Below are 60,948 nucleotides of genomic sequence, written 5' to 3'. Positions count from 1 at the left end.
TTCGTTGATATTGAGCATTCCTTGCCATTCTTGTTGAGCTGTGGTCTAGTTTTGAGTCTTGTTGTTGTCCGTGGCTGCCTTGAGTCGATGCACCCTTGGTGTTTGATAAAATGCCCTTGAAGCGCTTCGGGAAAATAGCCACTACCTTTTGCCGTTTCCGAAGCTCGTGTATAGTCGTTTTGATCGCTAGTTACTGAGGTCGTCTTGCGTGAAGTCTTAACTCGTTGATCGTGGGTAGTGGTTAGTGAGGTTGAGCAATGACATTTCTTCAAGAGAGATCTTGACGATGGGGTTGTTCTCGGCAAAAGAAGAGAACGTTGAAAAGGGAGCTTCAGTGAGAAAGGAAATCACGCTTGGTTAAGGGATAATTAAATAAAGAAAAGAAAACAAGAGAAACAAACAAAGAGTAATGAAGAGAGAGATAACATCAATACGAAAGCCATTTTAAGCGTGTAGGCTGGATGGAGTGTCTGTGTCATCTTCAAAGGGTAATATTTGTCTTCTTTTTGTCCATTTTCGCATGCATTTTGCGGATATCCGAACTTATGGCCGTATGTCGCACCTCACTCCCATCTGGCACTTTGCATTTTATATAAATTCGAGTATGTTGGATAGTGGCGCATGCTGTTCTCGGCTTGGTATGGAATAAATACGCGTCAAGATCATGGTTTTGGCGCTTTTAGGTTGGGGTTGAGTTCACGGGAAATTCTGGGTTTAATGGAAGCTTCGAGCGGAGGGGGCAACCACGAAGGAGAAGAAGACCAAAAGGCAAAAAAAAAAAAAAAAAAAGAATAAAAGAAAGAGTAAAAGAAAAATATGGAAAAAGTGAAAAAGCAAAACAAAATATTAAAAAGAAAGGAAAGGTTGGTCTTGGGAAGGAGGAGTCGCAGGAGGGAAAGAAATAAAAAAAAAAAAAAAAAAAAAAGGGAAAAGAAAAACCAAGAAAAATCAGGAAAAAAAAAGAAAAGAAAAATAAAACGGCAAAAGCTGGCCTCGGGAAGGACATTCGGGCAGAACATGCAGGGGAAAGGATGAAGTGAGGAAAAGATTAAAAAAAAAAAAAAAAAACAAAAAAGAATCTTTAAAAAGGCTGTAAAAGAAATATTTTAAAATAATGTTTTCTTAACCCAAAAATGTTGGATCCGGGTTTAAGTTGGGTCCACGGGCCGGATCGGGTTTACCCGGTCCGAACCCATTCTATTGAAGTATTAAATATATATTAAAATTTTTTAAAAAAATCAAAAAAAAAAAAAAAATCAAAAATTTTGAAAAAATGATAAAAATTCAAAATTTTTCTGGAATTTCAAAAAACTCAGAAAACATTAAAAATTTCGCCCTTTTTTTTAATTAAAAGTTTAAAAAAATTAAATTAAATTAAAAATTTAGAAAATCAAAAAATGATAGGGTTTGGTTAGGAATTGCTTTGTATTGCCGCTTTAGTGTAATTAAGCCTTTGTTTCTTGCATGTTGTTTTTATTGTTTGTTTAATTTGCTTGTTTTATGTTTAATTTGCACGTGTTTAATTTTAGGGCAAATAGGATTTTGGTAGGTATAATTATTACTTTATTGATTGTGCACCTACATGCTCACCTCCTATGTTAGTTGATAGGTATGAAATCGATCTAAATTGCCTGATGAAAATCATTTTGTTAAAATGAACAAGATTATGTACCGAAATGGCACTAATTAGTCAATTAGTGTAATTAAGTCCCCGACCCTAGATTCTCCGGTTGCGTAGGAAGTGAGGTACACTCCCATGCCTCACTTGGTTTCTAGCTAACCCTAATAGGCTAGTGGCGACTCCATTTGTGCAAAGTTAAAAAAAAAATATCCCAATGTCATGCGGGGTATGGGCTTGGGAGAGCCTGCGCCTAATCATGGGCCTTAGGCCCGTCCTTTAGGCAATACCCCTAAACCTATTCCCTCCCCCCGAGGGTAGGTCGCGACAAGTTTTTTTGAATTTCTTTTCTTTTTTCTTCCACTAGTCGCCATGGCTAGTGATTGGGACAAGCGAGGGCCAACAAGGGTTGACCTCGGCAAATCAAATGAAACTACACAGTTGGTGAGGCTTGGCCTGCTAGCCTCGCACGTAGCTCACCCTTATCTATCGAATTAGGCAAGGTTAGCCGTCGCCGGCCCAAGCCTATGGCCAGTCATCAACCATCATCGAAGCTTAGCGACCGATGGAAGAAGAAGGGAAAAGAAGAAGAAGAAGAAGAAGATATTCAAAATTTTTATTTAAAAATTCATAAATATTAAGAAAATTTGCAAAAAATTGTCCATGCCAAGTTAGCCTTCACTGGCCTTGCTATGTAAAATAACTAACATCTACGTTAGCAATTATATGCCAAAATTAGCTGAGAGGACTACAATAACAAATCGTCAAAAGATTTAAGACTAAATTGTCTAAATTGAAAGGTTTAAGATCAACTTGGTATCCATATAATAGGCCTATGAATTTTTTGATAATTTTTTTCCAAAATATACAATGTGGCAATAGTGGCATATATCTATCTACACGTTATAATTAATAGTTGAAGTCATACAATCCCTTGATCCATTTTCTCCTTAGAGAATTCACTTCAACCATTCATGTCAAATAAAGTTTATAGAGTGTAAGTTGAAGGGAAATATAAAAAATAAAAAAAAAACATGTTTTATTCTTTTTCAGTAATCCATATTTCTAGAAATGAAAAACTATTGTTACTCCTCAAGTGATAAATGTTTGGTTATAAATATTTATGATCTATAAAGGACTAGAAATACGTTGCATATGTATCATTAGGAAACACATGAACACAAGCCGGCGGTAAGAAGAGGAAACACAGAAGGTGTGTAAACTGTGCAACTGAGTCTAAATGGATTGTCCCACACTACCACTTCCAAGTAATAACTTTACTAAAAGGGATACTATCACATGAATAGTTTCCGGTACACCTATTATAATTTTGATTGCCCAATATCAAATTTGGTCCCTATGTAAATGTTGGAAGAAAGTCGGCGGAAGATGACTAACCTTTTTTGGATGCATAATGAACAATTTATCTTGAAATGAACGTTGAATTATAGGTGAACGATGAACAATATGTATTCACGGTGGTTTGAATGCAGTCATGAGGAAAATATTCAATTTTCACAATGTAAATGCCGATTGTCTTTGTAAAGGAGTAATTGAACGCCTTTTTTTTTCTTTGATGGAAAGGGGAGAAGAAGAGAGAACAATTTCTTTCTAAACGTTGTTTCTGCCAATTGTCCCAACGATTATTTTTAGAAGTTTTTTATATGACTCCCTCAGACCCTTTCAAAGGGTGTCTCTCCATCATAATATATCAAGATAAAATGGTGTGTCTTAATTGCATTACATCATGGACGTACTAATAAAGTGCAACATCTTCTATTCGGACATGATGGGCTTGATAGCACTCTATCAAGAATATAAGACATTCAACATTCATCGACTTTAGAAATAATTTATATTGATGAGAAAACTGTGCGACCAGTGAGTACACCTATATTTTGGAGCTCAAATTAGGCATCTGTTAGGGATGACATAATGGCTACAACCCTAAAAAAAATAAACAATTGATGTCTCACAGTGCTCCAGACATATATTGCTACATTAATCCAAGTATACATATCCCTTAAAGGTTATATTTGACTATTCTCATAATACTACGTATTTACAATTATATCCACAATCACAGAAGGTGATACAATTGGTCAACTAGTAAATATATGCGATATATGTAAAACAATAATAGTTTTTCTTCGCACTCATGTCTCTCTCCATTTTAGAAAAACTTCTTTCCTAGACACGTCCCATAAAGCCAAATCTATTCATAATCACCAATAACATGTTAAAATAGCAACATTGATAGTTAAAGTACCATTTTGTCAAATGGTTGATGTGCGATTCGGGATACTATTTTCAAGTTTGGATTTAACATCGTTCGTGGCACAAAACCAGCATATTAAGCTCTAAATCAACTTTATCAGCAACAAATCAATATGGGTTTTGCATGATTTGCCCCATAATCTTGTCGATTTTTCTCATTTTGATCTTAACAAAAAATTGAAATCAATTTAAATAAGAGATCAACCTGAGCATGAAGTACGCAATCCCTCCTAGAGAAAAGGGCAAGCAATGCTTCCCTCTGAACATCAGTCACTAAGATGTACCCAACCTCCTCCATCCTACAAAATCACCTAACATAAATTCTCAACATAGCTCTAAAAACCCAACATCGGCAAAACACCATCTCTCACTTCTCACTCTAAACCAACAATCTTTGAACTTGGTATATACACTTACCTGCACACGACATGCTTGGGCATGTGACCACTACAAATTCTTCTTAGCGTGAGAGGGGCTGATTTTGGGCCAGCTTTGTCTGCCACGGGGGAGAAGCTATCGAGGGATCGCGGCAGCTCGTGACTGGACGTAAAGAGAGGAGATTGAATTGGGTGAGCGGTGACGACAGTTGAGAACTTGGGTTCGGGGTTGTGGAGAAGGAAGAGGGATGAAGGAGAGACAAGCTTTGTCACAGAAAAAATGAATTTCGTCCCTCGATTGGTCACCATCCCTGTTGCCGTCGCAGTCGCCATCCCCGTCCCTGTCGCCGTCCCTATTACTATTGCACCTTGGAGCCAACCAAGACAAGAGGAGACTAGAGGGAATTAGAAATAAGGTTTGGTTAATGGTTCATGGAGAGGATTTCATCGGTTTGCCGATTCGGTTCGGTCAACCGAACCGATAAAGAAAATTTGGTTTTCAATAAACCAAACATAAAAAATCGAAATTTTTGGTTCGGTTCAGTTTTTTGACACCCCTACAAAAAAATAACAACCGCGCGAATATTGTGGAGTTAACAAACATCACTGAACAACAACAAAAGATTTTATTTGGGAAATTAGAACATGTACCACTCAACCATTCCATCACCTTGCCATTTTGATAAATCAATACAAAGCATGTTGTGAATGTAACATAGCCATAACTAAAGAGAGAACTAGGGACAAGAATGACAAGCCTTCGTGCAGAAAGTTAAGTCTGCACAAAATTTTTCAAAACAAACATGCTGAGCGAAGATGATTTCTCAATTTATAAAATTATGCTTTACAACTTATAAATAGTCCAATTTGTAGATGGAGGGCTCACAGAGTTTCATCTGACACATAGATGCATTAACATTCTTAAATCCAATCCAATTAGTTGCATTGAGGCCTCCAACAGAAAATAGGAACTAAATCTAGGATGCTACACTCTTTCCTAAGACCTTAAGATGCAGAACTCACTACACAAATGGAACCCCTTGCTCATATTCCTCATACTCTTGCTCGAAGAATTGTCTCGGCAGAAACTCTTCACAAGGTGACTCTTGCAAATAAATGCCAAACGAGTGTTGCGAACGCAAACATCAACATGGGATTGCACAGTATTATCTGAGTCCCACTCGACCAAATGAAGAATGCTCAATATTGTTGGAATTGTTCAGCTGCTGTTTTCTGTCATGTTTTCCTCTGTTTTCCTTTGTTTTTATTATTATTAAAAAACAGCCAAGTTCATTTAGTTAAGCATTTAGTGTTTTTGCTATTTTCTAGGAAGTTAATAGCACGTTTGTATGCAATTATGTGTTGCACGTACGTGAGCAGTTTCTACTTTGTATTTAGTTGTTGTACTCGCCAATTTCTTTTCTTTCGCACAAGACGTATGAAGTGCTATGCTCTGTTTTTTTTTTTTTTTTTTTTTTTATCTTCTTTCTCTCTCAAACAACAAAATTTTTTCTGTTTTGATTGTTGTTTTTATGAGCTTTAACATTGGTATCAGAGCGTTTGTGGGATCTTAAGGGACTGTGAAGTGAGGGTAAGTGAGTGAGGATTGCTTCCAATCTGCAAAGAAAAAGCCGATGGAGGTAGGATCGAGTGGATTCTCTACAATGGCTGCTCCAGTCTTTACTGGGGAAATTTATCAGGCTTGGGCTATCAAGATGACGGCATTCTTGGAGGGTCATGATTTATGGGAGACTGTGGAGAATGATTATGAGGTTGCTCCACTTCTAGACAATCCAACCTTGAATCAGATAAAATACCATAAAGAGAGAATCACAAGGAAGGCCAAGGCAAAGTCATGCCTGTATGCTGCTGTTTCACCCACTATCTTCACAAGGATCATGAGATGTGATTCTGTAAAGGCAATATGGGATTTCTTGAAGGATGAATACGAGGGAGATGAGAAGATAAGAGGCATGAAGGTGTTGAATCTCTTGAGGGAGTTTGAGAGACAGCAGATGAAGGATTCAGAGTCAGTGAAGGAGTACTCTGATAGGTTGGTTGGGATAGCTGAAAAAATCAGAGTTTTAGGGACTGACTTGAAGAATGAAAGGCTTGTTCAAAAGATCCTGGTATCTCTTCCAGAGAAGTTCGAAGCCACCATAGCTTCTCTGGAAAATACAAGAGACTTAGCTAATATAAAGCTTGCAGAATTGTTAAATGCTCTGCAGGCACAAGAGCACAAAAGACTGATGAGAAGAGAAGAGTTTGTAGAGGGTGCGCTGCAAGCTAAAGTGAAGTCAAATGATGGAGGCAAAGGGAAGAAATGGATTCAGTCCAGAGAAAATGCTGGTGACTCCAAGTTTGTAGCAAAAGAAGGAAATTCTTGTGGGTCTAGCAAATGAAAGATGAATAAAAAGCCTTGTCAATACTGTGGTGGAACTAATCATCAGTTTTTTTAGATGTTGGAGAAAGCCTGATGTTAGATGCAGAAGATGTCACAAGTTGGGTCACACGAAAGCCATCTGCAAAGAAAAAAAATTATCAGCAAGCAGGAAAAGCACAGGTAGCAATGAATGAAACTGAGGAAGAGCACTTGTTTGTAGCTTCTTTTTCTGAATCTTCTATTGGGAATGATGCATGGCTGGTGGATAGTGGCTGTACCAATCATATGACTGGCAATTCGAAGCTGTTTAGGAGTCTAGATAGGTCAGTCAGGTCCAGAGTCAGAATTGGCAACGGACAGTAAATCGAAGTGTAAGGGAAGGGTACAGTGGCTATTGAAGGAAATCAGGAGGTGAAGCTGATCAGTGATGTTCTTTTTGTGTCAAACATTGACCAGAATCTGTTAAGTGTTGGTCAATTAGTTGAGAATGGCTATAAAGTGAAGTTCGAAGGGAAGGAATGTCTTATTAATAATGCAGATAGCAAAGAAGTGTTAAGAATCCTAATGAGGGACAAGAGTTTCATGTTTAAGCCACAAGAGATGCAACAAATGGCTTTAAAGTGCAAAGAAGAAAATGCAGAGCTATGGCATAAAAGACTTGGGCATGTTCACAGGAAGAGCATGTCGTTTATGCAGAGAAATAGCTTGGTAAATGACTTGCCAAGTTTGGAGGAGGAATTTCCACAATGCAGAACTTGTCTTCTTAGCAAGCAAGCCAGATTTCCTTTCAAAGGAGGAGGCTGGAGAGCATGTGAGAAGCTACAATTAGTCCACACAGATCTATGTGGACCTATGTCTGAGTCTTCTCTCAATGGTAGCAGGTATTTCATTACCTTCACTGATGATATGACTAGGATGAGTTCGATTTATTTTCTGTGAGCCAAGTCTGAAGTTGCTGATGTGTTTGTGAAGTTTAAAGCCTTAGTTGAGAATCAGAGTGGGAAGAAAATTAAAATGCTCAGGTTTGATAATGGTTCTGAGTATACTGCTCACAAGTTTAAGTTGAATTGTGAGCAAGCAGGAATTGTGCAGCAGTTCACTACTCCCTATTCACCTCAACAGAATGGGGTCAGTGAGAGGAAAAATAGAAGCATTATGGAGATGGCTAGATGTATGATGCAGGAGAAGAAGTTATCTAAGAAGTTCTGGGCTGAAGCAGCTAATACTGCAGTGTTCCTGTTGAACAGATTGCCCACAAAGGCCTTAGAGAAGTCAACACCTTTTGAAGTTTGGTATGGTGTTAAACTTTTTGTGAAAAATTTGAAGGTTTTTGGGTGTATGTGTTACACTCATGTTCCTGAGGTCAAGAGGGACAAGCTGGATAAGAAAGCAGAGCTTGGAATCTTTATTGGGTACAGTCTCCAATCAAAGGCTTACAGAATTTTTCACCCTATGACAAGGAAGGCGACTGTAAGCAGAGATGTTGTTTTTTTAGAGGAAGATGAGTGGAATTGGATGGAAGGAAAGAGTGCAGAACAGCAGCAGTTCGAAAAATAACCTGCAACCGATGTAGAGGTTGATGAAGTTATAGATGGATTGGAAGACAGTGTGGATGATTTACCAGTGAGAGGCACAAGGTCACTTGCTGAAATTTATGAAAGAAGCAATGTGGCAATGCTCGAACCATCTAACTTTGTGGAAGCTAAGGAGGATCATAGGTGGATTGCAGCAATGCAGGAGGAGATTGCAATGATCCAGAAAAATCACACATGGGAGCTTGTTGATAGACCATCTGATAAGAATGTGATTGGGGTTAAGTGGGTGTTTAGAACAAAACTTAATCCTAATGGTTCTATCAATAAATACAAAACTAGACTGGTGGTGAAAGGCTATGCACAAATATGGGGAGTAGACTATTCTGAAACATTTGCTCCTGTTGCACGACTTGATACAATAAGGTTACTGTTAGCTATTGCAGCAGAGTAGGAGTGGCTTATATTTCAGTTAGATGTCAAGTCTGCATTTCTAAATGGAGAGCTTGAGGAGGAGATTTTTGTTGAACAACCTGGAACAAACTGAAGGCTTCAGTATCAAAGGGCAAGAAGAGAGTGTATACAGGTTGAGGAAAGCTCTATATGGACTGAAGCAGGCTCCAAGAGCTTAGTATGGGAAGATAGATCAATATTTGCAGGATTTTGGCTTTGTAAAAAGCTTAAGTGAGTTCACTCTTTATGTCGAGAAGGTGAATCACAGTGTTGTAATTCTGTCACTTTATGTAGATGATCTATTAGTGACAGGGAATGATATGGAATTGATAGAGAAGGTGAAGCAAGATCTATTTGCATTTTTTTAGATGTCAGACTTGGGAAAGATGGCTTATTTTTTGGGTCTAGAAGTCAAACAGGCTTCATATGAGATCTTCATCTGTCAGAAAAAATACATGAAGGAAATTCTAAAGAAGTTTCAGATGGAAGATTGTCGAAGTGTAAGCACTCCTATGGCTACTAAAGAGAAGCTGCAGAAGAATGATGGAACAGATGCAGTAGATGCTTCTATGTATAGAAGTCTGATTGGATGTCTCATGTATCTTATAGCAACCAAACCAGATATTCTATTTGCTGTGAGTGTTTTATCCAGGTTTATGAGTAGTCCTAGTCAGTTACATTTGATTGCAACAAAAAGGGTCTTGAGATATCTCAAAGGAACATTGTTCTTTGGTGTTAAGTTTAAGAAATGTCAGAAGTTTAATTTACAAGGATTTTCTGATAGTGACTAGGCTGGTTCAGTGGATGACATGAAAAGTACGTTTGGGTATTGTTTCAGTCTTGGTTCTGCTTGTTTCTCCTGGTGTTCCAAAAAGCAAGAGATTGTAGCTTAGTCCACAGTAGAGGCTGAGTTTATAGCAGCTACTGCAACTGCAAATCAAGCTTTATGGCTAAAAAAGATAATGAAGGATTTGTGGTTGAATTCTAGTGATTGCATTGAAGTTAATGTGGATAATCAGGCTGCTTTAGCAATATCTCAGAATCCAGTTTTTCATGGCAAAACCATGCATTTTAAAGTCAAATTTTTCTTTCTACATGAGGTGCAACAAAGTGGCGAAATTAAGTTGGTCTATTGCAGATTTGAAGATTAGCTTGTAGATATGTTCACAAAACCACTTCAGGCTGGAAGATTTGAGCTATTAAGAGAGAAAATAGGAATTTGCAGCAGCAACTGATCCAAGGAGGAGTTTGTTGGAATTGTTCAACTGCTGTTTTCTGTCATGTTTTCCTCCGTTTTCCTCTGTTTTTTTATTTATTTATTAAAAAACAGCCAAGTTCATTTAGTTATGCATTTAGTGTTTTTGCTATTTTCTAGGAAGTTAATAGCACGTTTGTGTGTAGTTATGTGTTGCACATACGTGAGCAGTTTCTACTTTGTATTTAGTTGTTGTACTCGACAGTTTTTTTTCTTTCGCACAAGACGTATGAAGTGCTATGCTCTGTTTTTTTTTTTTTTATCTTCTTTCTCTCTCAAACAACAAATTTTTTTGCTGTTTTGATTGTTGTTTTTATGAGCTTTAACAAATATCCAGGATGACGGATGAATTTATAGATTCCATAAGCTATAAGCTTGTGATGATCCTCATGATGAATTTTGATCAAATGCGTGAACGCCCCCCCGCAAGCAGTTCTAATCGCCAACTTCCTAATGATTCCCCCAAATACAATCATGGCAAAGCCCAGATTGCTAATCCACTAGCATTCTTACAAAGCTGGAAAATTACTCCACTAGAGAAAACAACATTGCAAGAAGATAATTCCGGCGAGAGGAGCAGGGTTTGTGACTGTGATTGGAACAGACATTCGGGTTTGCGAAGAGAGCCTCAGTGCCATTGGTGTGATGTTCCATGACATGCCCATACCTAGGCAACGTGTTGTTACAACAAGCTACGATAGCTGACCTCGATTGAAAGTGAATGAAGTTTGCAGACGAGACAATGGACTTGAAGCTCATGGACGTCTTAAAAGATTGTGGATGATGAATCTAGGAAAGAAGAGCCGATAATGAACGGCAAACGGCGGACTGAAGCTCATGAGGAGTGACAAGGATGGGGCAAGCAGTGAAGACCGAGAGAGCCACAGCCAAGGATTAGGCAAGCGACAAAGACCGGGACTGGCGCGGCTGAGGATTAGGCAAAAGCAACGGGGGAGAGGAAGGAAGAAAACGTGAAAATTTATAGAAAAGTCATTTGGGCATTTTCTTCAATTTCTTATCCAATAGCAGATTTTGACCAAATTCCCCATGTTCAAGTAGTTGGAAATGGCCCTCTGGTTAGCCTAGGTCCTTATCTGAGATTGACTTAACCACTTCAGGCTATTCTTTGAAACAAAGTCCACTCTATGCCATTTTTTGAGAAAATAACCCCACTTCGGGCCCTTAATTATTGTATGAAAAATCTAGGAGGCAAGATGTAATTGTCCTTATTTTACCGGACAACTTTGCCCCTCTCGAGTGAGCATAAGCTATTGAAATGAGAACACCTGGCTAGAATTTGGCCGGAGACAACATTAGGGATACTCTAAGATTCAATTGAAAACATCATGGAGTTTTTGCCAAAATTGAGACATTGGAGACAAGGGCGACGCCCCTAAAAAGTTGGGAGGCAAACCAGAAGTTAAAACAAATAAATCCTTAAGTTGAGAGGCAAGATGAGAAATCTAGCAAAACCTAATAACAAAATGTACAGTGTGGCTCATTATAGCATATATCTATTCACACGGCCTAATCAATAATACAAGTTACACCAACCCACAATGCATTTTCTCCTTAGAGAATCCACATCAACTATTCATGTCAAATAAAGAATAATAGATTGTATAGTTGAAGGGAAATATCCATTATTTTTTTTCAATAAGCCATGTTTTGGCAATAAAATACTATTATTACTCTACAAGTGAGAAATGGTTACTTATAAATATCTACGATCTGTGTTCTCTATAAATGACCAAAAATACCTTGCATACGTATTATTAGGAAATGCATTGACATAAACATGGCAGTAAGAAGAGGTAACGAAAAACTGTGTAAACTCTAAAAACAAGTCAAAGTGGTTTGTCCCACACTAGCACTTCTAAGTAGTAACTCTACTAAAGGGATCCTATCAAAGGACTAGTTTTCAGTACAACTGTTATAATTTTGCTTGCTCAATAACTATTTTGGTCGCAACGTAACGAATAACAAGTTATGCCAAAGGATGCTGTGAATATAGCCATAATCACACTTGTAACCCAAGTAAATTCACAAGATTTTTTATACAACCATTGAGATATACACAAAATGTGTGCAAGATCATCATTAGGACCATCGTACTTGTAGACAATCAATGAACCGATCAAATTAACCAACCAAAGTTAGCTTTGGTCCTTATGTTTGAACAAAATCAAAATCCTCCGTAATAGTTGGACGGTTGTAAAAAGTCATGACAAATCCTGTAGCTACTTGTACTAAAAAACAAGTAGGCGTAATTTCTCTTGGACAATAAAATATGTCGACGTGATGAGAAATATATTTACTAATTATCTCGTTTGCTGTCATCTGAATCTCGAGACATTCTTCTAATCAATCCTAAAGGTTATTAAGATAGATAAGCAAATAGTAGCCCCCTTTGAGAACTATATAGGAGAAATTCATCTCGTACAACTCAAACAAAAATCGAAAATATTGCTTTCGTTTTAAGGCATATGGAGTACAAAGTTTGAAACTCTGCCATCAATCCTTTCTAACTTCTCCACATATACGAACTAGTATAGCAAGTCAGCTCAATTGTCTTTATTTTGATCGTTAGAGGCCTTTTGAATCTTTTATTTACATTATTCTTCCCCCTAGATTTGTAATTTTCTTTTTCTTTTTTTTATTGTAAGGCAACTTTACTCTTCTTTTCTTTATAATTGATAGGAGTTCCCTTGTTAAGACCCTATGCATCGATTGAAACCTCAGATTCATTTTAGGACTACGATGATTCAATAAAGCATCAAACCAAGTCCAAAGATTACTTGAATAAGAACTAATAGATCATCACTAATTGAATGAATAGATATTATGACTAAACATTCAAAGGAGCCACTACAAATAAAGCCACTGTGACACCCATCAAAGGAGTAGTCACCCATCCATGAGCTACTTTACCATATTATGAATTCAATTATCTCAATAAATCCCGTTTAATAGTTTGTCTTGGTCCAAATTGAGAACTACCCTCAAAGGTTTGCATACCCACAAATCCTATTTTGCATTCATTGAGATATGTTGACTTTTTTTAGCATTCCGTTGTAAATAAATGATCTTATCATAGATCTATTTTGACCTTGAAATTAAATAATAATGAATATGGCAACTCTAGTTGTCATCTCTATATTTGGTTTAGTTTTAAGTTTTTCTAGGTACACCTTATATACTGCTTTTAGGCAACCCTCTCAACAATTAAGAGATCTATTCAAAGAGCACGAGGACTATTTGAAGTAATAAGCCTCCCAGCATTGGGCTGCTTATGACTTCAATTAAATAGATGCAATTTCAAATAATTTCACCCTCTTAGTTAGAACTCTCCTATACATGATATTACATCTAAGATGACAACATTTAATTCAAAGTTCCCAAGATAAGTAACACCTGACCTCTTAATCCTCTCACATAATGAATGTGAATTCGAATCAGAAATCTTTTTCATCCTACAACCATTTAAACAATTTTTTTTTTGGATTGTTCAATTTTGCAAGTATTTTGCTCCTTTTACATACTTGGAATTTGTTTTTGACTTCTTGCGTAAAAAATAACCAGGTAGGTAAAGGTGGGAACCGTACAATTATTAATTTGAAGAATTTACATCAAAATTAGCTCCGTCCTGCACCATACCATCGTATCTTCTACATGTATTAAACACATAGATATCTTATATTCCAAATGGCCGTAGATGAATCTTACTTTGCAAAGTATGCCAGACACACAATAACAAAAACCTTGTAAGACGAAGTACAACAATGCCTCCAAAGACATTGCACGCAATCCCTATATAAACTAAAGTGAGACCTCACTAATACGCAATTCAACAAGCTGTCTCAAAGAACTCGCACGCGCAATCGGTCGAGCATCTTAACCATGAGAAACATTTCGCACAATTTCTTCTTCATTTTCGTCCTCCCCTTCACACTCCAACACGCCTTCAAATCCAAGACGATATTGAAAGAGGATAGACCTTGCAAGAGATTCGTCCTCTTCTTGCAGGACAAGCTCTTCAAAGGGACCGATGCGGCCAATGCAACGTCAACTGCTGTCACTAGAGGTGTTAAAATGGGTCTTAGAGCCAAATATGACCCATTTAAATCATAAATTAGTCATATATGGGTCACCTATTTTTGACAAAAAAATAGTTAAATGGATTTAACAATTAAAAACTTTTTTTTTTGTCAGTCCTACTCTATTCCTACTCTACACTCACTTTCAGACTTTTGCCCTGCCTCTTGTAGGGCGTGAGAGTTGAAACCCACTCCTGAAACTTACGCGTTCCCACTCCATCCCCCCTTGAGAAGGTGGAGATTTGAACCCCTCACCTCCCCCTTCCATGTTGGAAGTGGCCACTAGAGCGAATCCCAGTGATTACAATTAAAGACTTTGATAGGTGGGTCTTAAGTGGATCTTAAATAGGTTGAATTAAGAACCCATTTTCAACCAAAGCCTCACAATCTCTCTCTTACCTAACTTTACAAAAATATATTTATATAAAAATCGAAATTATAATTATTTTTTTATTTTAAATTTCTTTTCTTTTTCCTTTCTTTTTTTTTTTTTTCTTTCTTCTTCCTCTTATGGCCGACATGGCGATGGCCGGTGACCAGCTAAGTGAGCCTCAAGCTCGCCGGCGTCGAGCGAGCTCGAGCTCACTGGATCTGCCGCCTCGTTAACGCCCGGCGAGGCTCAAGCCCTGCCAATCTGGCGAGACCCGAACTCGCTGACGTCGGGCGTGGCTAGAGCCTCGCTAGATCTAGCGAGGGGTGAGCTCAAGCTCGCCCGATGCCGACGAGCCTCGAGCTTGCTAGATCTGGCGAGGCGAAGGCCTTGTCGACGTCCAGCGAGGGGCAAGCTCAAGCTCACTAGATCTGGTGAGGCGGAGGCCTTGTCGACGTCCGACGAGGCTCGAGCCTCACCGATCTGGCGAGACTCGAGCTCACTGGCGTCGGGCGAGCTCAAGGCTCGCCTGTGGCCAGCCGCTAGCTGTCATCGTGGCCGGCACTGGCCAAAGAAGACGAAGAAGAAGAACAAAAAAGAAAAAAAGATAATTAAAATTTATATTTTAAAAAAATAATAATAAAAAAAGATTAATTTTGAAAAAATAAAAAATAATTAAAATTCGATTTTTTAAAATAATTATTTTTTAAATTTGTATTGTATAAAAATATTTTAGCAACACCATTTTCAAATATATATATATATATAAGAAATAAGCTTGGAAGTATTTTAGTAATATAATCTTATAAAAAAAACATAGGAATAGGTTTTTCTAAATCAAGTTAAATATGAAAATATTTTATTAATATGGGTTGGGTCGAATATGGGTTTGGTTTGGGTCGGGTCGGGTATGGGTCGGAAAATTTACATTAAGTATAAATAGGTCATAAATTGGTTAATGGGTCAATTTGGGTCGGACCATTAATGATCTAACTCAAACTCGACCTGACCCGCTCGTTTAATAGCTCTAGCTGTCGCACAGAAGATCGACGGATTTGGCGACTTCTTCTTCGCAACTTCTTCTCGGGGGAGATGGTCGTATTCAATGATGCGGTGACAAGGGGCCACGTGTTCCATTCAGCCCCGGTCGCTCGAGGTCAGGGGTTCTATATCTGGGACTTGAAGACCTTCTATAATGCGTGGTTTGGGTTTATCTTGGTGTTCAATTCTACGGAGCACCAGGGCACATTGAACATAATGGGGGCAGAAATTATTGCAGACAAGGTTAGGTTTTTATTGGTCGTTGGCGGCACCGGCAACTTTTTCATGACAAGAGGAATTGTCGCAGCGGAATTAAATTCTTTCGAAGGACTAGATCATTTTCGTTTGAAGATGGATATTAAGCTATACGAATGCTATTAGTCCCCAGTGCTGAACTTTTAGAGTACTTTTATTTGTGCTATGGCATGTGATGTGACATAAGTTGTTTTGATCTCACACTAGGCCTAGTGAGAACTTATCTCTCTCGCTGGAATGAGGGATTTTGTTGGGTGACAAATTCATCATGAGTTTTATCTACTCATTTTGGACCTTGCTGTTCTTTCAGTTGTATAGTTCCAATGCCGTGATCGCTAAACGGACTTCCAAGGATAATCGCTTGAACACTGGAATGCAACTTCTATGAAATTGAAAACTGGCCTTGTTTTACCAAAAAATAAAACTTAAGATGATTTCTTCTCTTAATCTTCAACTTAGGCTAGTTGCTGCGCATCTCTTTACAGATATATCAACATCTTGGGAGGGGCATGCCAATATTTTATGGGATTATGCATTGCCTCTTTGCCTGACACCAACCAAAGCAGATAAACCAATCCCAACCGATCACAGGAGAGTGTCGTCTGGTGCTTTCACAGTCAGACTATATCCATTAGAAGACGAATAGTGGTCCAATAATATCTTATATTGAAAATTTGCTTCAAGAAACAGGTACAACGAATTAGGGGGGAAAAGAGAGAGGGGGCGTCCCAGTACAGTGGACTGCGGGGTCCAAAAACTGCTATATAAGGTGAAGCGAAGATCCATCTAGGGTCACGAGCAATAGCCAAAAGCTAGCAACTACACATATTTAACCATGAGAAACATTGTTGCGCGCACATCATCCTTCCTTGTCCTCCTCCTCCTATGCACAAGCCAATTCGCATCGGCTACCAGGAAAACCCTCAACAAGGAACACCCGTGCAAGAGGTTTGTCCTCTACTACCACGACATACTCTTTGATGGCAGCGATGTGGCCAACGCGACATCTGCGACTATTGCTAACGAGACCAAGCTTGGCGACTTCAAGTTTGGGAAGCTGGTTGTGTTTGATGACCCAATGACGAAAGATAACCATCTTCACTCCCCAGCAGTCGCTCGAGCTCAGGGCTTCTATTTCTACGACATGAAGAGTGACTACAACTCATGGTTCGCCTATACTTTAGTGTTCAACTCCACTGAACAAAAGGGCACATTGAACATCATGGGTGCAGATATAATGGCAGCTCAAACTAGGGATTTTTCCATTGTGGGCGGCACTGGAGATTTCTTCATGGCAAGAGGAATCGCTACCATTGAGACCGACACTTTTCAAGGAGCCAAGTATTTTCGCCTCAAAATGGACATCAAATTATATGAGTGTTATTAGAGAAGCTTTCTTCGCAGAGCTCTCATTCTTGTGTGTGTTCTGCAAGAAGAGAGATTGATTATCTTATCCAACTAAGTATTTTCTTTACTTTCATTGCTGCGACTGGCATTTAGTGAGAACCAATTATGGAAGTAAATTTGTGAGTGTACTGAAAACAAATCCATTTGACTTCTCTAGTGTCATTTTTATGCAATAAAGATCCCACCAAACTTTTCGAAAGAGATGTGTTTGGTATCTGGGTTGGCAATCCTCCAAAACATTGCCTTTCTTCCTTTTGTTTTTACGACGGAAAAGCCCATTATAGGTAGGTCAAATTCAGACACATATGAAGGATTCTCCAAGAATTATATAGTTCAGGAAATATTTTCCTCTTTGAATTGACTTTTATCGATCTAAGAAATACGTCGACTGGTTTTTCTTTAGGGGATAATGAGGCACATTACTTGAAACGTATGGATTATTGAGTTAATTTGCAGCAATCCCTTCCTTTCAAGCAATTTCGGATATGCACTTTATCGAGTTTATTTTGACTAATGACAGAGAAAAAAAAATGTGTTTATTAAACCGACTAAATGAGTTGTACATATCATATCGTTTCAAATTCAAGTTAATTTCGCTTTCTTCATTTCACGTTTCGCCTTGTGGTCGTGCTTAGATGCAATAAAGCGTCGTTTCCAACATCGTCACTTGCCAAACAATGATATCTCGCATATTTATTGATAATCAGTCAGCGCTTATGATTGAATGGACCATGGTAACCAACTTCCACCAATTTTGGATTTGGTTTTGATACTATCTCACCACTAAAAATTGTATGGTCAAACGGGAAAGGGGGGATCGCGTGGTAGAACCAACAACTCTACTCAATTTAGCATTATTTTCCGGACGAAAATTCAACAGCTGCTCCATAGAGAGGAAATAAAAAAATAATAATAATAAGAAGAAGAATTTAGAAAGTTCAAATGGACCAGTTGATATATTAATCCTCCTTGAGGTCCTACCCGGAAGCTAATTTTAATGTCGCCAAGACTATTATATAACGAAAAGATTAAAGGAGGATATGGCAATATTGGTAGCGCCACCCCAGGAGCCTCTTATATGTTCTCATTCAATCATGGCAAGCATCCCTAGAAGTCTAGGCCATGTCTCAATCAACTTTTGAGTTATGAATCAAATGTAGAACCAATGGAACAGAAACCGTTTGGTAATGCAATTTGATTTCTCTATTTCTGAAACAGATTTCTATTTCAGAAATAGAGAAATTGAAGAAATCGAAACTGAAATTTTTAACTTCTCGTTTTTGAAATAGAAATCGAAACCGAAATCAAACCATATAAAAGAACCTTGTGCTTTCTTGCTAACTTAATTCACTCATAACCACAACTTCACAAATTATTGCTAATTTTCTTTTTCTTATTTTGCTCGTGTTTTTTTTTCTTTTTGCATTTTTTTTCAATTTTTTTTTTATAACTTTCTCTTTAGGATGAAAGGCAATTGAATGGGTCCCCAATTTTCAAAAACGACCAAAGTTCTTAAATGCTTACTTAAAAGCAATGGGGCTCTTTTCTCCTAGAAAAGGCACGCGCATGGCCAGTTGAAGAAAAAGTTCTTACGTAATAGATGAATAAAAAACGTGCCTAGAAATTTAACCTTATTTTTTTACGGATTCAAAATTCTTGCAAAATCAAAATAATTAGATTGTTACACAATCTTGAATTTTAATTCAAAGGCGAGAGATTCTCTATGCAAGGGCCATTAAAGGTTCATTGAGCAACAATAAAGAAATTAGGAATGAGCAACCGGACTGAATCAATTCAAGAATCAAAATAAACCGACCTTCCCCCGATTGGTTCCTAACCATAAATATTACTTTAAGGTAGAATTCTCATATATTTCTTTACACCATTAATTTTATTTTGTTGATAATCTTATATAATACTAGTTTTTGATAAAATGACAAGGCTGTATAAGCGCCATTGATGGCACCCATATTCATGCTTTCACAGTACTTGTCTGAACCTACGCAGGATGAGCTTGCAAACGATACATTGACCGAGGAGGGAAGCCAAATAAATATGCTTAGAAAAACAATTGCTAATAAAATGGCAAGGAATAATAATATGCCGGAAATTCCATATACTTTTGTAATGTATTAGTATTATTTCAACTATTATTTTGTATTTGAGGATTTCCCATGTTGTTTTAGTATTATTTCGACTATTATTTTGTATTTAAGGATTTCTTATGTTGTTATCTAATCAATTTCTATTCCTAGAAATAGAAATTTTGTTCTATTATCAAACGGATTTCTGTTTCAGAAATAGAAATTTTGAGTCGTTATCAAACGGGTTTCTTTGCTCAGAAACTTGTCCGGGGAATAGAAATTAAGAAATTGATTTCTGGCCAGAAATCAATTTTTGTTTCAGAAATTTTGTCATGCGTAGCCTTTGAAACTGAATCTTTTCCTTGTGTCTAAGAAGACTCATATTGTATTAGAAATGCTTACATGCGAATCAAATGCGGTAGGGAACTATAAAGTGGTGTTAAAGATTATAAATTGACTTATTATACTCCTCACTATGTAACAACAATAAATTGATCACTCTTCATTTTTTTTCTTATCAAAGGTAACAGAGGTGTCCAAAGGTTTCCTTGGGCCAAGAAACAAAGAGAAAATGTGTATGAACAATATATGCACTAACAAGACTCTAGGGACTTTTTCCATCATATTTATGTTATGAACTAAAAATTGTAATTTTTTTTTTTTGTGACCAATTCTTAACATGATGAAGACTTTATTTGATTTGTGCTTAAGGCCCGTCCGCCCAAGTTGGGCCCAGAAAGCCCGGCCCACGGGAATAGGGCCCGTGGAAAGAAGGGGGTATAAAAGGGAGGAGAGAGAGAGAGAAAAGGGACCGTTTAATTAAAAGAAACGACATACACTTCTCTCCCTCCCTCTCTCTGTCGTTTTCCTCCAAAAGGGAAACAGTGACTCCCGAAGGCGTTTTTGCTTCACCGGATCAACAGGATCAAGATTTCTCTTCCTCCATTGGCGTCGGTGTTTAATCTGTGGCTAAAAGGTACGCTCGAATCTGTGGTGTGCTTTAGGATCCGTGATACGTGTTAGAATTCCTGGGCTTGTCTTCCGCTTGAGTTTAGGGGTTCGATTTAGTGTCGAATCCGGTTTTTTCGGGGATCAGTCATTCCCAACATTGGTATCACAGCCCTAGTTCACGTTTTCCCGATCAATTTCATGTTCTTTGATTGAGTTTTCGCGAAGAAACTTTCGGCCGTACGGATCAGGACAAAAATCCCGACACACGAGCGTTCTTCGGCCTTTTTACTGAGTTTTCGTATGTCGAAACTGTTTTCTGAAAAGATGGGGAGAAAGGTGACGTCGAGACGAGTCTGGAGGTACGTCGTACGCCGGGCGACGCCGCACGCGCCCACACGCGCAGCCAGAAGCCGCTGCGCGTGGGCGCGACGCGCTCGGAAGCGTTGCGTCGCCCAGCGCGTGCGGCACACGCGCCGGTCGGCGAACCGACGCGTGCGCACCGCCGGCCGGCGAGCCGGCACGCGCCAGTCCGCGGACCAACGCGTGCTGACGTCAGCATGACGTCACCCAACGGTCAATAATCGCTAGGGTGACGTCATCGATGACGTCAGCACGGCGACGGTTCGCCGGACGGTCACCGGCCGGCGACCCGACCCGCGCGTGGCACGTGCCGGCTGACGTCTGTGTGACGTCAGCCCGCACACGCGCGCGGCACATTCCGTCGGTTCGCTCGAGCCGGGCCCACCGGCCCGACCAACTCGGCCGGCCCGACCGGTCCGACCGTTCCGACGACCGTCGACCGCCGTTGACCGTTGACGACTGTTGACCATTGACCGACGACCGTTGACCGTTGACCGTTGACCCCAAAAAAAAAGAGAGGAAAAGAATGTGTTTCTTTTTCAATTAAGTCTATGTGGATTATAATGTGATCCCTTGTTTGTTCTGCATTTGTTGCAGGAATAATGCCTCCTCTGAGATTACGCTTACGCGCACCTATTCGTGCAATTACCGATGAGCAAAAGGATAGACTGTCTAAGTTGATAGCTGAGCTGACTGATCATCGATGGGAGAGAGGTGACTTAATTGATCATGTCCTTGAAGTCAACGGGAAAATTCAACAGGTCATATGGAATGGTCGTCCAATGTCACAGTCAGAGATGGTGCGATTTTTTATAAACACTCTTCCACCTGAATGGCAAGATGTGTTGAATCGCATATGGGATGTCAACGGAGCTGCTTCCTATAAGAAAATTGTGATGGATTTTGTAAATGAATATTACTGTATTGTTTCAAGGGAAAAGATCAAGAAATTGAACAAAAGAGGATCTTTCCGTTCGTGTCCGACTTGGTGTTAGTTGTATTGGCTGATATATATTAAGTGTGCTTTGTGGACAACTTAATGTAATGTTTACTACCTGATTGTTGATACTGTAGCAACTTATATGTTATTGGTGTTAATTGAAAGCATTATTGTTTTATTGGATGCCTATAATGTGTTGCTTTCATTCATCTTTGGTTCTTTGTGGGTAATTAGTCGTGGGTAGTTTTAGAAGTTTTTGTAACTTCATAGAATTGATTTTGCATAAGATAATTATATTGATGATAGTTTTAAGTTAGGTTTTTTGGAGGATGATTGGAAACATAGTGACCTTTTGATTCTGAAGCCTTACTTGAAATTATTCATTAATATGATGGGTCTATGTAAAAAGGGATGCATAAATGACAGGCATTAATAATTCGTGCATATGTCTCGATGTGTTCGATCAATGACTTCAGCCACAAAGAGCATAGTTGCCGAGCTGAACAAAGGTGAAAAGCTCAATGGTGACAACTATGAAATTTGGCACATGAAAGTCCAATATGTGCTGGAAAAGCAAGAAGCACTAGAAGCTCTTGTCCATATTATGGAAGATCTTGAGGATGCTGTGTGCCACCTTGAGCTAATAGAGGACCGTCTAACGGCATTTGAGTCAAAAGTAGACATTTACAATGCTGGTTCTAGCTTAGAAAGGGCTTTGAGCTCTAAGCGCAAGCGTATTGATTCGTTCAATATGTGAGATTGCAAAGGATCAAGTCCTTGTTGCAAGAAATCAAAAGTTAACCAACACAAGAGAGGAAAACGTCCTCAAGTGAAGAAAATGTTAAGGGTGAAGTGTTACAATTGTGACCAGAAGGGTCACTATGCTCGCAATTGTCGTGAGCCAAAGAAGGTAAACACCCCTTGTACTTTTCAGAACTTTACTTATGTGTCAAGTTCTGTATTCTTAACTGAGTCTAATCCTTTGTGGACTGTAGATTCAGGAGCGACGGACCATGTAGCGAAGGATAGAGGATCCTTTGTGGAATTCCGACGAGTGCCAACTGGAACTAAGTGGATCTATGTGGGAAACAACTCCAGAGCTGAAGTGAAAGGAATTGGCACATGCCAACTCAATATGCGTGGTGGACGCACTTTGTTCTTTCATGATGTATTGTATGCTCCGGAAATTCGTCGGAATTTAGTGTCTGTTTTAGTGTTGGTTAGACTAGGTTTTAATATGAACTTCCATAATAAAGGTGTAGATTTGTATTTGGATATAAACTACTATGGTTGTGGTTATTTTCTGGATGGTTTCATTGTATTAGATATTGAGTATGTCAATGCAAATGTTAGTTATTCCCTTATCACGTCTCCTAATTCATATAATAATGATGTGAATGTGTGGCATGCTAGACTTGGTCACATTGGCCAACAGCGTATGAATAGACTAGCCAAAGAGGGCTTGTTGGGCAATATTGAAAAAGTCGATTTGTCCATATGTAAGCATTGCCTAGAAGGGAAAACAACAAGGAAACCATTTGGAAAAGGAAAAAGAGCTGAACTTCCTCTGCATTTAATCCATACTGATATCTGTGGTCCAATGAATGTGAAAGAAAGGCATGGGGCTATTTATTTCATCACTTTTATAGATGATTACACTCGATTTGGATATGTCTATTTGATTTATCATAAATCTGAAGCAATAAGTTGTTTCAAAAGGTTTATGAACCTGGTAGAGAATCAATTAGACAAGAAAATAAAAGTATTTAGATCCGATCGAGGTCAAGAATATTTATCTGATAAGTTCAGAAAATTATGTGGTGAAAAGGAATAGAAATACAGTTGTCTATTCCATATACTCCTCAACAAAATGGTGTTGCAGAGAGAAGAAACAGAACCCTATTGGAAATGGTTAGGTCCATGATGGCGCATGCTAACTTATATATCACTTTTTGGAGTGATGCGTTGTTAACTGCTGCCTATATACTTAACCGAATGCCTTCTAAATCAGTTAGTTCCACTCCATATGAGTTATGGATAGATAGAAAACCGGACTTAAGTTTACTTAAGCCATGGGTTATGCTGCCTATACTCATAAGTCCTGTCACAAGTTTGGGAAATTGAGTCCCAGATAAAAGTAGAGTATTTTAATGAGATACTTCGAACACTCGATTGGGTATGTGTTCATAGGTGAGCAGGAAAATAGGAGTATAACTGAATTTGAATCACGAGATGTCACATTCTTAGAGGATGAGTTTCCTAAGAAGGGCGAAATAAGGGAAGATCACTCCCTATTTGAAACCTTGGATCAAGATAATGACCTTAGTGGACTTCATCCAAGTGGGAGCACAATGGGAAATGATGTGCAAAGTGTACAATCTCCCATACGGCGAACAAGTCGCCAAAGTATTCCTCGTCGACGTTTTGACATTGAAGGGGAGACTTTTATGGTTGCTCCACAAGATGAGGATGAGCCAAGAAATATCAATGAGGCTCTGAATTGCCCTGATAAGGAAAAGTGGATTCATGCAATGGAAGAGGAAATGGAGTCAATGAAATCAAATCAAGTCTGGGAACTGGTTGATCTTTCAAAAGGACGCAGAGCTATTGGGAACAAGTGGGTTCTCAAAATAAAGCGAAAGGCTAATGGCTCGATTGAAAGGCATAAGGCTCGCCTTGTGGCGAATGGGTACAATCAACAGGAAGGAATTGATTATGAAGATACGTTTTCTCCTGTAGTGAGATTTACCTCGATTCGCATTATTCTGGCAATAGTGGCTAGTCTGGATCTTGAGTTACATCAAATGGATGTAAAGACTGCTTTCCTCAATGGAGAATTAGAGGAAGAAATATATATGGAACAACCTGCTGGTTTCATAGTGAAAGGCCAATAAGAAAAAGTATGTCGACTTTTGAGGTCGATATATGGTCTTAAGCAGTCATCAAGACAATGGTATATACGTTTTCATAATGCCATAATGGCATATGATTTTACAATAATTGATGAGGATCATTGTGTATATATCAAAAGATCCAATGATCAATTTGTGATCATATCATTATATGTTGATGATATACTAATTGCTGGAAGCAATATGGAGTTTGTTAAGACTGTCAAGAGTTGGTTGTCTTCCAACTTTGAGATGAAGGATATGAGTGAGGCTGCATACATTCTTGGAGTTAAGATTTCGAGAGATCGTTCGAAGAGATCGTTGTCTCTTTCGCAAGAAACCTATATAAATAAGGTTCTTGAACGATTTCGTATGCAAGACTGTAAACCCATTGACACTCCTATTGCAAAAGGTGAAGGATTGAGCCATAAACTGTGTCTAAGGACTCCACAAGAGAAGGAACAAATGAAACATGTTCCTTATGCTAGTGCTGTAAAGAGCTTGATGTATGCTATGATGTGTACAAGACCTGACATATGTTATGTAGTTGGAATGGTGAGTAGATACCAATCCAATCCAGGTCAAGCACGTTAGAAAGCCGTTAAGAGAATACTGAGGTATCTAAAGTGGACTGCTGATTATACGTTGAGTTATTATGGAAAGGATCTGCGACTTTAAGGCTATTCTGATATTGATTGGGGAGGAGATTTAAATGAAAGGAAATCTACCTCTAGGTTTGTTCTTTTACCGAATAATGGCACCATGTGTTGGAGCAAAGAAGAAACAAAAGTGTATAGCCTTGTCCACGATGAAAACTGAGTTCGTGGCATTATCAGCGGTACAAGAAGGAGTTTGGCTTAAGAGATTTTTGGATCATTTAGGTATTAATGAGAAAGCTGCAAATCCATTGTTGGTTAACTGTGATAGCCAAGCAGTTATAGCGTACACCAAAGATCCAAAGTATCATGGCAAGACCAAACATATAGATACCAAGTATAACTTTGTGAAAGATATGGTTGCACGAAAAGATGTGAACTTACAGTACATATTTACGCATAGAATGGTAGCAGATCCTATGACAAAGCCAATACCTAGAGATGTGTTTTTGTGGTCATGTAAAATCTCTAGGATTGCGTAGAGTCTGATGTACTGGATATTGTAATTTCCCTGAGTTGTTCACATCAATGAACTTGTGTTGTTTCATTATTAATGCCTATGAATTTTTGTATGATCTTTATGCATCTTAATGCTCAGTGCATTATTTTTTGTTGAGAAGTATGTCGGACAGATATAAGATTAGCCCACTCACACGGGTAATCGCCTCTATTTACTATGTGATAAATAGAGATGAGACTGTTTTTAAGCTTATTATCTAGGTGATAATCGAGAGCTCAAGCTTAAAATACGTATGTTGCCTTAACTGAGTGTTAAGATGAGGACATAATACTTACTATGTCCGAAAGTAAAATACCCCACATATTTTACTTTATCTGTCTAAGATGCTAGATGTGAGGTCTGATGAATTTTGTAAAAAGAGTAGATACGTGAACTCAAGTTAGACATTGGGTATGTCTGAACTATCATCTATACGGTATTGAAAGGTGTAGACATACGCTCCATGGGAAAGGAGTTAATACCGTAATACGTATTTCATACTACGTATGCATGAGACGACCAATAAGAGTGGCAAAAAAGTTTGATCTCAACTTTTATGACGTGTGAGACTCTTGAGGAAGAGAGTTCCTCAATTTTTTAAGTCCCCTCATGACTCTTACTTATTCTCAAGATTTATATTTAGTGTTTGCTATCTTAGGGTGTTGCCAATGGTCATGAGATGATTCGATCTAATTGGGCATTTCTAGAAAAGCAAGCTGGACTGAAATTGAGAGTTTGAAGGAAAGAGGAAGATCGATTTCGGAGAATCACATTGTGGTTTTGTATTCACTGGTCGACCAATTATGAGTGTCTTTGTGATAATTATAATTGTGAATACAATATATATATCATGTTTAAAAGAGATCAAGGGAGATATAAATGTGATCAATCGATCTAGGGTACCGCATACTAAATCTACTCAAAGTGTGACGCCCAATTATGAGCCGCTACATATTCCTAACAGATGTATAGCAACGAGCTCTCAAAGTATCTGGTCGCACGGATTATTCACCTGGTATGAAAGTTGAAGAGAGGTAAAGAGAATCTCTGTTCGGCCCACCATGTGCGAGTGGGAGATGAAGACTTTATTTGATTTGGGCTTAAGGCCCGTCCGCCCAAGTTGGGCCCTGGAAGCCCGCCCACGGGAATAGGGCCCGTGGAAAGAATGGGGTATAAAAGGGAGGAGAGAGAGAGAGAAAAGGGACCGTTTAATTAAAAGAAACGACGTACGCTTCTCTCCCTCCCTCTCTCTGTCGTTTTCCTCCAAAAGGGAAACAGTGACTCCCGAAGGCGTTTTTGCTTCACCGGATCAACAGGACCAAGATTTCTCTTCCTCCATTGGCGTCGGTGTTTAATCTGTGGCTAAAAGGTACGTTCGAATCTGTGGTGTGCTTTAGGATCGGTGATACGTGTTAGAATTCCCGGGCTTGTCTTCCGCTTGAGTTTAGGGGTTCGATTTAGTGTCGAATCCGGTTTTTTCGGGGATCAGTCATTCCCAACACATGACAAGACACAACTTGTACGCTATGATATACTACATGTCACAACATCTTGATCTCCATTCAGAATTAGCATCTCCACCTGTGTGCAATACAAAAACATATGTTTTGGTAGGCTAGTTCTCTTTTTTTTTTTTTTTTTAAAAAAAAAACCTTATTTTAGATCCAATCTCAATTATATCTTGAATTTTTTTTTAAAAAAAAATTCCTAACTTTCACTCTGATTCCAAATCTCCCCAAGCATCCAAAAATCACCACTCGTTTTATGACCTAGAGCCAACGATTGGTGAAGGGAAATAGAGATGAAAAGGACAAAAAAGAAAGAAAAGGAAAGGAAAAATAAGAAGAAAAAACTCAGAAAATTAAAAAAGAAATTGAAAAGATCTTCCACATTAGCTCTTACGATGTCATGTGATATGCCTTATGTTCATGTCAGAAAAATTTGGAAAAAATGAAAGAGTAAATTAGTAAATCGTCAAAAAAATCAAGATTAAATTAATTAAATTTTAAAAAAATAGGGCTGAAATAGTAGTGGTATAGTTTTATGAATTTTTAGGTAATTATTTCCCTAGAAACATATGTGCTATGGTGGATGCACGTGGGCGAGAATATGAAAAAGGGAAATAAGAGGAAAGCAGGCAGTAGTGGGTCTACGGCGGCGTCTTAGCATGTGTCAACTTGATGGTTTAGAAATCAAAAAATTATTAGGTTCTTAATCATTGAAGGTTGGTCATAATTACTCAAAAGGAGAAAAGATGACCCACTTTTCTGAAGCTCCGCTCGTTTTTTAATGCCGCCATCTTGGTCTCCAACTTCGACTCGCCTTTTCACCGACCGACCCAATCTTCGTCTCGGATTACGCCAGCGAGAATGAGCTAAACGTGAAACGGGATCCCGCCAACTTGTCAAAGCACCGAGTCATCATAAAGCAAATTTCAACTCTGGCGTCCCAGAAGAAACCCTCGTGGCTGTGTTGTTTTCAGCGCCGTGGATCCATCGTACGATCGCTTTTGAAAAGATGCCGTTCGCATCGATCACGGCACTTGGATGTAGTCAAGAGTCATCGGGCCATGTGCTTTCCTGGAAACTCGGGACCAGCGGGCATCCGGTACCTACCCCAACAAACATTTGCCATTATCATGATTTGACTTATCTCCGCGCCCTGGCCATCATCATCCGGTTATCTTCTTCGCACGGTTCTCTTTTCCATTAACGCATTATGGTCTACAGAGATGGGTGGACCGATACCATCTTAATCATTAGTCAAATGGTCAGGAAAAATTACCAAATCAATCATTAATTTATTATATAAATATTATTTTAATACTAAAATTTTCAATTTTATCAAATTAATCATTAATTTTTGCGCGAGATTTTAATATAATTATTTTGATTAATTTCCACTGAAAACTGTTGATATGACAATCCAGCCATCATCGATCGTTATAATTTATAGATTGTTGAGATGTACGAGTGAGTAATGTTAAAATGAATTCCCACATTGTAGTATTATTTATAGTAGTTAATATATCATATTTGGTCAATAACTTATTAGTCTAAACTCCTTGGTGATTTTCTCGAATAAAGCATGCTCCCAACAACTCTTTTACTATAGTTTTTATATAAATGAATCGCAATTGAATTTTTCCATCTTTAGGTTTGATTTCACTGTCCCACCTTATTTCCTGCATTTCCTGAATCATAGTAAGATTCCCATAAGCACAAAAGTGCCAAGTAAAATTCCCTCTAAATATATATAAACCCAAGATTTATTACCAATAGCCAAGCATCTCCATGAAACATTAGTCATCATATAGATCAGATCCACAAATCTAGACGAAATGAAATCAAAGAAACATTTCCGTTTGGTCTTCATCACGTCCCTTCTCTTTCTTCAGCTTCCGCTTGCTATAATACATTCACCATAGTTCAATCAATCCAAGCTCATTTACAAAACTGCACCAACTCCTTGCATGCTTAAATGAAGCTATTGGCACACAATGGTGGCATTTCTCAACAGTTTAAGTTAGAAAATTCAAGAATCGAAATCCCTCATTGCAACGAGTCTCGTTTCTTAACAAAAAAAAAAAAAAATCAATTAGTAAGTGTCCTTAGAACCTCAACTGTATGTAGAAATTAAGAGCATTACATCTCCTCAGTAATTGGACACTATATTCTTAAAAAACAAGTATTAATTTTTTATCTGACTATTTTGTCAAACCTAAAAATTTGACTTTAGGTCAAAATTGCAAAAACGTAAAAATGAAATCGTTTATAGGTGTCGGTCTAGCATATGCATATAAAATTAGGCATTTAAGTTTCAAATTTTCATTAAAAAATGGCGAAATATTGACTTTTTTAGTCAAATAAAAAATGTCGGTATGACCTTCCACAAAAATTAGGATAGACATTTGATTTAAGGACAATAAAATTTAAAGATCTCACAAATTGATCATCAAAAAATTTGACTTACTTAAACTCACCTCCTTAAGATTGTGCCACTTGGCGCGACCAGACAAGACAGGAAAAAGAACGCCACTTCTATTGGGTAGTCCACTCGCGTGGGGGGCTACCCAGGCCTCTTCATTTCCCTGAACCCAGCCTAGTATGCTAGGAGAAGGGCTTCACGGGGATCTGAGGTGGGCCCCCTTCCTGTGAAGGGGTTGGCGGGGAAGCCCAATGAGGACGTTATACCGTAATTCCAGTTAAATCCCCTGTAAATGGGGTTAACTGGGCACCCTGGAATGCCCGATTCATGGTGGAGTAGTTTAAGGACATGCTCAGGTCCTAAACGCCACTTCTATTTGGCCAAGGTTTTTACGTTTGAGGGTGACCCGAGGACCTTCATTCTCTACACAACACTCACAGAGAACTCCTTTCTTGTGGCGTCGTGGCGTCACATGGAAAGAAAACGCTCAAAGACTGACTATTCCTTGATGCTTGCTAGTCGTCTCGGAGGTTGGTGGTCGTTGATCATCACCACTAGTGTCTATTTCAAAATAGCATAGGACTCGCTCTGTTCTCAGCTGCTTCGCGTCTAGGAGTATCGAAGCGATGAAATCATGCTCAAGACTCGCTCGTTAGCCATGATGCGGATATTTGGATATAAGCCAAGCTCTTATCATCAATCTAGTCGCTTATTGTGGCTCCTTTGTACTCATTGACCCAGTAACAGTAATACCCTGTCCTCATTTTGATAGAGGAGGAAACAGAGATGTCTCCGTTAAAATCGGAATCGGTGCCCAAGTATTTCTTCCTGATCGATTGAGGATCACTGATTCTCTTTTGACATGACCTCCAAATTGTCCCTCCCCATAACATTTAAGAAGGATCACGACAAAGCCTGGCCTTCACTCATCTTCGCCTTAGTCTAATTGCTTGGTATCTTTCTGTTGATATACCAAAATCTTTGTAGGTCATGCCAATATGTCCATAAAAAAAATGCATTGCCTCTTAGCCTAACGCGGACAAAGGATAAAGACAAGCTTCTAGTGCTAAGTTACCATTGACGCAGATTCCCGGAAATGCCTCTTCCTAAAGCAAATATACCATATCCCACCAACCAAGAGAGAGCTACCACGTGCTTTGGCAGTCAAAATAGATCCATTAGGAGACAGATAATGGTTATATAATATCTTAAATTGACAAATTATTTCAAGAAAAAAGTATAACGAATTAAACAAAGAAAAAGAAAATAAAAAAGTATGTCCCTACAATGAAATGTGGGTCCAAAGAATTCCTATATAAGGAGAAGTGCAACCCCGTCTATTATTCACAAGCATTAGCCAATTGCTAGCAACTACGCATAGTTAACCATGAGAAACTTGGTCGCACACAAATCATGCTTCCTTTTCCTCTTCCTCCTCCTCCTCTTCACAAGCCAGTTCTCATCGGCTACCAAGAAAACCTTCAACAGGGACCAACCATGCAAGAGGTTTGTCCTCTACTTCCATGACATACTCTTTGGTGGCAACGACGTGGCCAACGCAACGTCTGCAGCGGTCGCTAACGAGACGGGGCTTGGCAACTTCAAGTTTGGGAAGTTGTTCGTATTCGACGACCCGATGACGAAAGATAAAAATTATCTCTCCCCAGCGGTCGCTAGAGCTCAAGGCTTCTATTTCTACGACATGAAGAATGACTACAATGCATGGTTCGCCTACTCTTTGGTGTTCAATTCGACAGAACATAAGGGAACTTTGAACATAATGGGTGCAGATATAATGGCGGCTCAAACTAGGGATCTTTCCATCGTGGGCGGAACCGGAGATTTCTTCATGGCGAGAGGCATCGCAACCTTCGAGACCGATCTTTTTCAAGGAGCCAAGTATTTTCGCATCAAAATGGACATCAAACTGTATGAGTGTTATTAGACACGCTTTGTACCTCGAGGGTTGAATTCTAGCGAGGACTTTTGTTTATCATTGTCTATTAGGAATAAAACCGCTATCTCATTTTGTTCGAATACATATAAGAACTTATTGTATGGAAGATCCGTCTTTCATGTTTAATAATTAAATAAAATCTCCATGCGCAATCTCTGTATTTTGTGAAGTGATCTGGTTGAAACACCTAGTAAAAAGAAGCAGCATATTGCCTAATTTTAGTAACTTTCTTCCCAGATCTCTCATTCTTTTATGTGTTTTGCCAGAAGAGAAACCGATTAAAGCATTTTTCATTGCGTTCATGACTCGACTCGCACTTTGAGAAAACCAATCATGGAAGCTATTTTGAGAGTGGACTGAGAACGTACATCCATTTGACTCTCTATAGTGTCATTTTTTTTTTTTAACATAGATCCCACCAACCTTTTCGAAAGAGATGCGGTTGGTGTTTGGATTGAATTGCCTCCAATAGATTGCCTCTTTCTTCTCTATGACAAAGTTATCCAAGTCAGATAGGTAAATATTAGGCTCAATAACGATACTCTCCTACGCTTATGAACCAGGCTAAATTTTCCGCTTTGAATTGAGTTTTCTCCATTTTCCTCTTGAATGGCCATTGTAGTTTTCTTGAACTTTGACTCACTTCTTCACTTTTTTCGCCTTCCATTTAGATTATCTTCGTCCATCATAGCAACCAAATCCGATAAAACTAATTATCTTTTGCATGTCACTTTCTACGTTGTTGCTCGTTTTGGTAGCTCACATTGCTATGGTTGTAGTCCCAAATAGAGAAGTTTCTCTTCAAAGCTCTATTGTGTGAAGCCTGATTTCGTACTTTTTTGTGATACAAAGTTGCATTTATTTAGCCAAAAATGAATAATATACAATATGTTTTTTCAAAAAATAATCACTTATACTACCTAAAATAATTAATTAATGAAAAATATTTTGATTGCCGACAGCAATTTGTATCTAAACATTTTCATGAATAATAAAAACATTTTTCAGTTCATTAATTATTTATGCGTTATAGGCGATTATCTTTAGAAAAATATTTTCTAATTTTTTTGTAAATTAAATGCGTCTTAATTGCTTAATATCTTTGGATTGATATATATCTTTGGATTGATTATATCAAAAGTTCTAGGTTGTTGACCCAACTCAATCAGGGCCATGCTAACATGTCCTTTGATTGATTATGCTAACATTGGGTCTTGGTCTTCCACCAACCAAAGGACAAAGACAAGCCCGTAGTTCTAGGTCACCGTTGACCCAACTCAATCATGAGAGAGTTTACTCGTGCTTTCGCAGTCAGACTACAATGAAACCGAGCTTGGGAATGCTTTTGCGTCTTAATTGCTTAATATCTTTGGATTGATATATCAAAATCTTGGCAAGGCCATGCTAACATGTCCTTGTGATTATGCATTGGGTCTTGGTCTTCCACCAACCAAAGGACAAAGACAAGCCCGTAGTTTTAGGTCACCGTTGGCCCAACTCAATCATGAGAGAGTTTCCTCGTGCTTTCGCAGTCAGACTACAATGAAACCGAGGTTGGCAACTTCAATTTTGGGAATGCTTTCGCGTCTTAATTGCTTAATATCTTTGGATTGATATATCAAAATCTTGGCAGGGCCATGCTAACATGTCCTTGTGATTATGCATTGGGTCTTGGTCTTCCACCAACCAAAGGACAAAGACAAGCCCGTAGTTCTAGGTCACCGTTGACCCAACTCAATCATGAGAGAGTTTACTTGTGCTTTCACAGTCAGACTACAATGAAACCGAGCTTGGCAACTTCAATTTTGGGAAGCTGATCAGGTTCCACGCTTGACGACGAGGGATAATTACTTTCTCTCTTCGGCGGTCACTCAATCTCAACGCTTTTATTTCTAGGACATAAAGAGTGACTACAACGCCTGGTTCGCCGACATTTTAGTGTTCCATTTAACGGATCACAAGGGCGCTTTGAACATAATGGGTGTAGATATAAAGGCAGCTCAAACTGGGGATCTTTCCATTGTGGACAGAACTGGAGATTTCTTCATGGCAAGAGGAATCGCGATTTTTTGTGACAGATACTCTTCAAGGAGACAAATACTTTAGGAGACAAATACTTTCGCCTCAAAATGGACATCAAACTATACGAATGATATTAGAAAAGCTTTGTTCCTCAAAATTAAATTATTACGACTTCTATTAATCATTGTCAATTAGGAATGAAATCATTATGCAAACTACGCTCCGAATTAACATTTACAAACTTTGTTTTCGATTCTAATAAACCATTGTAAGGATGATACATTTTAAGACTAAATAAAATCTCCACATGCAATCTCTGTGGTTTGTGAAGAGTAATCTAGTTTAAACTAGGGGTGATCATCAGTCTAGGGTAAAGCTAGAACTGGACCAGACCGACCCTGCTGACTAGTTCTGGTGTAGGTTCCTAATTTCGAAAATTGAAAACTGATCCTGACAAGGTAGCTTCTCTAGAACCTATCCATCCAGAAATTGCTCACCCCTACTTAGTAAATGCCAGTCCTGATAGGGCAAGTTCGAATTTTTGGCAGCATCCAATCTATCTCCAACTTGATGAATATGGGCACATCAAATAAACTTTTCAAGGACAAGCATTGTTTGAAAATTCAATTCTTTCAAGCCATTGACAACTCTCAGCATGCCACAATAACCTCACTCAAAATGCTGCAGTTTTGTGAAAGTGGACAAATAATAAAAATAAAAAGACACAAAAGCGCATTGATGAAAATAAATGCCGATGGTTTAAGGCGCGGTCATAGTTTTTTTTTTTTTTGGTCATAGGCGCGGTTATAGTTAAAACACGTATTAATTACATAGAAATTAATTTGAGGGTGGACTGAAAATGCATATCCATATGAGTTTCTCAAGTGTCACTTTCTTCTGATAATGATCCCACTGGACTTTTCAAAAGATGTGCGGTTGGTGTTGGTGTTGAAATTTCCACGAAACATCGCCTCTTTCCTTTTCATTTTGCAACGAAGATTTCCACGTTGAATGATCCTCTATTAAGATTATGATCAGGGTAAATTTTCCCACTTTGAATTGAGTTCTTTCCATTTTTTTTTCCTCTTTATTTGGCCATCGTTGACCCACTTCTCCACTTTTTTCACCTTTTAATTTTTTTTTAACTCCATTTAAATTATCTTCGGTAATCATAGTAATCAAATCCGGTGACGCTAATCTTCTTTTCAAAGTCACTTTCTACGTTGTCGCATGTTTTGGTAGCCCACATTGCTATGGTTATGGTCCCAAATGGAGAGGTGTCTCTTCAAACTCTCTCATGCGAAGTCTAATTTCGTACATTCTCGTGATATAAGTCTACCTCAATTGGAAAAGTCTCGCCAAGAAATAGTAGACAGGGCGGCCAGTAAGCACCAAAGAACGCGGTCCCCATAGTACTGAATAGAAAGTATATCAAGGATGGTCCCTCCCCACTAAGTCACTCTAACAACGCGGGGCTTCACCTTTGCCTTTATAAAAGTTCTTGTCGCAAAAATCCTCAAAATATTAATTGAGCCATACTTAATAAAGGAACAAATCTTACTTTCCAATAAACGAAGTATAAGTATTGCGAAAAAATTAATAGAGGTCTGAGAATCACGATCCTATTTTGATTAAGTGTCTTAAAGATCCTCATTAACAGAATCTTTACTTATGAAAAAAAAGTCACAATAATGAATTGTATGCCTTAATGATTGGTTCTTATCTGTCACATATGTTATCAACATTATGGCTTTATACGAAACATGTTTCAAAGTGAAGTAGAAAGACTGATATATATTACACCGACATCACTAGATGGCTTATTGTAATCTGATTTTTGATTGATCAAGGACCGGCATTGGATAATTAGTAGCTTACCTACCGCTTATTGACAAACCCGCTCAGGCTTCAATTTCAACTCCGCAACAGACTGACTTGGCAACCTAACTCCGCCACTGTCTCACCAGAAACCGGTTGACCGGAGAAAAAACCAAATGGGGTGCGTGTTGGAATTCTCCAACACGTGCATAAAGACATTATTGACCGTCGAGTTCATGTCCTCACGTGTAAATCCCCACTAAGATCCACCCCACTCTCTTCCTCCTCCCACTCCCACCCCCACCCCCAAATTTATTTTTCTTTCCCTCCCCACCACTGATAGATAGGTTGTCCCTGTCACTTTCCCTCCCCCAAAATACATGATGGCTCATCATAGTCCCCTTTTTTTTTAATTATTTTTTAGTTTCTTATCAAAAGCCCTAGCTCCTTTACCTCCTCCTCCTTGCCGCTCGCCACACGACCATTCCTCTTCTCCTCCTCTCGATTCTTCTCCTTCCTCGCCACTCACCGCACAACCCTTCCTCTTCTCCTCCTCTCGATCCTTCTCCTTCCTCGCCGCACGACCGCCTTCCTCTCCTCTTCCTCTCACCTTCGGTCCTTTCTCCCTCATAGCTGTAGTCTCGTTGGATCCATCGCAGCATCACAGTGGCAACCCTCGCCTCAGTCTATGCTCTTTCTCTAGCCGTCTGTCACCGTCCCAGGCTTGCCATCGCTCGCAGCCTCGTCTTTGCTCCCTCGGGCAAAGATTGACCACATGTCGGAAAATCCGACACACGTTGACCGCATGTCCGACCGTGTTGACGTGTCCGACACACTCCGACACGTATCGGACTCTAACTCTCTCCCTCCCTCCCTCTCTATTGATTTTGGTCATCCCTCCCTCTCTATTGATTTTGGTCATCCCTCCCTCCCTCCCTCCCCATATTGATTTTGGTCATCCGTCCATTTAGCTCTTTTCCTATGCGGGTCTTGTTAACAAGTGCAATAGAAGCACTACTTATATAACAGTTAACACTAGTAAATCTAGTAAAATTGTGAGGACAATTGTCCAAAAAAATCCGAAAGCTGTTAATGACCCATAACTACCTATTGATTTTGGTCATCCCTCCCTCCCTCCCCATATTGATTTTGGTCATCCGTCCATTTAGCTCTTTTCCTATGCGGGTCTTGTTAACAAGTGCAATAGAAGCACTACTTATAACAATTAACACTAGTAAATCTAGTAAAATTGTGAGGACAATTGTCCATAAAAATCCGAAAGCTGTTAATGACCTATAACTACTATCTAAGGGGGAGCATTTTTTTGCTTCTTTCTCGCTATATGTCATGTTCTTTTGCGAGCTATTCAGCACCTTGTTATGCGTGCATAAGACTTTCCTTTTGTGATCTCGGACATATTTTCATTCGAAATCATGTAGTAAATAGTTCATAGTTAAGCCATGTTGGAGACCTCATTAACTGAGACGGAAATGAAATATCTTCTAATAAGAACAATGTATGAGATGACTACCATGGTCACAACAAATTCAACCTACCATTCAGTGAAAATTCTAGGGCGGGGTCCTCAACAAAGCCATCATTTTTGGTGGATCTCATGTTCGGGTAACCTATCATAAGATCCACATATTTATGGCGAGCATATCATTTCAAAGACGTGTACAATATATTAAGTGTCTAAAATTGCTTTATTTCTAGTGCGAGCGTGTACTATCTCCTCTCTGGTCCAGGGCCCTTCCGTCTTGGGCTTCTCACAAGGTTCTTTTTATTTTTGGTCGAAGGCTTCTCACGAGGCTGAGATGATAAAAATTAACGGGAATCAGGAGTCGCCATTTTTAAGCCCAAATGAAATGGCATTAGGGTTATCAAGAAAGCAATAAGATGTTAACACCCAAATTTTAGCAACCCATTAAGTATCCATTAATTAAAAAAATTAGAGATTGATCATGACCCGTAAATAAAAACATTAGTTAATTAAGCCTATATAATTACATTGAACTGGAGCTAAGGGACTTAAGTGAGGGAGGTTGTCACGGCTTGAAATTTCTCCATGAAATTTAAACCTTAAACGTGCATATAATTTAATTTCACTTCAATCCTCCCCTAGATAGCTAATTTATTCTCAATTTGACAAATAATTTGATCTCGGCTAATATACATCAAAACCTTATTTATAGAAAATTGTCCCCACTTTTGCTACATACTCTTGTCCAATCCTTACAAGTGCTCTTCAGAAGCATAAATCTAAAAGCTCATAAATTCCAGAACTCTTCAACTACTAAATCAACAACTTTGCACAAACAACTTTGCACATTGACATGCCATGGCTGCCAAAACAAGCGGAATTATGGAAGCCCGCCAGCAATCCAACTAACTCACCGATGTTGAAGTATTAAGCGACTAATCAATGGGAAATCCATTCTAGCATCCCCATGATGACCCATATAATAGAACTACACTTAGTATATATTACTAACAATTCTGATACAAACACATCTTAATATTCGCAAGGAAAAATACGTATTAATAGTACATATGATTTGAACAACGGCTAACCATATATGTCAAAAATAATGAATATCTTCACTGAGCAAAAATTGGGTCAACATGAGGGCATGAAATTGACCAGTCCATGGGCACATTCTAGGGGTGGGCATAGAGGACCGCCCTATTAACACTTAAATTTTGATTATGTTTCTAATTAATTAGGCATTAATTTCTTTTCATTTTCCTTTTTCCGGATAATAAATAACAAATAACAAAAAAACAACAAAAACGGAAAAACAACAAGAAAAACAAACAAAAACAAGAAAAAAAAAAAAAAAAAGAAACAGCCAAAGGGGCTGGGCCTACGAGCCCAGCCCCTCCTTCTCTCTCGTGCGGGCCCCCATTGCTCGGCCCGCGCGACGCGGCCCTTTCCCCCTTTCTTCTTCCTTCTTCTTCCTTTTTCACCCTTCTTCTTCTTCCTTCCTCCTCACTCCTCCGCTTCTGCAGACCACGCGTTGCGACGACGACGCGCGCAAGGACAGCCTACGACGAAGTGGGGAAGAGTAGCAGCGACGGGACACCGGTTCGGCCGCACCACGCCGACCGGCGGCCGAATCTCCGCCGACCGGCCTTCCCCTCGCCTATAAATAGGGCGTCAGGGAAGGCCAAGGACAGACGGACGACACCGACGAAGGTCGAAGGCACGCAAACTCCGAGCTTCCCACCGAGAGACTTTGGGGGAGGTCCAAGAGCGAGCGAGCCCAGATCTGAACGGAGGTCGGCCGGAGAGGGAGAGGTTCAGGTCTGAGTGAGCAGACCGGAGAAGGAGGCCGCCCCGGGCCGTGCCCCGACGCCGCTGCACCTGATCTCGCCTCGAAGGCTCGCCCTGTCGTCGTCACCCACACCCCCGACCGTTCACCGCCTCGTCGTGCCTGTTGCCGCGATCGATCCGCCGACTTTGGGGAGGCCAGCACCAGATCTGAACGGAGGTCGGCCGGAGAGGGAGCTGAGCAGACCGGAGAAGGAGGGCCGCCGTCACCTGATCTCGCCTCGAAGGCTCGCTGCCGTCCCCCCCGAAGCTGTTGCCGCGATCGATCCGCCGTCGCTGCCCTGTCGTCGTCACCCACACCTGCAGCCCCCTGTCACCGCCACCGTTCACCGCCTCGTCGTGCCGTTGCTACAGACAGGTAACAGCCGCCGCCATCGCTGGTGGTCGCGTCGTCGCCGTCGCTCCCCCTGCCTAAAACCCTAGTCGCCTTAGCCGAGCACTCCCCCTTTTTCTTTTTGAAACCCTAGCCTCGGCCTCGGTCCCGATTGGCTAAGCAGCCCCGCGTTGCCGCCGCGCCGCATCCTCCTACCGCTGCTGTCCTCTGTCGCCGCCGTCGTCGACGCCGATCGGCCGTCCCAGCCCCTCCATCGGCACCGCGTTTAGGCGAAGAAGGGAGGAAACGTCGCGTCAGGTCACGACCCGGGTCGGGCCCAACCCGGGGATCCGACCCGGGTCGTTTTAATATATTATAATTATATTATAATATTTTAATTAAAAAAAAAAAAATAATTTATTTTCAGAAAATAAAAAAAAATAAAAAAAATAAAAAAACCCTTATTTTCTAAAAAAACCAAAAAAAAAAAATTTTAAAGGCCAAAAATGATTTATATTTTCAGAAAAAGACCAAAAATCCAAAAAAAAATGAGAAAAGGACCCAAAAATGTTTTTCCTTCATAAATGCATGAAAAATTCCTCAAAATCCCAAAAAGCCTTAAGTTTAAATAAGATTAGGTATCCTAAGTATATTAGTGATTAACTAATGTAATTAACTCTTCGATCCTAATTTCTTTGATTTTGTAGAAGTGATTATTTTTTCAATACTTCATTTGGTTTTTGATTGACCTCGCCCCAAACCAATTAATGACTCCGTTTTAAAATCAAACCAATTAATGGTGGACTTCCATTTTAAAATCAATTCGGGTTATACTTAATGCTTAATAAACCTAGTCAAAGCATTAACATCCGTAGGCACTTGCCCCGATCGGTGCGAAAAAAAAAGAAAAAAAATAGGTCACGACACGCCCAAATCGAGAATCGGCCTGGACTAGATCGGATTGGCCAATGCAATTCGATTCTAAAGGATGTTAATGTGGTTTTTTCCTCCATATTGTTATTTCCAATATAATTCTTGATTCTAGGTGAGAATTGGATCAATTAAATTATATTGAATAAATATATTTTTTATTTTTTAAAATTCTTTAAAACTTGGTTTTCCTTTCAATTTTTTGATTTGCGATCTAAGCATTAATGGGACATCATTTGAAATTTATGTTCATCTTTACTCTGTATATGTCCTATTGAGTAAAATTTGATTTAACAATGTCATGAAATATCCTAGATAGTAATTTTGGATTTTCCTTTTCAAAGTCATAGAATGAACCGATGGACTAACCAGTCCGGTTTGGTCCCGTCCCAAACCTCACAGACCAGTCCTCAATTCCTCAAAGTAGGAACCGGACTAGTTTTTGGGTGGAAGCGGATCGGAACCGATCACCTTAGCACATTCACAGCAAAATTGGGTCCAGCGTAAACGATTGGAGGATTGAGGAGGGCAAGAATCGAAGAAAAGACAAAAGATCATTAATTAAAGGAGAAACGTGAGGAGGAGGATTTGCTCTGCAAAATCACTTTCCACTATTTACTCCATCAAGGTATTTCCATGATCTAAAACAGAAGCAAAAGACAAGTTCATAACACAGCAGGGGAAATAGACGGTAGAGGATTTTTTGGAGGCTTGCCCGCAGACAACAGAAGGAAGACGAATTTCTCTCTTACACAGGCGTGGTTGCCGCTTACAGCTGTCACCCCCTGCCGACATCGAGCTCCGGCCACCGAGCCCCTGCTTCAGTCCCCACCGTGGGCCCGTCACCTCCCCGACGCCCAAACTGCTCTGCCTGACCACAGCGGCTTCTTGCAGCGATTCCCAGCGGGCTTCTCGTGCTCCCGGTGTTCTTACAGGTCCTCCGGTGTTTGTTCAGCAGACCGCAGTCTCTGCACCGGTGAATCCCGGCCGAGCCTCCTGCACTTTAGCAGCGCTAGAGTTTTCCCCTCGCGTGTCTTCCAATGATTTCAGCGACTTTGGAGCTTCTCGCCCGTCCCTGCAGTAACGATCGGCCCTTGAAACCCCGTGGGCCAGCTCTCTACCGAGTTGGATCCCTTCTTTGCAGGTTTCCGGGCGCTTGAGAAGGCCCACGCTCCCCTCCTTGCCGGTCGTTGCCGTGAAATCCCCTCGCTGGTCGTCACTCCATCACATCGTAAAATCCCTGCATTTACTCCAACGGAGTGATGGAGTGACGCATGGGATGTTGCTTCGCCGGCACCATGCAAGGACCATCATCAAACTAGCCGATCATCATCACTTCCGACCACTGCACGATCGCCATCGCCTCCAACCACGCCGATCATCACTGTCGGCCGGAAATTGAGTTCCAACGAGTGAGGTTGAAAATGAGTTTAAAGACGATCGTCTTGCCACGACCTTTCAAGCGACTCACGAGCCAACTATTCATAAGCAAAAACGGCCACCACACCATCGGCTTCCTAGTGACCTTCGTCTTCCTGGCGGCTACGCTCTCAAGCCAGTTGTGCACGGCACTGTGGTGCAAAACCTCCTCCGGCGAGCCCACCCCACGAGGCACCTCTTCTCCACTATCGCCTCCCTCAACTCCTAAGAGATGGCACCATCGCATTCTTCGGCGATGGGGTCCGATAACAAGAACCAGAGGAAGTACCTCCCACCGTTCACAAGCCAAGTTCGAGACTGTTGCTTGCTAACGACAATGGTCAGGAGGGTACGAGTCTCACGTACAGGAGGAGCCCGTCGAACATTTCGAAGATTTTCTAGCGAGAAGGATTTTCAAAAAGTTTAATCCTATTTTAAGTTGCAAATTTTCAAAGATCTCAAATTCTATCTTGTATTGCACCAAATATACAACGGAATATATTTATAATGCAAGGATATTTGAAGGATTTCAAATCCTTTTTATCCTATCTTTTCTCAATCCAAATTAGGATGACCAAATGCATCCTAATAGATTAGTGGCGGATTCCAATTGGATTGAATTACATGTTACATTGATTAAATAAAACCCAAAGTTGCAATTGGTAAGGACTTAGGACAAATGGTGCTAAGTCTTTGGCTTAGTAATCCGTTATTCCTTTTGATAGTTCACCTTGAGAAAAGTCGCAACAAATGAAAATCTTGAAGTTGCATTTGATCATCTAGATTTCTAATATAAAATTCTAGGATTTTACTGTTTCATATCCTTTGTTTGGTAAATCACAATAATAAAATTAGATATTTTCAAATCATATCATATCTATTGTTCGATGTGAACAGCATATCGAAGTAAATAAACCTAAAAGTACACAAATGAGATAATAATAATTTCTGAAAATTTATTGCTAAAGAAATCGCAAATGCACAAATGGAGATAACCTCCATCAATTAATTTATAATTATTGTATGACCAACATCTTAAATAGAAAAAGAGCTCATTGCAGCATTCCAAAGCCACGGGTTTGACAATGATAAGAAATGTACACAGACTATAGCAAATGAGCCAAAGAACATCAAATCTAGTAAAAAAGAGAGAAAACATGATCATTTACCTTCGTGATTCCAAAATTTATAGTGCTTTAATTCTCTCATCATTTTTGTAAAACTTTAACAGGAACCACAAAGTTATGGAAAATTAGCTGCATTTGTGGACTTTTGACATTAATCAGAGAGCTACAAAGGAGGAGCTTCACCTTTCTCATCATTTTGTTGGAGTTTTGATGTGAACAAAGAACTATGAAGAAGCTGTGGAGCCTCAACATGCACCAAAAATATGAAGAAGAAGGAGACAAAGTATATTAGAACAATTTGCTTCAACTTAGAATTGGTTTATTTAAAATCGAGATTCTTCTACTTTATTTTTATATTACCTACTTTTAAATTGATTTTCCTTTTTTATTCCTTTCCATCATTCCATAATAAAAAATTATTAAATAATATGAATAAATAAATAAAAACGAAAATTGTCCTTTTATTTTTTATTATTTTGAATTTTCTTTTTATATTAAATGCAAATATTATTTTATATTTAATTATTCTTTTTATTTTTTAATTTTAAGAAATTTTTTATTTTAGAAAAATAAATTTTATGCAATGAACATAAGAAGTCACATCCATCTTTATTTCACCTCCTCTATGGGATACTTTTATTCAGATTATATCTCCTTAAATCTAACCATATCTTATCTTGAGTAAAAACTAAGTATGGGATACCATAATTTTATCTTATCTCAACTTTTATCCTAACTACCAAATATAACCTTATCCCTTCTCTGTCGCTTCACTTCATTGGGCACTCAAGGCCATTACTGAACTCTTTAGTCCTGGCCTCTCGAGATGTTGTCTACCTTATTCTTGCAGTCTTCGTCCCCATTGATTGGCCTCTTCACTAATGACGTGTTACGTGCAGCTGAATCCACACAAGGAATCTGTACAAAACAAACAAAGATCGACTACAAAAATGATAGTCCTGCATCGAGATTACTCCCAACTCTTGTGCGAACAACAATCAAGACAGCTAAATCCACACAAAAAAATCTGTACAAAACAGACAAAGAATGACTATTAAAATGACGGTCCTACATCGAGATTACTCCAACTCCTACACGGGCGACAACCAAGACAACTGATCTAGCAAAAAAAGAAAAAAAGCAACCAAGACAACTGAATCCAGACAAAGACAAAGAATTGTAAAAGTTTCCTAATGTTACCTACATTAATTGATATTATAATTTACCGTTTTACAGGTTTGGTCTAAAGTGAGATTGAATGTTTCTTAATTAGTCCAATATGATGTTGGCTAATGTTGGCCAAATTGAGCCCGACTCGTAACGAGAGGGCCTAGCTGAAAATTTTATAAATAGTACTCAAATCTCTTTTATAACCTTAATTATCACAATTGTCCTCACAAAGGAGCATTCTCCTAGCGTTAAAGGGTAAGGGAGGCATCTCATTAAGTCAATGATATAGAGGGCAATAAAAAAGAACTTGCGCATGGATCATCACTTTTCCGCTTTCGCATAAAAAAATAATGGATTCTAAAACGGGTACGTTAATTTTTCTACTCGATTATATGTGTTATTGTTCTAGTTATGGAGATCATGAAATTGCACGTTTTAGCATTTAATATGTAAAATTAGAGCCTCCATAGATTAGAACATGGACATTTAGTTCTTGCCCTTTTTCATGATTTTTTTGTGTAGCAAAAATCGACTTTTATTAGATAAACATAAAGAACTCAACGAGACAAGCAAAACCATGGGTACAACGCCGCCAAGGGAGGCTGTACAAGCCCCCATGCAAGGCAATGCGCTGTTGGGGCATCGAACACACACCCCACGACCCTCCACGCACCTTCATGTGCACTCACGCGCCAACGCAACTTGTGCGTGCACTACATGCGCTAGGGCTAACATCATTTTGACGTCACTAGCCTGACCACCCGCAAGACTAAACCCGATCCAGTTACCTAACCCATTGACCCACTCAAACTAGGTTACCATTGATCGAAACGGTCAACCAGTCGGACCGTATGGTCGAACCGGTGATCGGTCACACTGGATTACAAGGCTTTGAGGCCATCCGCATGTGTGCTTCACACACCACGCACTCAGGTGACGCATGCGAGCGTGTGGAGCCTCCAATTGGCTCGTGGTCAATGATTACATACTCATATGGTGATGCTTACCTCATGATGTGTTTTTGATGATTTTATTGATGTGAAAATACAAACAAAACCCTAAATACGTATATTTTTAGTGTATTTTCTTGTATTTTTCTGTGATTTTGAATATACAGGTGTTGATTTACAGGTATGTCATCACATAGATATTGTGTAGAATGTGATTCATACATAATATATATATATATATATATATATATATATAATATCTTTTAATGCCAAAATACTAATTACTTTTGTAATGGCAATTGGAATGATATTAACTCCTATTTATTTATTATCTATGTTACGCCAAATGTTCTATGGATACAAGTTATTTAATGTTCCAAACTCTTATTTATTTTTTTATTTTGGGCCGCGAGAGTTATTTGTTTCCATCTCTATTTAGCTATTGGTATTTATCCAGATTTCGTATATATATATAAAATTTCACTTGTATCGATGAATAAAGTAATGTAACTAGCATGATATGTGATTTTAGTGGGTAATTTTCATCGTCACTAAAGTTAAAATCAAATTAATATGGTGTATGTGAGTAATAAAATTTATATCCCCGATATAAGAGAATTTTAAAGATTCAATTGAGTTATGACCGTCAAAGTGGAACACTTAATTGGGTTTGAGAAATATCGGTCTCATATAATGATGGAATGTCTCATATTCTAATGGATGGTCATATACTCTCAAATGAGGTGATTGTATATTAGTTCATGAATTAATACATGACAATGTAGTGGACACCCAAAAATGATGAATTCACGAAAATTGAAATATATTCTCGTAGCCGTTGTCATGTGAGAAAATGTACAACTATATGTCATGTATTCTACCTAAATGTGATTATGTGATTATGTATATAACTCTGTAGATGTATAATTATACATCAACTTACACAGAATTCATATGATGCTAATTATATACATTATTTATTTTTTTAGTTACTTTTTAGTAAATGGTAATTCCATTACTATTAAGACGAACGACAACTCCTTTCTTTTTTCCTCTCTTTTTCTGTTGGCTTGTCACGTCTCCTTCACTCTCTTCTCACGTCTCTCTCACTACATTGTGTAGCTTTTTTTGACTTTTTGGGGCCCCCCTTTCTCACCGTACACAGCTCCTTTTATAGGCAAAGAAAATGTAGCTCCTTTTGTAAGCAAAGAAAATGTGATATTCGTGGAATATTTTATTTCTTTTTCAATACACACAGCTGTGCCATAGGGATGCACGAATAAGACAAATGACAGCTCTTTTTTCTTTTTTTCTCTTTTTTTTTTCTGCTAGCTTGTCACATCTCCTTCACTCTCTTCTCACGTCTCTCTCACTGCACTGTGTACTTTCACCGTCGCTACTTTTTTTGACTTTTTGGGCCCCCCCTTTCTCACCGTACCAGTTCATCATTTTTCTGTACCCAGCCTAGTATGCTAGGAGAAAGGCATCGCGGGAATCTGAGCCGGGAGATCCTTGCACAGGTTAGGGTCCCCCTGCGATTAACATTGCCCACATTTTACGTCCGTGGGCTGTTTCCGACCAGACGGAGCAGTTTAAGGACCTGCTCAGGTCCAGACATGGCTCCTTTTATAGGCAAAGAAAATGTGATCTTCATGGAATATTACATCTCTTTTTTAATATACACAAAGATCGCCTATAACCTCCCGATCACAAAAATCCTTTTATTTTCCTCATCTCTTGAATATTCTCCACTAATTTTATCACCTATTACTAAAGATAAGATTGCAATACGATTTTCTCAAATTTCAAAAATCCACCGTAATATCATATCAAATATTTATTTCTCACAAAATAATTATATAAAAAAAAAGGCTTGGGCCAATTTGCTCGCTTCGTGAGCTTAATCCGGCCTATTAATTTAAAACTCAAAACCACCAATTCGAACCCATTCGTTACTGGTCCAATGTAAATGCAATAATAATAAATAAATGCATCTAAAATTATATGTTATGCAATTAATTATTTTTTCAGGGATAAAATTAACCCATAATTTTTTATGCAATAAATAAATGACTGAATCACCAAAATTTAGGTGTTAACAATTTCAAGAAAAAAGTATAACGTAGTAAACAAAAAAAATAAAAGAAAAAAGTATGTCCCTACAATGAAATGTGGGTCCAAAGAATTCCTATATAAGGAGAAGTGCAACCCCGTCTATTATTCACAAGCATTAGCCAATTGCTGGCAACTACGCATAGTTAACCATGAGAAACTTGGTCGCACACAAATCATGCTTCCTTGTCCTCCTCCTCCTCCTCCTCCTCTTCACAAGCCAGTTCTCATCGGCTACCAAGAAAACCCTCAACAGGGACCAACCATGCAAGAGGTTTGTCCTCTACTTCCATGACATACTCTTTGGTGGCAACGACGTGGCCAACGCAACGTCTGCAGCGGTCGCTAACGAGACGGGGCTTGGCAACTTCAAGTTTGGGAAGTTGTTCGTATTCGACGACCCGATGACGAAAGATAAAAATTATCTCTCCCCAGCGGTCGCTAGAGCTCAAGGCTTCTATTTCTACGACATGAAGAGTGACTACAACGCATGGTTCGCCTACACTTTGGTGTTCAATTCGACAAAACTTAAGGGAACTTTGAACATAATGGGTGCAGATATAATGGCGGCTCAAACTAGGGATCTTTCCATCGTGGGCGGAACCGGAGATTTCTTCATGGCGAGAGGAATCGCAACCTTCATGACCGATACTTTTCAAGGAGCCAAGTATTTTCGCGTCAAAATGGACATCAAACTGTATGAGTGTTATTAGACATGCTTTGTACCTCCAGGGTTGAATTCTTGCGAGGACTTTTGTTTATCGTTGTCTATTAGGAATGAAATCGCTATCTGATTTTGTTCGAATACATATAAGAACTTATTGTATGGAAGATCCGTCTTTCTTGTTTAAAAATTAAATATAATCTCCGTGCGCATTCTCTGTATTTTGTGAAGTGATCTGGTTGAAACACCTAGTGAAAAGGAGAAGCATATTGCCTAATTTTAGTAACTTTCTTCCCAGATCTCTCATTCTTCTGTGTGTTTTGCAAGAAGAGAAACCGATTAAAGCATTTTTCATTGCGTTCATGACTGCGACTCGCACTTTGAGAAAACCAATCATGGAAGCTATTTTGAGAGTGGACTGAGAACATATATCCATGTGACTCTCTGTAGTGTCATTTTTTTTTCTAACATAGATCCCCCCAACCTTTTCGAAAGAGATGCGGTTGGTGTTTGGATTGAATTTCCTCCAATAGATTGCCTTTTTCTTCTCTTTGCGACAAAGTTATCCAAGTTAGATAGGTAAATATTACACTCAAGAACGATACTCTCCTACGCTTATGAACCAGGCTAAATTTTCCGCTTTGAATTTTCTCCATTTTTCTCTTGAATGGCCATTGTAGTTTTCTTAAACTTTGACTCACTTCTTCACTTTTTTCGCCTTCCATTTAGATCATCTTTGTCCATCATAGTAACTAGGGATGGCAAATGGGTGGGTCAGGTCGAAAATGAGTCGACCCATATTTTGACCAATTTAACCCGTTTTGACCCATATTCTTGTAGTATAAATCTAGTAACCCATACCCGACCCGACCTGTACTCGACCAATACCCGACCCGACCTGTATTACTAAAACATATTAATATTCTAGGAAAACCCACTTCTACTATATGCTAATTAGATTAAAACTTCAAATTAAATTAAAAATAGTAAATAAAATAAAATTAAAAATTTAAAAAAACCTATAAATTGAAATATTTATAATAAAAAATTAGACTATGCACATGATTCTCTTATTTGAAGTGAACATACCATTAAATAACTAAAAAGCGTAACATGTAATTTTTTTAACTAAACCTAAAAAAGCTCATTTTTATGATTTTGCTATAAAAAAAAAGTATTGGTAAAACATTTGTATGCAATACAATTTTTTTAACAATTTTTATGCAATAAAAATTTAATGGAGAATTTTATAATTCTTTTTAAAATATTTTAAAAAATCGAATTTTTAATTTTTAATAATTATTTTTCTTTTTCTCTTTTCTTTTTTCTTCTTCTTTGACCGGCCGCCGACCACGACAACGGCCGACGACCGGCTACAAGCGAGATCGAGCTCTCAAAGCATCGGGCGAGGCTTGATCTCACTGATCCGCCAAGGCCGAGGCCTCACTCGATGCCGAGGAGCTCAAGTCTCACCAGATTCAGCGAGGCTTGGCCTCGCCCAATGCCGGCAAGCTCGAGTCTCGCTAGATCCGGCAAGGCTGGGCCTCGCCGATGACTGGTGAGGCCGAGCCTCGTCAGATTTGGAGAGACTCGAGCTCGCCGGCATCAAGCGAGGCTCGATCTCGCCGATCCGGTGAGGCCGAGGCCCCACGACGCCGGCGAGCTCAAGCCTCGCCGGATCTAGCAAGACTTGAGCTCGCCGGCGTTGGGCGAGGCTTGATCTCGCCGATCGGCAAGGCCTCGGTCTCGTCGGATCCGGCGAGGCTCGAGTTGCCAAATCGACAAGGCTCGAGCCTCGCCAATCATCGGTGACTTCTTTGGTGAGCTCGAGCCTTGCCTAGCCGGTCGTCGACTAGCGGCTGGCCGTCGCCCTACCAGCCGTCGACTAAGGAATGAAGAAAAAAAGAAAGAAAAAAAATTGAAATATAAAAAATAATTATAATTTCAATTTTTATAATAAAAAAATATTTTTATAAAGTTAAAAAAGGCCATGAGTTTAAAATTTAAAGTGGGTTTCCTAATAACCCATTTAGACCCATTTCTTTTTGTGTTTTACTTTCTCAGACTCATTTCTGACCCATATTTAACTTTCATTTGACCCATTTCCGACTCATATTTAACTTTCACTTGACCCATATATGACCCATTTAACTAAAAATGGGTCATAATATGGGTTTTGTGACCCATTTTGCTAACTCTAAAAGTAACCAAATCGGGTGAAACTTTTCAAAGTAAGAGAAAGTTTCAGACTTACTTGCCAGGAAATATACCCAAGTAAATCGTGAGTAATCATCCACAATTACTAGGCAATATTTCTTACCTCCAATACTACGAGTTCGATAGGTCCAAAAAGGTCCATATGCGAAGGCACAAAGTACACGATTAATGGAAACTTGATTTATTGGTTTAAAGGAATTTCTTACCTGCTTTCCCAATACGCATGGTGTACATAGATTAGTCTTTTGGTATGATAATTTGGGTAAACCACGAACAAGCTTCTTTGTTGAGATTTTGGCTATCTGCTTCATATTGATGTGCCCAAGCTTTCTGTGCCATAAGCTTGCTTCATCTTAAATTGAGATTAGACATTGCGATTCATTTGGTTTCACATCCAAGAGGTAGATATTTCCATGTCTTCGGCCCATGAATGACTGAGTAGAGTCTTTACTGGTTCCTGAACATATTCCCTCTTGAAAATTTATTTTGAAACCAGTGTCACACAGCTGACTGATACTAAGCATATTGTAGTTGAGTCCTTCCACTAGGGAAACATTACTTATTGTAAGGTTTCCAATCTTTACAGTTCCAAATCCCACAATTCTTCCTTTGCTGTTTCCTCCAAATGAGACTTTTCTATCATTTACTTGTACAAGCTTTATGAAGCAATTTGAGTCTCCTGTCATATGTCTTGAGCATCCACTATCCAGATACCATTTTACCTTTTTCTTGATAGTGACCTCAAATTCACTGTCTGAATCTGAGTCTGTCTCGGAGTTTGAATCTGAATCCGATTGTGCCATCAGACATATATTGGCATAATCATCATCACTTTCTTCACACTTTGTATCACTCAGGGTTTCGCTTTAAGAGCCTTTCGATACTTTTCAGCTTTTCCTTTCTTCTTTTCGAAGATGACAGTTGGGTCGATGTGTCCCATTTTCTTACATTCAAAGCAAACTACATCTTTGTTTGATTCATCATCATCAACAGACTTGATCTGTTGCTTTTGAAAGCTCTATTTCTTTGGATTGAATCTTCTTCATTTTCTATTCAGCTTTCTGAATCTTCTTATCATGAGAGCAAGCTCCTCATCATCCATATCGTCTTCAGAATCTGTGACATCAGAATCATCAATGGATTTTAATGCAATGGATTTTAATGCAATGGATTTCTTACCTTTAGGATCTTCGTCTTCATTGATTCGTTCTACTTCATAAGACTGAAGAGTTCCAACCAACTCATCGACAGATAGTGGCATGATTCTTTGTGTCTCTCTTATTGACGTCTTTATGTGATTCCAATCCTTGGAGAGTCCACGTAGTAACTTGTTTACCTTCATGGGATCAGAAATTGGTTGACCTTGATTTTGAATACCATTCACAATTTCTGTAAAACGACTAAACATGTCAGTTATAGATTCTCCTGATTTCATTTTAAAGGCTTCATATTGACCGAGGAGAATGTTGATTCTGGTCTCTTTCACTCGATCAGTTCCTTCATAGGTGATATGTAATCTATCCCAGACTTCTTTTGCTGTATCACAAGAAGATATTCTGTTATATTCAATAGGTGATAAAGCACAATATAAAGAATAAATTGCTTTTGCATCAAGAGCTTGTCTCTTGATTATCTCTTCCTGAGTCATTTCACTTGACTCAACAGTTTCTTTTCCTCTCTCTATGACAGATGCAGCTTTAGGAGTGATTCCTTTTTCTACAACGTCCCATTCTAGAGGATCTTTTGATCGTAGAAACGCTTTCATCTTGTTTTTCCAGATGTTGTAATCATTTCCATCAAAGTAAGGTGGTCTGGTATTGCTCTGCCCTTCCACCAGCCCTAGAGCTAGCATACTAGTCATGGATCTTTAACTCTGAAGTAAAACACTTCAAACAAAGTGAGTACACAAGCTCTGATACCAATTGATAGAGCTAGTATAAGCACCTAGAGGGGGGTGAATATGTGTAAAAATAATTTCTTGAGATATGAAAGCAATATTGGACTAACAACAGAAATGAAGTTCTCCTTTAGTTAACAAATCGAACTATGATCAAAGTAAAGCGAAGAGTAAGGAAGAGAAAATTGAACACGAGGTTTATAGTGGTTCGGCTTATTCCAAGCCTACGTCCACTCTTCGCACCGATGACCCTGCGGCTGAATTTCACTATGAACAAAAGAGATATTACAGCAAAGACTTGCTTTCCCTTGATTCCACAAAGTGTAGATATTCTATCACACTTCCTCAAGGTCTCTCAAAGTATAGACTCTCTTTTGTGTACAAGATTTCGCTCAGTAAATGAATTGACTAAGAATCAAAGAGCTTCAGACTTTGGAATTCTTCTATCGTGCTCACCTCGAACAACTGGAACGTCTTCCTTTTATACTCATTTGTGCCATCATACCCGTTGGCACTTACCAAAGGGATTCTTCCAATCCTCCCGTTAGACAGAATCAATTAAGAAGATTATTCGAGCTATTAAAGGAACATATCGATAGCCCATCAATCATGCTCGCCCATACAATCAGGATCTTGGTTTCCATAAGTAGAACCTTCCAGGAATACTTCGTCAATCATCGGATCTTTAATCAATCTTGATTTGAATAAAGGAATCCGTTATGTCTTATCCAGCCAAGAGATCTTCTCCAGTCAATAAGGCCAAACTCCTTAATGAAGTAGCTCTGGATAGCCTTTCTTCAACGGATTAGAAACTGTCAATGAGAATAGACTTTGAGTCTTGAGTCTGGTAGTCCGGAGGTCTTTAGAATTTAATAGAAGAGTCTGCAAGGCTTCAGACTAGACTGATAAAAACGTTTTGTCAGCTTCAAAATATTCCAGAAAGATTTCTCTAACACGTAGTTCTAGGTCACCGTTGACCCAACTCAATCATGAGAGAGTTTCCTTGTGCTTTCGCAGTCAGACTACACTGAAACCGAGCTTGGCAACTTCAATTTTGGGAAGCTGATCAGGTTCCATGACTTGACAACGAGGGATAATTGCCTTCTCTTTGGCGCACTCAATCTCAACGCTTCTATTTCTAGGACATAAAGAGTGACTACAACGCTTGGTTCGCCTACATTTTAGTGTTCCATTTAACGGATCACAAGGGCGCTTTGAACATAATGGGTGTAGATATAAAGGCAGCTCAAACTGGGGATCCTTCCATTGTGGACAGAACTGGAGATTTCTTCATGGCAAGAGGAATCGCGATTTTTTGTGACAGATACTCTTCAAGGAGACAAATACTTTCGCCTCGAAATGGACATCAAACTGTACGAATGATATTAGAAAAGCTTTGTTCCTCAAAATTAAATTCTTGCGACTTCTATTCATCATTGTCCATTAGGAATCAAATCATTATGCAAACAATGCTCCAAATTAACATTTACAAACTTTGTTTCCGATTCTAAAAAACCATTGTAAGGATGATACATTTTAAGACGAAATAAAATCTCCACACGCAATCTCTGTGGTGTGTGAAGAGTAATCTAGTTTAAACTAGGGGTGATCATCAGTCTAGGATAAACCCTAGAACTGGACTAGACCGACCCTGCTGACTAGCTCTAGTGTAGGTTCCAAATTTAAAAAATTGAAAACTGATTCTGACAGGATAGATTCTCTAGAACCTACCCATCCGAAAATCGCTCACCCCTACTTAGTAAATGCTGATCCCGATAGGGCAAGTTCCAATTTTTGGCAGCATCCAATTTATCTCCAACTTGATGAATATGGGCACATCAAATAAACTTTTCAAGGACGAGCATTGTTTGAAAATTCAATTCTTTCAAGCCATCGACAACTCTCAGCACGCCACAATAACCTCACTCAAAATGCTATAGTTTTGTGAAAGTGGACAAGAAATAAAAATAAATAGACACGAAAGCACATTGATGAAAATAAATGCCGATGGTTTAAGGTGCGGTCATATTTTTTTTTTTCAGTCAAAGGTGTAGTCATAGTTAAAACACGTATTGAATACATGGAAATTAATTTGAGGTAGAGGTGGCAATATGGGTCATAAACTCATATTATGACCCATTTTTAGTTAAATGGATCATATATGAGTCAAGTGAAAGTTAAATACAGGTCAAAAATGGGTTTGAGAAAATAAAGCATAAAAATAAATAGGTCTAAATGGGTTATTAGTAATAACCCATTTAGACTCACTTTCAACCCATGGGCCATGGCCTTCTTTAATTTTATAAAATGTTTTTTCATAAAAAATCGAAATTATAATTATTTTTTATATTTCAATTTTTTTTCTTTTCTTTTTTCTTCCTTTTTCTTCATCCCTTAGTCGATCGCCGGCAGGGTGATGGCCGGTCGCCGGCCGGCGATAGGCCAAGCGAGGCTCGAGCTCGCCGGCACCGAGCCTCGCCGGCAGGGCGCCGACAACTAGTGAGCCGGCGAGGCCGATCTTGCAAGCTTGAGCCTCGCCCGATCTTTGGCGAGCTTGAGCCTCACCGAGATCCAACGAGGCTCGAGACTCATTGTCGTCGGCGAGGCCGAGACTCGCCGAATCTAGCGAGGCTCAAGCTCGCCGGCGTCGAGCGGGGGCTTGGCCTCGCCGGATCGGCAAGATTGAGCCTCACCCGATGCCGGCGACTAGCAAGACTCGAGCTCGGCGGCGGCGGGCGACGCCTTGGCCTCACCGATTCGGTGAGATCGAGCCCCACCCGATCTTTGGCGAGCTCGATCTTGCCTGTGGCTAGTCGCGCCAGTGAAGAAAAAGAAAAAAAGAAAAAATAATTATTAAAAAAAATATATTTATTATATTTAAAAAATAAAAATTCGATTTTTTTTTAAAATTTTTTAAAAAGAATTACAAAAAAATTATTAAATTTTTATTGCATAAAAATTGTTAAAAATTTGTATTTCATAAAAATGTTTTAACAATACTTTTTTATAAAAAAAAAATCATAAAAGTGAGCTTTTTAGGTTTAGTTAAATTTTTTTCATTTTACAGTTTTTAGTTATTTAATGGTATGTTCACTTTAAATAAAAGAAGTGTGTGCATAGTCTAATTCTTTATAAATATTTCAATTTATAGGTTTTTTTAACTTTCTATTTTATTTTATTTACTATTTTGAATTTAATTTGAAGTTTTAATCCAATTAGCATATAATAGAAGTGGGTTTCCAGAATATTAATAGGTTTTAGCAATATGGGTAGGGTCGGGTATGGGTCACTAGATTTACATTATAACAATATGGGTCAAAACGGGTTAAATGGGTCAAATATGGGTCGACCCATTTTCGACCTGACCCTTACTCGACCCGATTCACCCATTTATCACCTCTAATTTGAGGGTGGAATGAAAACATATATCCATATAAGTCTCTCGAGTGTCACTTTCTTCTGATAATGATCCCACCGGACTTTTCGAAAGATGTGCGGTTGGAGTTGGTGTTGAAATTTCCACGATACATCGCCTCTTTCCTCCACTTTTTTGACGTTTTAATTTTTTTTAACGCCATTTAAATTATCTTCAGTAATCATAGTAATCACATCCGGTGGCGCTAATCTTCTTTTCAAAGTCACTTTCTACGTTGTCGCATGTTTTGGTAGCTCACGTTGCTAAGGTTATGGTCCCAAATGGAGGGGTGTCTCTTCAAACTCTCTCGTGCGAAGTCTAATTTCGTACATTCTCGTGATATAAGTCTACCTCAATTGGAAAAGGCTCGCCAAGAAATAGTAGACAGGGCGGCCAGTAAGCACCAAAGAACGTGGTTCCCATAGTACTGAATAGAAAGTATATCCAGGACGGTCCCTCCCTACTAAGTCACATTCAAACAACGCGGGGCTTGACCTTTGCCTTCATAAAAGTTCTTGTCGCAAAAATCCTCAAACTATTAATTGAGCCATGCTTAAGAAAGGAACAAATTTTAGTTTCCAATAAACGAAGTATAAGTATTGCGAAAGAATTAATAGAGGTATGAGAATCACGATCCTATTTTGATTAAGTGTCTTAAAGATCCTCGTTAACATAATCTTTACTTATGAAAAAAGTCACGATAATGAATTGTATGCCTTAATGATTGGTTCTTATCTATCACATATGTTATCAACATTATGACTTTATACGAAACATGTTTCAAAGTGAAGTAGAAAGACTGATATATATTACACCGACATCACTAGATGGCTTATTGTAATCTGATTTTTGATTGATCAAGGACCGGCATTGGATAATTAGGCCTTGTTTGTTTGTGTTCTTTTTTTTTGGTCATGAACACAATTTCTGTTTTTTTTTTTTTGTTCCGAGGAACAATAAAAGAATAGAAACGCGTTTGTTTGCATTTTTATTCCAAATCTATTTTTTGTTCCCGAGGAACAAATTTGGAACAGAAACAAGAAACAAGAAAAACTTGTTTCTGGAATCTGAAATACTTCCGAGAAACAATTTTTCTCTCCGGAGCATCGCCCACCCCAAGCAAGGCCGAGCGTTGCCGACTCCTGGCGAGGCTGAGCCTCGTTGGTGACTGGGCGAGCTCGAGCTCGCCCAACCAAAGCGAGGTCGTCGGCCATGGCCAAGGCCGCGCGACCGGCCAAAAGGAAGAAAAATAAAATATAAATATAAATATAAAAAAGGAAAATAAAATAAAAAAATTAAAAAATTAAAAAATTAAACGAAACAAAAAAATTATACAAATTTACCAAACATGTTTATGTTCTTTTTCTACTTTATGAACAAATTTACCAAACACGTTCTTCTGTTTAAAAATTATTCCCTAAAATAGAAATAGTTTTTTTTTTTTATTTCTATTTTCTTGAACAATTTTTGTACTGAAACGTTATCAAACGCACCCTTGTAAGCTTACCTACTGCTTATTGACAAACCCGCTCAGGCTTCAATTTCAACTCCGCAACAGGCTGACTTGGCAACCTAACTCCGCCACTGTTTCACCAGAAACCAGTTGACCGGAGAAAAAACCAAATGGGGTGCGTGTTGGAATTCTCCAACACGTGCATAGACATTATTGACCGTCGAGTTTATGTCCTCATGCATAAACCCAGAATAGATGCTTTTGGATGCTCGTGCGACGTGCGTGCTTGGGATATTTCGCAGTCATCTGCAATTACTCTCTCTCTCTCTCTCTCTCTCTCTCTCTCTCTCTCTCTCTCTCTCTCTCTCTCTCTCCTCATATTGATTTTGGTCAATAGAAGCACTACTTAACAGTTAACACTACTAAAAGCTAGTAAAATTGTGGGACAATTGTCCAAAATAATCCTAAAGCTGTTAATGACCCTTAACTACTATCTAAGGAGGAGCATTTTTTTTGGCTTCTTTCTCCCTATATGTCATCTTCTTTTGCGAGCTATTCAGCACCTTGTTATGCGTGCATATGACTTTCCTTTTGTGATCTCGTACATTATTTTTATTTGAAACCATGCAGTAATCAAGCCATGTTGGAGACCTCACTGAGTCGGAAATGAAATATCTTCTAATAAGAACAATGTATGAGATGATTACTATGATCACAACAAATTCAACCTACCATTCAGTGAAAATTCTAGGGTGGGGTCCCCAACAAAGCCATCATTTTTGGTGGATCTCATGTTCGGGTAACCTATCGTGAGATCCACATATTTATGGTGAGCGTATCATTTCAAAGACGTGTATAATATATTAAGTGTCTAAAATTGTTTTGTTTCTAGTGTGAGCGTGTACTATTTCCTCTCTAGGTCCAGGGCCCTTCCGTCTTGGGCTTCTCACAAGGTTCTTTTCGATTTTTGGTCGAAGGCTTCTCACGAGGCTGAGATGATAAAAATTAATGGGAATCAGGAGTAGCCATTTCTAAGCCCAAATGAAATGGCATTAGGGCTATATCAAGAAAGCAATAAGATGTCAACACCCAAATTTTAGCAACCCATTAGGTATCCATTAATTAAAAAATTAGAGATTGATCATGACCCGTAAATAAAAACATTAGTTAAGTAAGCCTATATACTTACATTGAACTGGAGCTAAGGGACTTAAGCGAGGGAGGTTGTCACGGCTTGAAATTTCTCCATGAAATTTAAACCTCAAACGTGCATATAATTTAATTTCACTTCAATCCTCCACTAGATAGCTAATTTATTCTCAATTTGACAAATAATTTGATCTCGGCTAATATACATCAAAACCTTATGTATAGAAATTTGTCCCCACTTTTGCTACGTACTCTTGTCCAATCCTTACAAGTGCTCTTCAGAAGCATAAATCTAAAAGCTCATAAATTCCAGAACTCTAAATCAACAACTTTGCACAAACAACTTTGCACATCGACATGCCATGGCCGCCAAAACAAGCGGAATTATGGAAGCCCGCCAGCAATCCAACTAACTCACTGACGTTGAAGTATTAAGTGACTAATCGATGGGAAATCCATTCTAGCATCCCCATGATGACCCATATAATAGAACTACACTTAGTATCTACGACTAACGATTCTGGTTTAAGCACATCTTAATATTCGCAAGGAAAAATACGTATTCATAGTACATATGATTTGAACAAGGGCTAACCATATATGTCAAAAATAATGAATATCTTCACTGAGCAAAAATCGGGTCAACATGAGGGCATGAAATTGACCATTCCATGGGCACATTCTAGGGGTAAGCACAGAGGACCGCCCAAACCGGGAACCGGCCCAGACCGGATCGGATTGGCCAATGCGGTCCGGTTCTAGGGGATGTTGGATTATTAATTAAAGAAGAAACGACAAAAGATTATTAATTAAAGAAGAAACGTGAGAAGGAGGATTAGCTCTGCAAAATCACTTTCCACCATTTACTCCATCAAGGTATCTCCAAGATCTAAAACAGAAGCAAAAGACAAGTCCAGAACACAGCAGGGGAAATCGACAGCAGAGGAGTTTTTGGAGGCTTGCACGCAGACAACAGAAAGGAGACGAATTTCTCTCTCCCACAGGAGCGGTTGCCGCTTACTGCTGTCACGCCTTATTGACATCGAGCTCCGGCCACCGAGCCCCTGCTTCAGTCCCCACAGTGCGCCCGTCACCTCCCCGACGCCCAAACTGCTCTGCTTGACCCCAGCGGCTTCTTGCAGCGATTCCCAGCGGGCTTCTCGTGCTCCCGGTGTTCTTACAGGTCCTCCGGTGTTTGTTCAGCAGACCGCAGTCTCTGCACCAGTGAATCCCGGCCGAGCCTCCCGCAGCTCAAAAACCAGACGACCTCCTGCACTTTAGCAGCGCTAGAGTTTTCCCCTCGCAGGTCTTCCAGTGATTTCAGCGACTTCGGAGCTTCTCACCAGTCCCTGCAGTAACGATCAGCCCTTGAACCCCCGTGGGCCAGCTCTCTACCGAGTTGGATCCCTTCTTTGCAGGTTTCCCGGCGCTTGAGAAGGCCAACGCTCCCCTCCTTGCCGGTCGTTGCCGTGAAATCCCCTCGCTGGTCGTCACTCCATCACATCGTAAAATCCCTGCATTTACTCCAACGGAGTGATGGAGTGACGCATGGGATGTTGCTTCGCCGGCACCATGCAAGGACCATCATCAAACTAGCCGATCATCATCACTTCCGACCACTGCACGATCGCCATCGCCTCCAACCACGCCGATCATCACTGTCGGCCGGAAATTGAGTTCCAACGAGTGAGGTTGAAAATGAGTTTAAAGACGATCGTCTTGCCACGACCTTTCAAGCGACTCACGAGCCAACTATTCATAAGCAAAAAACGGCCACCACACCATCGGCTTCCTAGTGACCTTCGTCTTCCTGGCGGCTACGCTCTCAAGCCAGTTGTGCACGGCACTGTGGTGCAAAACCTCCTCCGGCGAGCCCACCCCACGAGGCACCTCTTCTCCACTATCGCCTCCCTCAACTCCTAAGAGATGGCACCATCGCATTCTTCGGCGATGGGGTCCGATAACAAGAACCAGAGGAAGTACCTCCCACCGTTCACAAGCCAAGTTCGAGACTGTTGCTTGCTAACGACAATGGTCAGGAGGGTACGAGTCTCACGTACAGGAGGAGCCCGTCGAACATTTCGAAGATTTTCTAGCGAGAAGGATTTTCAAAAAAGTTTAATCCTATTTTAAGTTGCAAATTTTCAAAGATCTCAAATTCTATCTTGTATTGCACCAAATATACAACGGAATATATTTATAATGCAAGGATATTTGAAGGATTTCAAATCCTTTTTATCCTATCTTTTCTCAATCCAAATTAGGATGACCAAATGCATCCTAATAGATTAGTGGCGGATTCCAATTGGATTGAATTACATGTTACATTGATTAAATAAAACCCAAAGTTGCAATTGGTAAGGACTTAGGACAAATGGTGCTAAGTCTTTGGCTTAGTAATCCGTTATTCCTTTTGATAGTTCACCTTGAGAAAAGTCGCAACAAATGAAAATCTTGAAGTTGCATTTGATCATCTAGATTTCTAATATAAAATTCTAGGATTTTACTGTTTCATATCCTTTGTTTGGTAAATCACAATAATAAAATTAGATATTTTCAAATCATATCATATCTATTGTTCGATGTGAACAGCATATCGAAGTAAATAAACCTAAAAGTACACAAACGAGATAATAAGAATTTCTGAAAATTTATTGCTAAAGAAATCGCAAATGCACAAATGGAGATAACCTCCATCAATTAATTTATAATTATTGTATGACCAACATCTTAAATAGAAAAAGAGCTCATTGCAGCATTCCAAAGCCACGGGTTTGACAATGATAAGAAATGTACACATACTATAGCAAATGAGCCAAAGAACATCAAATCTAGTAAAAAAGAGAGAAAACATGATCATTTACCTTCGTGATTCTAAAATTTATAGTGCTTTAATTCTCTCGTCATTTTCATAAAACTTTAACACGAACCACAAAGTTATGGAAAATTAGCTACATTTGTGGACTTTGACATTAATCAGAGAGCTACAAAGGAGGAGCTTCACCTTTCTCATCATTTTGTTGGAGTTTTGATTTGAACAAAGAACTATGAAGGAGCCGTGGAGCCTCAACATACACCAAAAATATGAAGAAGAAGGAGACAAAGTATATTAGAACAATTTGTTTCAACTTAGAATTGGTTTATTTAAAATCGAGGTTCTTCTACTTTATTTTTATATTACCTACTTTTTAATTGATTTTCCTTTTTTATTCCTTTCCATCATTCCATAATAAAAATTTATTAAATAATATGAATAAATAAATATAAACGAAAATTGTTCTTTTATTTTATTTTGAATTTTCTTTTTATAGTAAATGCAAATATTATTTTATATTTAATTATTATTTCATTTTTTTTAAGAAATTTGTTATTTTAGAAAAATAAATTTTATGTAATGAATATAAGAAGTCATATCCATCTTTATTCCACCTCATCTATGGGATATTTTTATTCAGATTATATCTCCTTAAATCTAACCATCTCTTATCTTGAGTAGAAACTAAATATGGGATACGATAATTTTATCTTATCTCAACTTTTATCCTAAGTACCAAATGTAACCCTATCCCTTCTCTTTCGCTTCACTTCATTGGGCACTCAAGGCCATTACTGAACTCTTTAGTCTTGG

The 60,948-nt window shown here is 39.0% G+C and overlaps 3 protein-coding genes across 3 annotated transcripts; all 3 read left to right on the top strand.

Moving 5' to 3' along the window:
- The first annotated feature begins 16,464 nt into the window (after positions 1-16,464).
- On the top strand, positions 16,465-17,132 carry LOC104443949 (dirigent protein 5). The gene has a single exon (XM_010057508.3). The coding sequence runs from the start codon at positions 16,494-16,496 to the stop codon at positions 17,043-17,045; it is 552 nt and encodes a 183-aa protein (XP_010055810.1). The 5' UTR covers positions 16,465-16,493; the 3' UTR covers positions 17,046-17,132.
- A 13,593-nt stretch (positions 17,133-30,725) lies between these two features.
- LOC104443948 (dirigent protein 5) lies at positions 30,726-31,555 on the top strand. Its single transcript, XM_010057507.3, has one exon. It carries the CDS (start codon positions 30,761-30,763, stop codon positions 31,316-31,318), a length of 558 nt encoding a protein of 185 aa, XP_010055809.2. The 5' UTR covers positions 30,726-30,760; the 3' UTR covers positions 31,319-31,555.
- A 15,092-nt stretch (positions 31,556-46,647) lies between these two features.
- LOC104443947 (dirigent protein 5) lies at positions 46,648-47,268 on the top strand. Its single transcript, XM_010057505.3, has one exon. The coding sequence runs from the start codon at positions 46,678-46,680 to the stop codon at positions 47,236-47,238; it is 561 nt and encodes a 186-aa protein (XP_010055807.2). The 5' UTR covers positions 46,648-46,677; the 3' UTR covers positions 47,239-47,268.
- Positions 47,269-60,948: the final 13,680 nt, after the last annotated feature.

Source organism: Eucalyptus grandis, chromosome 5 (assembly GCF_016545825.1).
Source record: "Eucalyptus grandis isolate ANBG69807.140 chromosome 5, ASM1654582v1, whole genome shotgun sequence".
Lineage (NCBI taxonomy): Eukaryota > Viridiplantae > Streptophyta > Magnoliopsida > Myrtales > Myrtaceae > Eucalyptus > Eucalyptus grandis.
The sequence above is the reverse complement of the archived record's forward strand: the minus strand, read 5'-3'. Positions and strand labels throughout refer to the sequence as shown.

Bases quoted from the DNA above. Each gene is read 5' to 3' on its own strand.
- LOC104443949 (XM_010057508.3), top strand. From the start codon at position 16,494: ATGAGAAACATTGTTGCGCGCACATCATCCTTCCTTGTCCTCCTCCTC.
- LOC104443948 (XM_010057507.3), top strand. From the start codon at position 30,761: ATGAGAAACTTGGTCGCACACAAATCATGCTTCCTTTTCCTCTTCCTC.
- LOC104443947 (XM_010057505.3), top strand. From the start codon at position 46,678: ATGAGAAACTTGGTCGCACACAAATCATGCTTCCTTGTCCTCCTCCTC.